The sequence below is a fragment of the Rhinichthys klamathensis genome, unplaced genomic scaffold (genome assembly GCF_029890125.1).
Source record: "Rhinichthys klamathensis goyatoka isolate OS25496 unplaced genomic scaffold, OSU_Roscu_1.1 h1tg000011l_1, whole genome shotgun sequence".
Taxonomy (NCBI): domain Eukaryota; kingdom Metazoa; phylum Chordata; class Actinopteri; order Cypriniformes; family Leuciscidae; genus Rhinichthys; species Rhinichthys klamathensis.
The window spans coordinates 8,125,823-8,189,707 of NW_026606564.1; the positions used below are offsets into that span (position 1 = coordinate 8,125,823).

Sequence of the window (63,885 nt, forward strand, 5' to 3'; positions counted from 1 at the left end):
GTTGTTGTGCTCCGCCTCAGTTTCCAGATTCATTGGTGTTGCTTGGGCTCATCAACTCTTTGGCTCTGTCTGGGTTTTCACCTCCAATGGCTCTGTCTCAGTCTGTCGTACCCCTGGATACACCTGCCAAGTCTCCACCATGGCTCCTCCCTCCCTCGACTCAGCCGTGGTCATCATCCTGGCTGTGCTCTGGGTTCAAACCTAGCTTGTTTTTTTGCTCTCATCTCCTCCCTGGTTCCTCCCACCATCATCACCACCCTGGTCTCTCCAGCCGTCATCTCCTCATGTTTCCAGTCCTTCGCCAGCCCCTTGTCCACCTCCAGATTCCTCACCCTCCCTCCTCAGTTGGTCTTCCCGAATGGGGGAGTAATGTCAGGGTTCTGTTTAGTTTCTCTGATCTGATCTGAAATGTCTGTCTGTCTGTGTGTGAGTGTGTGTGTGTGTGTGAGAGAGAGAGAGAGAGAGAGAGAGAGATTTACTTTATTTAACAAAAGATTATTCACATAAATTTGCAAGAATTATTTTTAAAACTTTTTATAAAAAAGTGCACCATGAAGTTCATTATCAACAACAGAACACAAAGCTTCTCTATGACATCATATTTCTTCAAAAACTGTTAGAGAGTTCATTGCTTTGTAAAAACTAAAATAAATTAAACACCTTGATTTGATCATAGCTGGGAACTCCATTTCAACATTGTACTTTTTGTTTAATTTGATCTCTTCTACTAATTTAAATGACCATTTTTTCATGAATTATTATTATTGATTATTAAATTATTAATATTATGACCATTTTGGCTTTACCTAAAGTAAAATTTAACAAATGACACTCGTATTTTCATTTTGAACATATTTGAAACCCCAAAATAGATTTTGCTAAACAAAAAGGCTTAAGCCTTGGACAATACATAAAGGTGTGGAAAAACAGTCTCTCTCTGGGGAAAAAAAAACATCTGGATTTAAAATTAAACAATACATTTTAAATAAATAAAAAAATAAAATAAAAAAATAAAAGCATTAACAACAACAATAATGGCATGCAGAATTCTCCATTGTAAGTCTCCAGCTCTTTTAGTCAACGGTGGCTTATAAAGTGCTCTTCATTCATTCAGATTATTCAATAGATTATGCTGTGAAGTTTCTTGATTCTTCTTGGTTTTATATGTGCTTCTGAATTTATTTTTGGTTCACTTTTAGCAGTTTGTGTTGTTTGTTTATTTTTAATATTTTTTTTGTCGAGAAGGTGAAGTTTTATTTAGATAAAAACAGTTATGTTGCTGCTGTTTTTGTTGATTTTAAGCGTGCGTTTGATACTGTGAATCACTTTAAGCTCTTGTCTAGACTGTTAACATTTGGCTTTAGTAATCAGACAGTTAAATGGATACAGTCTTATTTGTCGGATAGAAAACAATGTGTACAAATAAAAAATTGTAAGTCACCCTATCTTCAATATACACAGGGTGTTCCACAGGGATCAATTTTAGGACCTCTGCTATTTTCACTGTATGTGAATAATTTGCCTAATGTGTGCAAAAATGTCGACACGATTATGTATGCTGATGATACGGTAATTTTTACACATGCCAAAAGTGCTGATGAAGCATCCCATCAGCTTTCATTTGCTTTAAATGATTTGCAAAAATGGCTGATTGATTCATGCTTGTGTCTTAATGTTAAAAAGACCGTATCAATGTTTTTTAGTAAACCTAAAACAACTGTGGCCACAGTAAAAGTTTGCTTGGATGGACAAGAATTAATTAATGTTGAGGAATTTAGGTATCTGGGAGTTCTGATAGACTCAAAATTATCTTTTAAAAAACACGTCAAAAAAGTTGTGAAAACTGTAAATGTTAATTTACGGAACTTTAAACAGATTCGTACATCATTAACGGATACAGCAGCGATCACGTTCTTGCACTCTATGATACTGGCTCATATTGAGTACTGTATCACAAGTTGGTCTTATACGAGTCATGCTGCTATTGGGCCAATTGAAGTATGCTACAAAAGAGCATTGAAAATATTAGATAAGAAACCTTCGTCATCATCATTGTAATATTCTAGATAAATATAAGTTTTTAAATTTTGCGAATTTCAAATTATTTAAATCAGCCTGTATAATCTACACTGTAAAAAAGAAAAAGTTAGTTCAACTCAAATTTTCAAGGCAACCGACTGCACAGAATTTTTGAGTTGAAGATATCAACTTAATTTTTTACGTTTTGAAGAACTAAAATTATTAAGTTGCGTCAGCTAAGTTTTTCAAGTTCTGACAACTAAGTTTTTTAAATTCAAGTTACTGGAACTTTCAAGTCTGTAAAAGCTAACCATCCCCTGTAATAACTTACTATTTTGAGTTTAAATTACCCCCATATCCCACCCCACCCCATCCCATCCCATCCCACCCCACATTAAATCATCCACTGACAGTAAACCAGTTAATTTATGCATGTTTATTTGAACGACTTTGGCACAAACAGCTTTACAATTCCACAATGTAAACAAGTAATCTCATACCCAAAGCAAATACATCAGGTTTCAGAACCGTAATTTTAGTTTTTTCTTCTTTCCGACTCTTGTTGAGACCTTACAAATAATGCAATATTGCCAAAGATGACTGATAAACAGTTGTATAGTGCTTAAGTATTAAAGGATTAGTTCCAAAAATGAAAATTATGTCATTAATGACTCACCCTCATGTCGTTCCAAGCCCGTAAGACCTCCGTTCATCTTCGGGACACAGTTTAAGATATTTTAGATTTAGTCCGAGAGCTTTCTGTCCCTCCATTGAAAATGTATGTACGGTATACTGTCCTTGTCCAGAAAGGAAATAAAGACATCATCAAAGTAGTCCATGTGACATCAGTGGGTTAGTTAGAATGTTTTGAAGCATCGAAAATACATTTTGGTCCAAAAATAACAAAAACTACGACTTTATTCAGCATTGTATTGTCTTCCGGTTCTTTTGTGGATCCGCGTTCAGTGCCGCTGCTGACGTAAGACGCTGCTGACGTGTGTCTGGTGTGTGTGTGTGTGTGTGTATTCCGGTTCTGTTGTGGATCCGCGTTCAGTGCCGCTGCTGACGTAAGACGCTGCTGACGTGTGTCTGGTGTGTGTGTGTGTGTGTGTATTCCGGTTCTGTTGTGGATCCGCGTTCAGTGCCGCTGCTGACGTTAGACGCTGCTGACGTGTGTCTGGTGCGCTCGAGCTTCGTTTACAGTCTGAGGGAGACGCACGCTGGAAACTAAACAATCTTCGCAAACATGTCTAAGGATTTCCACACAGAGGAAGACTTGCATTTTTTTGCCCAGACATATTTATTTGAACCCGAATACACGGGCGCACCAGACACACGTCAGCAGCGTCTTACGTCAGCGGCGGCACTGAACGCGGATCCACAACAGAACCGGAATACACACACACACACACACACACACACACACACACACCAGACACACACACACCAGACACACACACACACACACACACACACACACCAGACACACGTCAGCGGCGGCACTGAACGCGGATCCACAGCAGAACCGCAAGACAATACAATGCTGAATAAAGTCGTAGTTTTTGTTATTTTTGGACCAAAATATATTTCCGATGCTTCAAACACTCTAACTAACCCACTGATGTCACATGGACTACTTTGATGATGTCTTTATTTCCTTTCTGGACAAGGACAGTATACCGGACATACATTTTCAATTGAGGGACAGAAAACTCTCGGACTAAATCTAAAATATCTTAAACTGTGTTCCGAAGATGAACGGAGGTCTTACGGGCTTGGAACGACATGAGGGTGAGTCATTAATGACATAATTTTCATTTTTGGGTGAACTAACCCTTTAATTCATAAATGTGTAAATCACAAAAATGCAAACATGCAGGCTATAACAGTAATGGTGAAACACAGCTTGCTTTTACTGTACAATCAATACCATATAATCTCTTGACAGTAATATGACAGCTACACATAAAAGGTTTGTTTTTATTTCAAATAAAGCACTTGTGTGCAGAGCAAATAAGGCATGTCAATAAGTTGGGGAAATCAAAAGGAACAACATAAAAAGTACAAGGTGGTCTATGTGAAGACTTACAAAATATACAAACATAATAAATGAACAGACATGATAAAATAAATCTTCCCCATGGAAAATGAATTACTGGTTTAACAGCTTGGTCTTGAAGCTCTGGACACGCTGTGAGCAATTGGTGGACATTTCCATGAAAATGTGCTGGATAGTTTCAAAAGTATACCTGATGTCTTTTGGGAAATCCATGTTGAGGGCATAAAGCAAGCCAAAAAGATACGCAAGTGCAGTCGGGGTGTCTGGGATGTCTTTCAGGACAATGGTTTCCTCCAACACAAGGGCAATATTAATGACTGCGTCGTCATCATCAAGCACTGTGAGGACCCCCATCTTGATGCCTTTCATCTGTTTGTCATCTGCATCAGTTGCCTGACAAAACAAAAACACCACTGAAATAATGTCCTGTAGAAAACTAGTCAATAAAGAGTGATGTCTATTTATGTATGGCCTCTTTGCTATACAACACTACTAAAAGCTAAAGGTCTTCCAAGCTGCACTCACCAGGCATCTAGAGAAAAGCTCCCCAGTATTCTCCCGCAGAAATATGGGAAGACCTTCCACAGCTGCCTGTCTGCGATGACTTGTGATGTCAGATGTCTGTTTTGGAAGAATATAAAGACAAACAAATACTTTTGTTTAGCTCTGTGAAATGTACTTGTGCATGTGCACTTGTGCTTGTTCCATTTGTATTCCCATTTCTACAATTGTGCATGTAGGCAGATACAATAAATGCAGCCTCTGTTAGTTTGTTAGTGTTTCTGTTTGTCTTTTAAGGATAAGTTCACTATTTTGCACTCTGAGCCCCCTTTCTGGGTTATCTTGGATGAAATAGAGTGTTTGACGAACAGTCAACGAACACCACTAACCAATCGGTGAGTTGCACATCTTTGAAAACGAACATTTAGGGTTGATTTAAAGACAGGTTTGTGAATGCATGTTCCTAGCCATTCTGAAGCATGGCAGGGCCGATTCTAAATCAGCCAAAAGCTCAAGACTGAACCAATAGTCAAAATTCTGGTGTCAAACACTATTTCATCAACCCAAAGAGGGGGCTCAAAGAGCAAAACCGTGAACGTATCCTTTAAATATTACTGTATTAAATAGTCAATCAAGATGGAACTCGCTCACCAATGTAGCTGATGCAAAAAAATAATTAAGTTATATTACATCAAAAGTGCAGAGTGCTAGCTTGGTAGTTCCTTCTTGATTAATGGTTTAAAAATTAGTGGACAAACTGAAGAAAAGGCCTTGTAGTCAATATAACAACCTGTTTGTCAAGCATTTCCAAAAGGGTTTCCATCTCTCGACTAAAGGCGCCCTTCCTGGCACGATACAATTTGAGCAGACGAGGGGTGAACATCTCAAGGGCAGCTTGAAATGTTCCCATCAGGTCCTTGGTGGCCTGAACTCTTGACAAATCTGAATGAAACAAATGCAATAGAAAAATACAACAAGCTGATAGTGCGATTTCATTGTTATAATTAAGACTGCAAACTTAAAGCCATAATACAAATGAACCTACATACATTATTATGAAAAAAACATAACACAAATGTGCGCGGAGAGTTTGTGTTTGTGTGTGCTCGCGTGTCATTGTGTATGTGGGCGAGTTTGTGTGTGTGCTCGCGACCTCGCGTCTCATATAAGTATGCGCGTGGAGAGTTTGTGCGTGCACGCCCGCGTCTCATATAGCAGCTATGTGTGCGGAGAGTTCCGCGCGTCTTGTGTGTGTAGAGTTTGCGTGTATGTACATTTCATATGTATTTGTTTGAGCACTGACGTTGACGAGTTAACTCCTTAGGTATCGAAATCTGGAACGAACAGCATGTCATTTTTTGCTACTCGATCGTATCGAGGCAATTCGGTCGGTACCTAAAAAGTATCTAACTTGGTACCCAGCCATACACAAAGGTCGCATGCCAGAAGTTTTAGATTTTATCTATCTAGTTAACTAACGTTACCGTATCAAACCGAAGTTTTGCATCACAGTTTTAGCGCCTTGGTTGCAGCGCATGGTCACGAGCAGCAATGTGAACTATAACCAGGGGTGCACATAACTTTATCAGTGAGTTACTCAGGTGAGTACCAGAAGATGGTGTTTGGTACTCACACCATATGTAGCGTGGTCTTATAAAGTGCAGTCTTCCTCACTGTCCTCCTCAGTGTCACCACCACTGTCCTCTTCAGTGTCCTCTGCTTCAGCTTCCTGCATGGTAGATGAAGATGCTGCAGATGCACCTCCCTGTCCTTGGTTGAGCCTCCGATTAGCTGTCTCCATCCACAGGTCAACAGCTTGCTTTGGGTCAAATGTCTCTGTGGTCTGCTTTGACAGGTGTATCTGCATCAGGGCTGTGAGACGAGCATGTGACAGACGAGATCTGTACTTGGTTTTAATTATGTTGAGATGTGAGAATCCCCTCTCACAAGCTGCACTGCTTAAAGGCAGCGTAAGAGACAGCTTAACCACCTTGTTGATGTTGGAGTAAGCATCTGGGTTACTTGTATTTACTATTTGGACCAAGTCATACACAGAAGAGGCTCCCAGGCGTTTTCCTGCCTGCTTTAAGCGCATCCATTCTGTCACAGTGGTGTCTTTGTCAAGTTGCAATGTGGCCTCATATTTCTTGAGAATGCTGCAAACTGTTGCGTTTCCAAAACTGTGGAGGTCTTGCATTTCCTGAGGCCATGTTGAAGCATCAAATACTAAAAAATGATCACATGACTTGAGGGAGTCATATCTGATTTCAAACTCTTCAATTAACCCCCTGAGTAAGTTTGTCTTATCTCTGTCAGCATCAGCATTAGAAACAGTGTGTGCCCTCTGGCCTTCACCATCAAGCAGAAGTGTGAACTGTCCAATGGCCACCATGAGTTCATCCTTACATTCTCCAATGGTCAGCTTTTCCTTCTGAAACCTAATGGATGTGGTCTTCAAAATGTTACCAATGTCAAGCATGTTTGACAGAAAGCACTGAAAACGCTCTGTGCAGATATGCTGGAAATCACTGTTATCACACTTAGCCAGTTGCATTTTAATGGCTGGCAATAGTCTTGCTATTTTTAACAGCGTTTCATGCCTCCATGCAGACCATCTGATATTATGAAACTTACCCAGCTTCACAAAGGATATCCCATTTTCTTCACACAGCTTCTTCAGTTCAGCAGTTTTTTTTGCTCCACCTTTTTGTAAATAAAACTGTAGCAGCTTGACCACAGAGCGATTAAATGTCTCACAGTAAGGAACGTTGCGATCAGCTGATTTTGCGCAATTCTCCAGTGTGTGTGCGGTGCACAGAATGTGCACAAGGGAGTCTCCAACCGCAGCAAGTCGCCGGAGTTTTGGCACAACGCCGTTGTAAATACCGACGTTGACAGCAGCCCCGTCTGTGCACACAGCGACCAACTTTGTTGTCCAGTCATCCAAGCCTGTGTCCTGGAAAAGTCTCACAAGTCCGTCTGTTATGGCCTGCGCAGTTCGGTCAGCACCCAATTCAATCAGTCCAATAAAATCTGAGGTAAACTCTCCGGTGCTGGACACAGAAACAATGTAAACGATTTCTTGCTCAGTTTTTGTGATGTCCTCAGATCCATCAAAAAGCAGCCCCCAAAATTCAGCAGACTGCAACTTGGCTCGTAACTCCCCGCTGATGGCGCGGGCGATGCTTTGCATGATGCGCGTGCCCCCTTCACGTGAATGATATGCACCTCCGACATTTACTCCTAGCCGCTTCAGTAAAGGAATATCCTCCGAATAGGAAGACATGGGACGTGCGTGTTTAGCTTTATGGAAGGCGAGGAGAAAAATATTAAACAGAGCTTGCCGCTGTTCTTCATTCAACTTGTCTCGCCATCTGGCAAGTGGGCGACTGGACATTTCTTCTCGGCTAGCTTTTTTATTAACAATATCTTGCGCCACATTCGTGTGCTCCTTGCTCTTTTCATGTTTGTCAAATAAAGGATGGTTGAAATTCGTTGAGCCTTTATAAAACGCACCTGTTTTGTCTGCTAGATGTGGATTTGAGCGGCAAATCTTGCACCACATTTCAGTGCGCTCGTCGTTAGCTTCAAGCCACTGCACATCTTTGAGCCACTTTTCCGAAAAAAGTCTTTTTTTCGGCTCTGGCTCCAGTTGGCGTTTCTTTGTAGGTGGCGAAACGCCAAAAAAGCTGCTTAACGTCTGTTGCTTTTTGGACATCTCTGACAGTATAACTTAGTTGACAAGCAACATGTCGTGTGTAAAGTTAGATGAGAAGATCGGTTAAGTACGCAAAAACGCGGAGTAATACAAGTCGCATTACGCATTCCTAATTTTTGTCGCGCATGCGTACCTGCGTACCAGTTATGTGCACCCGTGACTATAACCGCCGCCGGTGCTTCGGTTTTATGTCAATGAGCAAAGCAGACGTGCATAAAACAATGCCATCATTCATCGAAAATAACACACATAATGGCAACACAAATCTTTCAATTAATATGTGGACAATAATTATATTGAGCTTAATTTAGCAGTTCAAAATAAGCTAGCTTCCAACCGATTAGATAGTGGGGGATTTTGTATTGCCATAAACGCCTCGCCTGGTTATGATTTATCGATTTTGTTTCCCGCAATGAAATGTAATACAAATACCAAATGCATATACATATTTATATGATTAGCTTACCTGTTAGAAGGAATGTTTCTCTTCGACAAAGACGTCAGGGAAAGTGACCGCTGGCATCGTGAAAAGATGGCGTACGCAAACTTTCAAACCGTTTCAAACTGGAGCTCCTGGGAAAATCATTGGAAACCCCGTCGCAGCCGGTTGCCATGACAAATTTCAAATGAGCATGCGCAGATAAGTTGACCTCACTCTAACTGGGTGTCAACTACAACTTCAAAATAAATTCAACTCAATTTATAACGTAAGATGAACTTTTCCTCAGAAACGTCTGAAAGTGAGTTCAAGTGGCTTACAACAGATAGTTCAAGTTCCAACTAGCAATTTTATTGTCAGTGAATGCAAAACTCTGAGTAAGGTGAACAATTTTGAGTTGTCGTTTTTACAGTGTATAAGGTTATACATGGTCTGGCGCCTCCACCATTGAGTGATTTTATTAAACAAAAGTCTATCAGTGCTGTCGGGTCTCGAGTGACTAGAGCCACTATCAGAGGTGACTGTGACTTGGCGTTTAGGCGGTCCGCCTTTTCACAGAACGCTCTATCATATCAGAGGGTGAGCTCCTGGAATAGTATTCCTCAATCAGTGAGGGAAAGCACAAGTTTTCCTATTTTTAGGAGTCGTTTAAAAGTATGGTTGAGGGACACACAAATATGTGAGCATGTTAGTAATCATAAGTTTATATATCAGATGTAAAATAGAGTTAGTGTTTTATAAATATAAAGGGGATAGAATTATTAGTGTGATATGGGTTGTGTAATAGGAGTTAGTATAGCATGGGTTGTGTAAAAAGGGTCAGTGTAATATGGCTTGTCCTAATATGTTGTGATCACTGTTACTGTCCTTGCTTCTCTGTATATAGCCTGTGCATAGTGTGTCTGTATGTATTTATGTGTAACATCTACCTGCTTAGGGGTCTGCAGATGGAAATTAGCCTATGGCTATAATCTGGCATATTTACATTTGTGAAAAATGTTCATTAATATGTATGGTCCCTTTTGTCTTTTTTCTACAAATAAAATAATAATAATAATAATATTCAGAATTAAAAAAAAAAATTATTTGTTGAGTGTCACCATTGTAGTGTTTTGTATTAATATCTGTCCATCATTAGGTGATGGAAGAAAAGCAAGACGATGTCACACCTTTCAAAGTTAAATCTCAGATGCTTTACTATTGTGAAATATCCGTCTACAAACAATTAAGAATTTGAAATAAGATATTGGTAAATCTTTATGCTGAAATAACACTAATAATAGTATAGTTTGACTGACTTAAAATCAGCCAATTCTTGTTGTATCATTGTTTTAACAAATGTTTTCATTTCTGACTTGACTAGATCAGACATTTGAATATAAATATACAAGGTCCAAGATCCCAAGCATATGTAACACGAATCACCATTATGGTGACTTCAGAACAATTACAGTACTAAACAATATCATTTCTTACAGTGGTATCGTAGTTAAAGACAACTTCATAATGTGAATTCGCAGTAAAACAAGAGGAGTCAATTACTGTGATGTCAGCATCATTTTGCTGTTGATTGACAGTAATTCATAAGAAAATGACCCAGCATGCATTGATTTCACTGAAAATTTCTGACTACAGTAATTTATTGTAAAATAATACTCTTTAATCCTGTAAATTCCTGGCAATTTTTTATAGTGTATATTAATTAGATTCAACAGCTAACTACCATCTTTTGTTGTTGTTGTTGCTCCAATAAGTGAGACCGAGATATGATTATTTTTTACATTTTTAAATTTTTATATCTCAGATTTACTTTGATAACTATGTACAGGCTTATTTGTGGTTAGTGCAACACACAATTATGTTGACATGCAAATATGTTACATTTCCGTACCAGTGAACTGAGTGAATCCAGTGGCTTTTGTTTTCTTTGTTGTTGAAGAAGCAGAATTTGACACAAAGCCAATCAGATGTTTTCCTGAAAGAGAACCTTTTGATCATTTGATCTTGTCAAGTGCATTTACTAATATGACTCCTTAAATTGACTTATTGGCGTAACTGCTATGTGTGCTTTTTAAGACATTACCGAACTACACTCACCTAAAGGATTATTAGGAACACCATACTAATACTGTGTTTGACCCCCTTTCGCCTTCAGAACTGCCTTAATTCTACGTGGCATTGATTCAACAAGGTGCTGAAAGCATTCTTTAGAAATGTGGGCCCATATTGATAGGATAGCATCTTGCAGTTGATGGAGATTTGTGGAATGCACATCCAGGGCACGAAGCTCCCGTTCCACCACATCCCAAAGATGCTCTATTGGGTTGAGATCTGGTGACTGTGGGGGCCATTTTAGTACAGTGAACTCATTGTCATGTTCAAGAAACCAATTTGAAATGATTCGAGCTTTGTGACATGATGCATTATCCTGCTGGAAGTAGCCATCAGAGGATGGGTACATGGTCGCCTTAAAGGGATGGACAGGGTCAGAAACAATGCTCAGGTAGGCCGTGGCATTTAAACGATGCCCAATTGGCACTAAGGGGCCTAAAGTGTGCCAAGAAAACATCCCCCACACCATTACACCACCACCACCAGCCTGCACAGTGGTAACAAGGCATGATGGATCCATGTTCTCATTCTGTTTACGCCAAATTCTGACTCTACCATCTGAATGTCTCAACAGAAATCGAGACTCATCAGACCAGGCAACGTTTTTCCAGTCTTCAACTGTCCAATTTTGGTGAGCTCTTGCAAATTGTAGCCTCTTTTTCCTATTTGTAGTGGAGATGAGTGGTACCCGGTGGGGTCTTCTGCTGTTGTAGCCCATCCGCCTCAAGGTTGTGCGTGTTGTGGCTTCACAAATGCTTTGCTGCATACCTCGGTTGTAACGAGTGGTTATTTCAGTCAAAGTTGCTCTTCTATCAGCTTGAATCAGTCGGCCCATTCTCCTCTGACCTCTAGCATCAACAAGGCATTTTCGCCCACAGGACTGCCGCATACTGGATGTTTTTCCCTTTTCACACCATTCTTTGTAAACCCTAGAAATGGGTGTGCGTGAAAATCCCAGTAACTGAGCAGATTGTGAAATACTCAGACCGGCCCGTCTGGCACCAACAACCATGCCACGCTCAAAATTGCTTAAATCACCTTTCTTTCCCATTCTGACATTCAGTTTGGAGTGCAGGAGATCGTCTTGACCAGGACCACACCCCTAAATGCATTGAAGCAACATCCATGTGATTGGTTGATTAGATAATTGCATTAATGAGAAATTGAACAGGTGTTCCTAATAATCCTTTAGGTGAGTGTATATGCTGCCTCTTACAAATGTCTGTCATCATGTCAAATGAATTGGTTTGCCACTGACATTATTTGACATTATTTGCTCACTTATTTCACACCTAACAGCTGCCCAAGTGAGCCCTTACTATAGATTTTTACAGGACAAAAATGTAGATTTATCGTCTCTTGGATCAAAACACTTTCAGGAATAGTAAAGTTTAGATGTTATTGTTTGGTTCATTGTTTTATTTTGAATCATACAGTTCCTGCTGTGAGCTCGCTATGCTGCCCCCTCTGGTGGACTGATTCATTTACTTTATTCTTTAACTCCAGCAAATACATAGCAAATACCATCAACATAAATGGATATGATTTGCCTAATCTAAGTTTGAATCCATCAACAGACCTGTTCAAAATGTTGCAGATCCACAACAAGGGTGGGAAAACCCAGTGCTAGTCTTTGGTGTTTTGGTAGGCTATGTTTAATTTAAGGGTGATTCCTGTTATTCAGTGCCTTTTGGCCATCATAAAATGTAGAAGGTAAAAACAGTAAAAAAAAAAAAAAAAAAATGTTGTGTTTTCATGATAGGGTGATTTGAAAAAATATTCTGGTCAAGCTTGGTTAAATGGAACTATTTATAAAAAAAAAATGGAAGTACTGCATTATTGGTTCTCGGTCTAGTAAATTTTCATTGTCACCGAGTATGTTTTTTTTTATGTTTTTTTTGCCAAACTGATAACAGGGGTGAACAAAATAATAACAGGCTGTAAAGTGGTATAAAGAATGGATGGATGGATGATTTCCTATCGCTCATGTACAACCAGTTAAAATTTTACTTTATTTTGAACCTGATTTAGATGGGAAACAAATCATTTTAGATTTTTCCACTAACTTTTTTCTTATTTCCCTTAACAGGGTGGACGTACTAAGGTTGATCACATCAAATTTGAAAAATAAAATGAGTAAAAATAGATTGGAAAAAATTACAATTATCGAGGATCTCACTCACTTGCCCAAGTTGTTTTCCCTCCAAAGAAGTGATGACTGCTTTTTGATATGATGTCATTTCCTTTTTCCAAATTTCATTTAAAGGGAAAGTAGTCAAAAATAACATGGTGGTTAATAGATTGAGGGACACGCTAAAAACCTTGATTATAATTGTTAAAATAAATGTAATAATTGAAAAAAAAAATGCATACATTAGAGAGAATCAATACTGATATATATACTCAACAATGTAAAAAATCATTACTGTATAGTAAGTGTTGTATTTACCATGAAAATGTGCTACACAGGCCTGGGGACATAGGAAGTTCTCTTACGAGAGGTTCTCTCGTATTGCGTAAGTTTAGCTTACGCTACGGGGGAAAGATTCATCTTCTCGAGATATTGAGGCCAAAAAATTATCCTTAATTTTGTATATGTTGTCAACACAGTGCAGCAGCTAGCAGAACTAGAGCGGGCATTCTAGCGCTCATAGGCTGCTCTGTGGGAACTGCACAGCCTACCAGTGAGCCCGACGTGACGTCACGTCCGAGCGCCCTCGCCGCGTCCTAGCCCGCCAGAATGGGCGTGGCTTAGCGTATATAAGCGGGGCTCGGAGGCTGATTCTCTGATTTTCATCTCTTCAGTGAAGCTGCTCGCATCGCTGGACCTTGAGAAGCCGCCGTTGAACAGCGACAAGCCAGCTAGGACAGTGACTGAGGACGCCGGCCGCCTTCGCCACCTTCAGCCTTCCGAAGCGAGCTATGCTATCCGGCGTTGTATCCTTTTCTCACTTGCAATCCGAGCATCTAAAAGAGCACCAGCGTCTTTTTAAAGATGCCTCGGTCCACTTGCGGCTCGTGCAGAGCCCCTCTCAGCGTCGGAGACCGCCACGGTATATGCGCTCTCTGCCTGGGACAGGAACATGCTGCTCTTGCCCTCTCTTCGGGAGGATGTGAGGACTGTGAGGATCTTCCGATGTCGACCCTGCGGGCTCGACTCGAAGCCTTCCAGGACGAAGCTATCTCTCCGCCCTTTGCTGCACCGCACAGGAAAAAGAAGCGCCGTTCACAAAGGCCGCAGGAGCCTGCCGCCGCCGCGACGCGCTCGCCGGAGTCCCTCCCTCGAGCCTCGCCGACGCCCTCCCCGCCTCTTCTCACCGACGCGCAGCCGCCGGCTACGGCCCGCCCTGCCGTCGAGTCTGAGGACGACGTGGTTGGACCCGCCGCAGGAGATAGCTGTTCCATCCTAGCTTCGGATAGCGAGGAGTGGTCGAGCTCTCAACGCTCCGCCTCCTCTTCTATTCAGGAGTCTGGGAGAACACGCGCTGGAGCGGAAGCCGAACTGATGCGCCTCCTGTCGCAGGCTGTCGACCGCCTCGGGCTTGAATGGTCACCGCCTCAGGAGCCCGCCCCCAACAGGCTTGATGGCTGCTTTCTTCAGAGTCGCCACCGTCAAGCGCCCGCTTCCAGGCCCGCTCCCTTCCTCCCTGAGCTGCATTCGGAACTGGCCAAATCGTGGAATGCCCTCGAGGAAGCTGTCGCAGCGCACCTTTGCCCGCCCTCCGCTAGATGGCGCTTAAAGTCTGCCCTACCATTTAAAGCCTGCAGGACCACATCTGCCCTTGTCGGTCGCGCATACGCCGCCGCCGGACAAGCAGCTTCCGCCCTGCACTCAATGGCTGTTCTGCAAATTCTCCAAGCCGATCTCCTCCGTGAGTGGGACGAGAAAGGCCGGGACCCAGCTGCCGTTACGGACCTGAGGAGCGCGATGGATCTCTCCCTTCGCGCTACCAAGTCTGCGGCCCAGGCCCTGGGGAGATGCATGGCCTCGTTAACTGTAACTGAGAGGCACCTTTGGCTGACGCTGGCTGACATGAGAGAGTCTGAGCGATCCGTTTTCCTCGACGCCCTCACCCTCCAGTCTCTTCGGCCCAGCAGTGAACGGGATCGTCGAACGTTTTTCTGAGTTGCAGAAAACGTCGCAAGCCATGAACCTGTTCCTACCGCGTCGCGCTAGCTCCGCTGCAGGTCGCTCACGTGACCAGCCGCCTGCACGAGCCGCCACGCAGCGCCCAGCTCAGCCCAGACAGAACAGCCAATCTTCGCAGCGACAGGGCGGCAGCCCTAGATCGCGCTCAGCTAACCGCAGCAGGCCGCACCCCCCACGAGGCCCTCGGCTGAGGATCGCGTTGAAACCTGAGCACGCGAAGCCCTCCTAGCACCATCAGGAGGAAAAAGATGGTTGTGTCTCGCCGCGGCCGGACCACCGTCAGAGCTTCTAGCCCTGTCAGTCCCCTCATCTCAGGCTACTGCAGTGGATCATTTAGCAGTCAACGAGTCGGTTACACAACACGCTCGCCTGCACACAAACGCCGTTTTTACGGCGACCCAGAGAAATCTCATAAAGAGCAAGTTATCTGGTTATCCGGCTCATGCCGAAGGTGTTTTATGTGTCGTAAAAGTGCCCACAACCCAGTGTTCACCCCTACATGTAAACACAACACTTACCGTGTCCCACATAGAGCCCACACTCATGAAGCAGGCAAATGCTGCTCGAGTGTTGCCCATAGCAGATGTGCCCACGTGCACACATCTTCTATCTGCCCGCTCTGTCACACGGCCAAGCCGCGCGCTTCACACAAAGCCGCGCGCGCACCACAGTGCGCAGTCCCACATGAGCCACAATATAAACGTAAGTCTCGTGCCCTCTCACAAGCGCTCACGCTTACTGACACTCGCTTCGCCAGTGCAGTTAAACACACGCCACAAAGCGCAAGCTCATGCCGGTCAATCTATGGTTGTAAGTCACGCGTCCGCCCACGAGCGCCCGCGCTTACAAGCCTGCACGCCTCTCAAGGCGCCGCTCGCGCATCACAATGTGATCACAAAGCTCCCCCATTCACAGTAATGGGGAAGCTGCATATAAAACAGCCTGTCACTATTTTCAGCGAGCCGCCCCATTTAGCCGCCCGCTCCTCCGGTTCAGTCTCTCGAGCCCACACAGCGCGGCGACCAGAGCCCGGAGTCCATTCTACCCTTAGCTGCACAAATAAAAGCATGGGAAAACATCCCAGGGGATTCGAAGTGGGTGCTAAGCACTATAAAGCAGGGTTATACGTTACAGTTCGCTCGCCGTCCCCCTCGATTTCGAGCGCGGACCACGACGACAGTGAAAGCAGAAGTAGCACACCTACTTCGCTCGGAAATAACAAAACTGATGTGCAAAGGGGCCATAGAACCGGTACCGCCTTCTCTGAGCGAGTCAGGCTTTTACAGACGTTATTTTCTCGTGCCCAAGAAGGACGGGGGACTCAGACCCATACTGGATTTGAGGCATGTGAACAAAGCTCTTATGAAAAGACCGTTCAAAATGCTTACAACCAGACAACTCCTCGCGCACATTCGTCAGGGGGACTGGTTTATATCTCTCGATCTGAAAGATGCCTATTTCCAGATTCAGATAATACCCCGTCACAGGCCATTCTTGAGATTCGCCTTCGACGATCGGGTTTATCAATACACCGTCCTGCCGTTCGGCCTGTCCCTAGCACCCCGTACTTTCACGAAGTGCATGGACGCGGCTCTCGCCCCCTTGAGAACTCAGGGCGTGCGAATTTTGAACTATCTGGACGATTGGTTGATTCTAGCACAGTCAGAGACAGAGCTAATATCTCACAGAACTGCACTTCTCAGCCATCTGAAATGCCTAGGTCTCACGGTCAACTGGACCAAGAGCTCATTACTGCCCAGTCAGTCAATTTCCTTTTTAGGAATAGAACTGGACTCAGTGACCATGACGGCTCGCCTGTCTACACAGCGCGCGCGTCATTCACGGCGGGCAGCGTTTCCCCTCTGAAAAAATTCCAGAGGATGCTAGGCTTGATGGCTTCAGCCTCGGCAGTACTCCAGCTAGGTTTACTACGCATGCGCCCGCTACAGCACTGGCTGGCCGCGCGTGTGCCACACCGAGCTTGGAGGTCGGGTCGCGAGCGGATCAGAGTGACTCAGAGCTGTATCACAACTCTGCAGCCCTGGTCAGCGGCCGACTGGTACCAGAGGGGAGTGACTATGGGGGCGGTCTCATACAGGAAGGTCATCTCGACGGATGCGTCCAACAGACTGTCCAGGGACATAGTTTCCCCGGGAGAATGGTCCCTGCACCCCCAAACAGTCCAGTTATTATGGCACCTTTTCGGAAAAGCGGAAGTCAACCTTTTTGCGTCACAAGACAACGCTCACTGCCCGACGTTCTTTTCAAAGGACAGGGAAGCGCTTGCCCGGACGTGGCCCAGCCGTCCGCTACATGCATTTCCTCAAGAAATTTTGATCAAGAGAATCAGGGAAACGCGCCATTCAGTGCTCCTCATAGCCCCACGATGGGAGAACCAGACGTGGTTCCCAGAGCTAATGCGGCTGTCACAGACAGCCCCATGACCTGTCCCGCTGAGAGCAGACCTCCTCTCTCAAGCGCGCGGCTCGATCTGGCATCCCCACCTGGAGCGTTGGTCGCTACACGTGTGTGTGATCAACGGGTATCCCTGCCAGACGCAGTAATGAACACAATCTCGCAGTCTAGAGCACCTTCTATCAGAAGGCTCTACGCGTCCAAATGGTCTGTGTTCTCTAAGTGGTGCACTAACAAAAACCTGGATCCGTGAACGTGTGGGGTCCCGCGGCTGCTCAGTTTCCTTCAGGAGCTGCTGGATAGGGGCAGATCCCCCCCCTCAAAGTATATGTGGCGGCTGTCGCAGTATTCTCTGAATCAATGCATGGCCAGTCAATAGGCAGAAACGAGCTTATCATCGGCTTCCTCAGAGGAGGCAGAAGGATGAACCCCCCGCGCCCCCCCTCGGTTCCTATGTGGGACCTTTCACTGGTCCTAGAGGCCCTGAAAGCATTCCCCTTTGAACCCCTTGACACAGCGGACCTGAAATACCTGTCGCTCAAAGCTGTTTTTCTGATCGCACTGTCATCAGTCAAACGCGTAGGGGATTTACACGCGCTGTCTGTAAGCGCGTCGTGTCTTGAGTTTGGCCCGAATGACTCTAAAGTCATCCTCAAGCCTAGACATGGTTATGTTCCCAAAGTGGTTGGCACCCCATTCAGAGCACAGGTCATTTCTCTATCGGCTCTGCCAGCATCCGATAGTGAAAGGGATGTTAAGTCAGAGCTCTGAGATTGTACATTACGCGCTCCGCCCCATTCAGGCGCTCTGAGCAGCTGTTTGTTTCGTTCGGTGGGCGCGCTAAAGGTCTCGCCTCCTCGAAACAGAGCCTGTCCAGGTGGATAGTAGACGCAATCGCAGCCGCTTAAACGGCAAAAGGTCTTCAGTGCCCCTTGGGCATCAGGGCTCATTCCACTAGAGGCGTGGCCTCGTCGTGGGCATGGTCAAGTGGAATTTCCATTCAAGACATATGTGTGGCGGCGGGCTGGTCCTCCCCGTCCACCTTTGTCAGGTTTTATAACCTAGAAGTTCCCGCCCTGCAGGCGAAACTGCTGTCTGTTTAAGTGAGAGGCTAGCCCTGTCCAGATACTATCATGCGCAGACTACCCTCACGTGAATTCAGCTCTTCTGGTTGAGCTGCGCTGTTTCAGGTTATGTGCTATATATGCCTATACACCGGCCACACACGGCCGCTCTGTATTGCCTGTCAGTGCTTGTTTACACGCACTTATGTACATGCGTATTGTTCCCACTTTCTGGGTTCACAGAAGCGTTGTGACTCATGAGGTGGATGCGGGCGCGCACGGCGTGGACAATGGGTTCCCGTAGCGTAAGCTAAACTTACGCAATACGAGAGAACCTCTCGTAAGAGAACGATACTGGTTACTAACGTAACCTCGGTTCTCTCTAGAAGAGGGAACGAGTATTGCGTAACCTGCCGTGCTAAACGGCACAAGCGCTATTTCGCTTCAGTTGATGAAAACCAGAGAATCAGCCTCCGAGCCCCGCTTATATACGCTAAGCCACGCCCATTCTGGCGGGCTAGGACGCGGCGAGGGCGCTCGGACGTGACGTCACGTTGGGCTCACTGGTAGGCTGTGCAGTTCCCGCAGAGCAGCCTATGAGCGCGCTAGAATGTCCGCTCTAGGTCTGCTAGCTGCTGCACTGCGTTGACAACATATACAAAATTAAGGATAATTTTTTGGCTTCAATATCTCGAGAAGATGAATCTTTCCCGTAGCGTAAGCTAAACTTACGCAATACTCGTTCCCTCTTCTAGAGAGAACCGAGGTTACGTTAGTAACCAGTATCGTTATGTGATATGTGGTGGTTCAAAATTCAAATATTTGTTTGAATCAACTTCAATATGCTTAGAGTTCAAAAGGTGTAATTTCTGACTAATGCAGGTTTAAGATTGATATTGTTCAACATTTTAAGGCACTAGGATCATGATTTTTACTGGGGACACAAAAGGCATCGAATCCCAGGAATGACCCTTAAAATACATTTTTATGAATATTACTGTTTTAATCACATTTTTTGTGTAAAATGCATGTTAATTTCAGGGCCTTAACCAATATAGACATTGAGGTGGACAAATTCCTCCTAATAATTAGAAATCCAAACTGCCAAACTGTGAAATTCAACGTGGTGCTTGGTTTAGCAGCGTGTGGAAAGATGCAACTGTTTTACAATACAAATGTTGACTGACACACAGTAATATCCAGTGATGCAAACTCTCAACTTTTTAATGAACTTTTGCTGTTTTGAATTGAAAACATGCTATTATTTAGGCCTACATGATTTATGTAATTCATAACTGAATGTGAACGAGACAAGAAACATTTAGCATTTTTTACATATTAGACATATGATTAAGAGTTGAGAATGTGTGCATATTTTAAAATAAAATATTATTTGCAAATAGTTGCAAATAGACCAATAACCGAAACAACACTTCTCGCAAAAAAATAAATCAACACATAAATCAATAAATGATTAAAAAACAACTTAGGTCCTCCCAAACAGCCTTGGTTCATTAGTTTTTGGATATAAAATGCACATCTCATTCCATTCAATATGAGGCCTATATATTCCTGCTCTGTTATTATTATAAAGCATAGGTGCATTGGAATGTTGTGAAATGTAGATATGTGTATGTGAAATATGATTGTTTACAATGTATGTTTTTGTAGTTTGTGATGTGATGCCCACTGCCCTAATATAATTGCCCCTTGTGGGATCAATAAAGTGGTAAACTTAAACTTTAACTTTATAATGGTCAAACCATATTGCTTTTCCACTAGTTTACCACTTTAAATAGGACATTACATTTGCATGCAGCAATGTAGTTATAGTTAATGTGGGTTATGTCGCTTTTTATTAATGCTAACATCCCATTATGAGAAATAAATAAATTTATGTGTAGGTTGTGTTTTCAACATCAATATCAATCTACTTGATAATGATTTAGCAATAGTTGGCATGTCACATTATAGTTCTTATAGCAGCCATTAGTATCCACATGGCCCTGCCATCACGCTTTGTGCTTCTCTAACAGCGTATTAATATTTCTGTGCCAGCATGGAGGAGACTTGGACCCGAGGTCCCAGACTTCCACCCCCAGAGGTGTAGCAGCTGTTAACCTGGCCTTGAGAAATGCCTCATGAAAAGACAGCTGTCTGGGGGAAAGTCAGCTTTCTGCTTTCAACATACTTTGATGCGACACACATGAATAAGTGCCTTTGTGTGCATAAGATGCAATGATTTGCTTAAAATGGCTGCAAAGCGATAATAATAATAAATAAATTTTTATGTGTTAGTTATAGTTTTTATCTGGTGAAATTATTAAACAATGGGCTTGTCTAAATATAAGTTGTCAAGTATTGTCATCATTGAGCAATTAGCTTGATTTAACATCTCATTTCCAAGGTGATAAAACAGATTAAATTAAACGAACGTGCAGCTGCACCTGTTAAAGATAAGATATAGCCTGCATTCTGCAAATAAAAAAAAAAAAAATTCATTAAAGTTTCAAAATGACCACTTTTATTTATATATATATATATATATATATATATATATATATATATTGTGCCTATATCTGTCTATCTGTATTGGCAGTATAATATAGGCTAGATCAATGCTGAGACCGTAAGATAATACTGCCATTTCTCGGATCATTTTGAAATTGGAAAGAAAATGTTACGTCGATACAACCATAATAGGCCTACAGTACATTTTAAATAAGTCAAAAGCCAATGACACATATTACCTGCTTTTTTACATGGATGTGTGCATGTTGGACCTAATTGTGAAAAAAAAATGCGATGTCTTTAATTTGTATATGCATACATATCTTACCCTCATAATATTTTTCTCTGTCTTCTCTTCTTCTTCTTTTTCAGTCTTTAGCCAATTGTTGTTCATTATTTTTTTCTTCTCTGTATTCTGATGATATTTAACATATTGTTCATACACAGTTGTATACAATAAACATGTCATCTCTGTATTTTTTTGCATTCATAATTTAAAAAAAAAGAATATGCACACGTGTAGTACTAAACCTGACCTACAGAGTTCTCTGTTATGTATCACCTTCTCGACGGAAGTGATGCAAGACGCACTGACGTGGCCGGAAACCCGCCATCTTGAGGGAGGAAACGCCTCGAAGTTGAGGAAACTTGAACTGTGAGTTTTTTTCATTTAAAAAAATACATTTATATATTTAATTTCAACTTTAAGTGTTGTATTCGAAATCTTAACCACGGTGAAAACAAACGCTAGATACGCTTGTATGATGCGTTACCAGTGAAAAAAGATTAGTGGGAGATTTTCGGAGTTCAACTGAATTAAAGCCGGTCAGATGTGACTGTCTGCGACAAAGGAAACAACAATCCAAAGTCAACTTCACTTATCAAATAACTAATATCGTATAGATGATGTAATGCATCAACTTGCTCTAACTCAACATTATTATTAAAATTATGTATGAGTATTATAGAGGCTTTAGTCAACCACAAAAACTAGTTTAATCGACTTATTATTTTAAATTATTATTAAGACGTGTGGACATATTACTAAAACGTCTGATGATCAGATCTAATAAGTTAACCTGATATTTTACTGAAATGTTACTGAAATCGCTATGCTTAACTAAACAGATGAGATATAGCTAATAGCTAAGTTCTGTAAAACTGCCCCTCAACACTCTCAGGCTTTATTATTAAATATTGTTTTAAAATTCTTCTCCAAGCTGTTGTTATATCAGCTTTATTATTGAAATATTTGATTCTATATTCAGTCGTGAGAGCTTTTTACAGCATTTCCTGGTTTATTTAAAGAGTCGGTTGTCATGTAACGTTACATGTTATCCACTTGGAGAATCACGTTTTATCAGTATGTCGACTTGAATTACGAAGATTAAAATTTAGCCTCTGTTCGTATCTGTGAAGTGTAGTAGTGTACACACGCATACGATTTTTCACACTATTTGTGTCAGTAAGTATTTCACACTTGGTGCTGCTGGAGGGAAGTGGCTTTTTAATTCACTTTTTGTCCTGTTTAGTTTCAGCGGAGTGAAAAAAAGCATCTCTCAAACATGGGCAACCTATTTGCAAACCTCTTTAAAGTCTTTGGCAAGAAAGAGATGCGGATTCTTATGGTGGGTCTTGATGCTGCTGGAAAGACAACGATTTTGTACAAGCTGAAGCTGGGAGAAATTGTTACCACCATCCCAACTATCGGTAGATGACCAAGATCTGTTTCCCATTATCAGTGTCGGATAAAGAGAATAAATAATACATGTGTGTGTATATATATTTATATATATTTTTTTTCTTTTGTGTTCAAGGCTTTAACGTTGAAACTGTCGAGTACAAGAATATAAGTTTCACAGTTTGGGACGTCGGTGGTCAAGATAAGATTCGACCATTGTGGCGTCATTATTTCCAGAACACACAAGGTAAGACAGTAATACAGTGTCAATGCTCGACATTTAAGCCTTGTCATGTGCTTGTCCTTCAGACAAGTAAATCGGTCATTCACTTGTCCGAGTAAAAAAGTTGTGTTGTGGTGTAAATATAATCTATTCTGAAGCAATATTCTCATCAGTGTTCTATCAGCTTTGACGTATTAATCTGCATATTAGTCATAATTACCCTGGGGTTTTTTTTGTGTGTGTGTTTTTTTGCTTTATAAAGGGCATTTTTTTTCTAATCTTAAATGTATGTTTTATCTTTCATTTCAAATTCTTAATCAATAATAGAATAATTTAATCAATTAATTCAATTGGAATAATAAGACACTATAGGGCTATTACCAATCCAATTAAATCACTTACACTGAAAAATTACAACTGCATTAAATAATGTTATGAGATTGTTTTAAATATTTTTTGAATATGCCCTCAAGAAATGTGTTTTTTTTTTTTTACTTTTAAACATGAAACTAAACCGCCAGTAAGTGCAAGTGACCGTCTTATTGAGTGAGTCATTGAGTCATTCACTCAAACGGCTGATTCGTTCAGGAATGGGCCATTGAATCTGACTCAACCGATTCATTCAAAATGCTGAATCATTCAGTAAAGAAACTTGCTGTGAGATGTGCTATGGTTCTGCTGTGATCTTAGTTTGGAGCTATTTTTACTTCTGAAATAGAAACAAAAAACAGTCAATATTGCTTCTAAAATCTAAGTGACATTAATATTAACTACTTGTTTATTGAACTGTTGTATGAAATCAGTCACCGTTTCAATCGTGATGGTATTCAGAGAGACAGCACTCTAGGTCGTGTGATGTTGCTTAACTGTGTCATGTTATAAATATAAAAACTCCACATTTAGATTGTTTACCGCAGTATGTTAACCAAGTTTCTTTGTGTGTGTGTTGCACTCATATGTTTCTATTTCTCCTCACGAGGCTGTGCCAGCCTCAACAGCGCAACCTTATCATCGGTACATTATACATTATATATTATTATCCACTATCAGTCGCCAAATGGTCGGACAAATAAAATTCTTTCACTTGCCCCTTCAAAAAAATCCACTTGTCTTGGACAAGTATTAATGTCGGGCCCTGAGTGTATTGTGTTAGAGTTGGGAAGTCCAGTTAATTCAAATGTGCAGACAGTGGTATCAGACATTTCTGTGTGATACTGTGTATTTTTGTAGTCTAAGAAAGTTTTAATTGGGCTGCTGTAATCACTATATATTAGAATAAGATCAAGTAGTCTGTTTTTTGTTGTGTCCAAGTCCACATTTTCTTCCTCACTTTGGAAAGAAAAATTCCATCATGCCACCGACGTACCAACTTTGCTGTCAAGTGAATCTTTTAAAATTTGTCCATGATTATTCTATAATACTAATAACCTGGCCAATATTTAAGGGGATAGTTCACCCCAAAGTGAAATTTCTGTCATTAATTGCTCACCCTCATGTCGTTCCAAACCCGCAAGACCTTCGTTCATCTTCTGAACACACTATTAAGATTGGGATTAAGATTGTTTTTGATGAAATCCGAGAGGTTTCTGAACCACCCATAGGAAGCAACGTCATTACAACTTTCAAGGCCCAGAAAGGTAGTAAATATAGTAAAAAAAATAGTCCATGTGACTCCAGTGGTTCAACCTTAATGTTATGAAGCGACAAGAATACTTTTTGTGCGCAAAAATAACGACAATTATTCAACTTTTTTTCACCATCTTTTCTCTTAAATGTCTTTCTCCTGTGCTGTTCACATAGTGTAAACAGTGCAGCGCTTCCAGGTTCTACGTCAGGCGTTTTGAAGAACCTGTAAGCACTGCGCTGTGCCTCTGTCCCAACATACTGTACAACACGACATGTTTGACATACATCACATGTTACCGCAGCGGTAGAGTTCCGCTCACGTGGCACTGCAGTTATTGGCAGTCATGAACGTTTATAATTTGCATGCGTTTAAAGCTTTGCCAGTTAAACATTTCATTCGCGTGAGTATTGAACCAAGTTATCTTTCACGTCTTATTGGGCTTAAACTGTCGAATACACACGAGGTTTACATAAACGCAGTCGGTTATGTCTAAAGTAGACAGTTGGGAGAAAAATCAGACGCGTATCTATATCTGTGCCGTATGAGCAATCTAATAATAAACATGATGCCGCTAGTTCTTAAAGGAATAGTTCACTCAAAAATGAACCTGTGTGAATTTCTTTCTTCTGCTGAACACAAAGGAAGATTTAAAAAAAAATATTGGTAACCAAACAGTTGATGGACTCCATTGACTGCCATAGTATTTTTTTCCCCTACCATGGAAGTCAATGGGGCCCATCAACTGTCTGGTCACCGACATTCTTCAAGATATCATCTTTGTGTTCAGCAGAAGAAAGAAATTCATACAGGTTTGAAACAACTTGGGGGAGAGTAAATGATGACATCATTTTCATTTTGAGTGAACTATTCCTTTAATGCTGAACAGTATTTACCACTAGCTTTTCAAATTGCGATAATCAAACATGGTTTTAATTAGCCTAGAAATCTAGACGCACCCTAGCGGCAGCAACAATTATTTTGCAGCAAAGTGTGGTCTAGCAACTCTCCATAGACTTTTGAGCTGGAAAAACCAAAAACTGGTCCGGCCAATCAGATCGTGTATAGAGTTGGTGGGCGGGCTTAACATAATGACGGCAGAGTTGTGACGGTTCCGCGTGATTTCCATAGGTGATTTCCCTCTGCTTGAAAACAAAGAAGATGCTGCTGGCGAACAGCGGTCTTTCGAATCGGCTTTGCCCGCGACTCTGGAGGACTTGGAGTTAAGAGAACGTAACTTAAGTCATTCTTAAAAAAGGAAGATGTGTTTGGAGTTTTGACGACCGGATACGGCAAAAGTTTAATATATCAACTAGCTCCACTGGTGGGAACACGCATGGGACTCACTCATCCACAGCCGTTCGTTGCTCTGGTTGGTTGTAGCGCTGTCCTATTGCGTGCCGAGGGATATTGATAGACAACCGTTTATCCCGCCCCTCGGATTGAGGTATGCCAATTGTGAGTTCCCAGACCTAACATCTTAATGTAGGTCTGGCTTGCCAGGCTAGGTTTTAATAGTTAAAATATGAAACGGTAATACTAACTGTCAGGAATCTTTATTATCATGGTTTATCGTCAAACCGGCAACCATTTCATCCCTAATCTGTGGCTGGAGCCAAATATAAGCTGGTCTCTCACACCAGTCCATTATTCTGATGTTTGTTTTCTTTCTTTAGGTCTAATCTTTGTGGTTGACAGCAATGACAGAGAGCGTGTGAATGAAGCGCGAGAGGAGCTGATGAGAATGTTGGCCGAGGACGAGCTCAGGGAAGCAGTCCTGCTAGTGTTTGCCAACAAACAGGTGCTAACAGACTTCAACTGATTATCTGCAGCTCTTTCCAAATGCGTTTTATTTGACAATGTCTTTGTCCGACAGGATCTACCGAACGCCATGAACGCTGCGGAAATCACGGACAAGCTGGGGCTGCATTCGCTCCGGCACAGGAACTGGTACATTCAGGCCACGTGCGCCACGAGCGGCGACGGCCTCTATGAAGGACTCGATTGGTTGTCCAACCAACTGAAAAACCACAAATAATGACCTCACTGTTCTGCTCTTCCTTAGTTTCATATTCTCGACACTCGCTTTACTCTTGTTTTTAAACCGACGGTGCTGGAAGCTGCGCTCATTTCAAATACAGCGAGAAAAAGTGTTACTCACTTTAATGTAAATAGTTTTTTTGTTGTGAGGCAGCTTTTTTGACCACCATTATGCAAACTAGATTTAGTCCTTCATTGTTTTTTTCTCCCCACATTCTTTCTGTTTGAGTCATTGGAAAGAGTTTGAAGAACGTCAGTCCTGTAAACTCTGTCAGGTCTCATTTGAATCTTGCACATGTATTATTTTATTGTGCTTATAATAAGACTCTTTTAGATGTACTGTAAACGAAACTGTATTGTTTGTCTTGAACTGAGTAAAGGAAATCAAACATTACGGACACTACCTGCACATATTACGGTTCAATTTGGAGGAAGAGAAACCAAAAATCGATTACGCTGTCTCCTCAGCCGAGGCTGACGTGACCTCTAGCTTTTAGAAGCCACAGAGGAGGAATGCCTTTAAATCATCAAGTCGGCTACACAAAGATTCAGATTATTATTTGTATTTTTTTTAATCAGATCCCCAATACACATCTTATGTTTCTTGTGAATGTGGAAGAAAAGTTGTTGCGGCTCAGGTTAGCAAAGGTTTGAGGTCAAATGTTCAGGCTCGTAACAGTAATGATATTTTTTAAGGGGATTGGAGGTTGGTCATTAAACAAATTATGCAACAATATCTTTTTTTTTTTAAAGTTGTTTTCCCAAAATAGGCTTTGTTTTCTTTTTGCAAAATATTACAATTATATATTTATGGTGGGTTAAAATGCACTTGGGCATATTTTTGGAGATTCACCCTTAAGATAAACTGAACCCTTAATTTAATGAAATTTCCTGTTGTTTTGACACTCTGTTTAAGTGTTACTTTCAACTTCATGTTCTGGATTTAAGTGTGTTATGAACTCAATATCTAACCAGCACAAGGAATAAACAACACCGACCTCATCTTAGCACACGATAACTTAATATCTAACAAATCAGTAGTGCATTTTTATAGATTTAAGACATAAAACTATTATAAGAATGTTGGCATGTTAATATCAATGACATGTTTTCTGTTTTGCATGTAGAAGTGATTTTCTCCCAGAAGCCCGGGTGCCTTTACAGTCCGCAGAGACACCGGCTTGAGATTAACAACCGTCACGTCAATCACATGGTCACTGTTGATGCAATGTTAGAACTGATGGTTTAAAAGCCACTTTATTATTTATCTTTTATTCTCTCTCTCTCTCTCTCTCTCTTCTCAATTAACCTCTGATTTGGTAGACACTGATTACTTGGGGTCGAAACTATGTGAATCTCATAGCAAAATGTTGTATAGTGTGACTCTTAACCAATGTCTTTTTTTATTGTTTTTCATTTTGACAGAAATGCACTGTAATTAAAGATATTAGTATAACTGGACTTTTACTGGTGTGCTCTTGTTAATCTGCTGCTTTGAAATATTTCTCGACTGCCATGGCATCAGTCATTCATTGATTGAAAAATGTGGCTCACAACTGAAAAAATAAATGTACACACATTTTGCTGATCCACGTGGTGGTTAAACATCAGAATTTGGTTTTAATAAATGTTATGTTAATCTTCAACCCTAAAACTTTATATTAGGTTGAAAGTTCTGTTCTTGGGGTTTAAAGCAAAGTTGAAAGTACCTCCTAAAACTTCCAAACATATTTTGAAAAATAATTGGGGCAAGTGTATAATTGCTCATTCTTGTCAAAAAGTACAATTAATCTATTACGCTGTTATGAGTGATATTACCTTTGTTCCATATAAAACGTCTGCTGAGAGAGAAATTGTGTTTGTGTAAAATAATGAGGGACAACATTTTTCAAAAAGTTTTTGGTTGAAAACATTAAAATCCAGAAAAGAGTTAATTAATTTTGATTTATTCTATGAGGTTTGTTTCTCCAGATGAAATTAGAAAGTACTTTATCCATTTGTGAGCATGTTTCCTTTGGGGCAGTAAGTGAAGAGTACCTGATGATGAGTACACATGTTTGATATTGAAAACTCATTTGTTAACATATTATTTTGATGTATTATCGTAATCATAAACACACTGGTTTGTAGCACAAATTATTATACCATTTACAGCATGTTGTTATTGTTACAGTAATTGATCTATAATGGATAATGAATACAAGCCAACACGTGCCTGGTGCTGAAATCTTGCTGCAACATTAATACATATATAATCATGGGAAGACAATAGGACAATACAGCCCCCCCAAAACAAATAGATCTATCGCCAAGACTTATGTACTCGCTCATCTAGCGGCTTGACGGATGCGTATCTGGGCTAGCGAAGGGATAGAGTTATTTAATGTTGTGTTCGGGTCATTTTGACATTTTCCCGTACCCGAAAATGCCAGTTAATGTTATTGCATTAGACTAAAATTTACTGACTTTACTCACCCAGAGTCTAACAACTTGCCCAAAAAATGTTGATACTTTTTGTGCGTTTTTTACCCACATTGTAACACTTGTGGTGTTCCCGGTCAAAAATGACCGGCCTACAAAAAAATGCTTCTAAATCTCTCATTATGCTACATCATCACCAAATATTGGATTCAATATTTTTGTCAACTTGTTATCTTTCAATTAGGACCGGTTTTATATTTCTTTTTGGAACTTATTGATCGTAGGCCTCATTTATCTGAGCTTACATACCTCAGTTTTTGAGTGAAAAAAGCATTATTTGTGGATAATTTTGTCAAAGTCACACTATTTTATCTCCAAATATTGAATTCAATCTTTTTGTAAACTTGTTTTCTTTAAATTAGGACAGGTTTTGTTTTTAGCTTATATTTGTACTGAGCTTATATTGGTCAAAAATGGCCGCCCATTGAAAATGAATGGGGGAGTTGAAAATCAGAGAAACAATTAGTGTTCAGGAGTGTGTTCATCATGTTCATGTTCACACATGTACATGTGGGCTTGCAAAAATAAAGGCCTCGGACCTGTGCATGCGTGGATACATGCATACTCTTGTATCCGCGCACATACACACACACACACACACACGTTCATGTGCACAAGCAAACTATTTTGAGTATTACAGGCTTTCTTTTTCACAGAGTTTAACTTTATTCTCAAATCAGTGAGGCCTACGATCAATCACTTTCAAAAATAAATACAAAACCTGTCCTAATTGAAATAAAACCAGCTGACAAGTCAAGTTAAGTCACCTTTATTTATAAAGAGCTGTTTACAATACAGATTATTTCAAAGCAGCTTTACAGTGATAAGAGTAAAATAATGCAACAAAGTTTGTTTCCAGAAGAAAATAGCATCACAGTCCAGCTTTAGTAAGTTCAGTGATGGTTCATTTATATATAGACGCTCTGAAGAAAACCGTGATGTCATCGTCCAGCTCAGTTCAGTTCTCATACAATGGTGTCAATGCAGGCAGATCAATATTATTGTTGAATATTAAGTGTCCCAAACTAAGCAAGCCAAAAGCCAAAAGCCAAAGGTGACAGTGGCAAGGAACCAAACCTATAGGTCAGAAGTCATATTGGTTTGGAACAATCAGAATATTATCCAGTTCCGTCTGGTTGAAGATCGGAGTCACGCCGGTATGGAGACGGGTTTGTTGAGGATCAGTGCCGATGGCTGTCGTGTCGATGAGGCCTTCACAGGGGAGAGTCTGGTTGACACAACCTCTGCTGACACTTCAGGGATGCGTTGTGGTCGTGTCTAGGCACAGGTCCACCATCTGATCTGGATACGGCCCGGATCCGGCTGACTACATCAGATTGAAATGATTGAATCCAATATTTGGGAACATAACGAGAGATTTATAAGCAATTTTTGCAGGCCGTTCATTTTTGGCTGGGAACACCACAAGTGTTTTAGGGTTTTCAACCCAGTACAAGGGTTAGCGACTAGCCATGTGAACCTGAGTGCCATACCCTTGGGTTAGTTTAACTATTGACCTAATCCAGCCATGCACCTGAACAAATATGCCTCAAACTTATCGAATTAGAACGCGCACTATACGAGACTTTAACAAATGATATCACGAGCTCATAGAGATGAAGATAACCCCAACTACCTTATCATTCATATTTTGCCAGTTCAACAGCTCGGTGGATTTTACAGCCATAGGCTACACAATGCTGTGACATTTTAGATGAAAATTCATTAATTTGTTAGTGTAAGTGATGAACAGCATCATATATACTTTATATACCCTGATATACTTCAAGCAAAACCGAAAAACGAACTGGTGTGACGTGATTTCGAACAAAATCAGGCCAAAGCTACGTTTATTTGGAGTTCCTTTCGGGAATTTGTAACAGCTTGCCAAAGCGAGTTTCCAGAAAAGTTGGTAAACACCTTCATACAGCATTGAGTACGCAATAGATGTGAGGATGAGGATCCGCCTTCTTTGACGTGGAAATCTTACTCTGGTTCATTTCTTCTGTTCAGTCCGTCAAGAACAGACGTGAGCATCTCAGGGCTTTAAATGAACAATTTTGGCAGCGCATTCATAAACCATGTTTAGCAAAATGGAAGCATAGAAACTTGATAACAAAGAATACAGTTTATTTAAAGACTGTATTAAACTTTTACAATTTAGTTCATTGTTTTCATTTTCAGATTGTTTTTCTTCTTTTTCATTGTATATTTTTGTTAGTTTATGGAAAATTTACCAAATTATTAATGCAGTTTAATGCACAAGTAGTTCCAAGTCAGTTTAATCACCATTCTATATTAATGTGCTGTTTTCATTGAAGCACACACACACACAGAAATAGGTTTCAGCGCTGCCCTGCGACTTCTATGAATAAAATAGCTTTGCTATTGAATTGCTACTTTATATTTCTCAGCAATGAGGGGGTAACGTTGCAGTTTTTGAAGTAATTAAACTCACAGCTGTGTTGTCAATATAGAGAGAGAGATCTGCACAGATGAAGGTAATTCACACACCCATCTCTCACTCAATAATTCATTCAAATAAATGCTACAATTCATTCATTTAAAGCTACGTTCCGTAACTTTTGGCGCTCTAGCAGTTGATAAACAGAACGGCATGCGTGTTGTGGAAGAACATTGTAGCCGGATCTCCTTCTCTCTGTTTATGTCTATGACGAGTCACGCAGGCACTGGGCTACTCCGCAGTGGCACGACCCGTACCAGTCTAAAATAGTCCCAATATACACACTTATTATAGGTGTACCGTAGTGATTCAGGATCAAAATTTAACATGGTTTGGAAAATTCATTCATGATGTACTCGCTTATATACATTTAGTAAATTTTGAACACACAAAAAAAAAGTTACGGACTGCAGCTTTAAATAAATGTTATCTTACCGCACTACTATATATCTGTGTCTGATTGAAAGCGATTCATTTTTGCCCTTTCATTCAAATATTGCGCTGCAAACATCAATAACAGCTTTTGAAGTGGTCAATGCTGGCAAATTATCATGGAATGAGCGGGATCATCATTAACACTCATCCTTCCCTCGCGTTTTGTAACACATCTTTCCCTCGCGGGTCAAAATGACCCGAAGCCCTAAAATTATACTTATACATTTTATTTCATTTTGATAATATTTTTTAATTTAACTTTTTGGGAGATTTAAAAAACATTTTTTTTTATTTACCTTTAAATTACTAGATTTAATCAATAAATAATAAATAGTCATTTAGAAGCACATTCTTTCAACTTAAATTCAAAATAACTCACAATTTCATGCCTAAACTTTTTAATTCAGCTCAAAATATCTTACATTGGGTGTCTTTGCCGACCTCTTGTGGTAAAATAATAATATAACATGATATTTCATGACTCTTGCCACTAGATGGGCTAATAGCTCTATATGGTGCAAATGAGTTGTTTCCGCTGGGTCCTAAAGTCATTTTCTCTTCAGTATGCATTCAGATACACATGTAGACATTATAAAATATTTTTTGGTAAAATTTGAGCAGTTTTAGTTTGAATTTTGAGCATTTGTAGGTTTTTCTATGTGTACTGAAGAATTCCTTGCACTCTATTTATTCCTATGGGGGTCAATTTGACCCGCGAGGGAAGGATTTGTTACTTTTTTAAATTTCAACCTCAAAACTCCTCAAACGCATTACTTTTTGTGTGTGTGTATTCGTGGTTCAAGTGCAACAAAAGTCACGGGGTCTTGGATCCCTCCGATTAACACTCAATATTTATTAAAAAAATAAATAAAAAAATCCGGGTCAAAATGACCCGAGGGAAGGATGAGGCGATTTGAATGCACTTCGTGTCAGGTATATTTTTCCACTTAACCTTTTTTAAGCCGTATTAAAATCGTTTATGGCATTATCCCTTACATATTGCATGTTCAGATATTCATACAACAAAATATTCTGGGGCCCATGAAAGCTTAGTGAAATTTTTTTTTTAAAGGCTAGGTTAATCAACCCCAGAACTGTTTCAACTGACTAAATCTCACAAATGTTGATGTTCAGATGAAATGACAATTAAGAAGAGCAAAGACGTTCATCAAACCTGTTGAAATCTTTAGCCATCTAACTGAGGGGTTAACTTAACATCAAACCCTTTTAGAGAAATGAGCCGAGTTATTTGAGCCGTAAGCGTCTGTGGCGAGTGCCTGTGCGTTCAGCGGACGGGACGGCCGAGATCTGCGGTGCGTGTGCCTGGTGCTCTTGAGGAACTCATTAATTCTCCACTCAAACGCCCTCCAGTTCTCCAAACGCCTCCCTCGCCTTCTCAGCAGAAGCACTTTAATAAGTGACAAATAGGATGGGCCGGGCCTACGGGGTCAGCAGCCTGGAATCAGGCGCCCAACGAGGGGGAGGGAAAGCAATCTACAACAACGTTCCTTTGGCCCGATTAGGCTGCCATGGATAATGCAGCCAAGCCAGTAATGCGTGGCAGGGAAGGCATGATGGTGGGAAAAGGAGGGGTCCGCTGGCTCTCTTACAGGGTGGCTTTTGTTCAGCCCACTCCTGCTGCTCCAGCGGCTTGGGGTTTGTGTGTGGCGCTCGGGCCATCCCTGGGCCGGGATTTTTGCACTTGTCTTTTGTCTGCGCTTTGCTCTTTTCTCGCATGGCCCCAGGTGCCAGCCAGCAGAATACCGCCTTTCACAGCAACTCAATGCAAATGCAAACACTCCTCTATTCTAGCGACAGGAGCGCATTCCTGCAGCCAGGAAGCAGCACATTTAAAATAAGAACAGAATAGACTGAGAAAACAATATCTGAAGGATAGAGGTGTTGAGGGCAGGTGCATTGACCATATCAATGTGATGGAAAAAGTTTATTTCCCCAAACATTTACAAGAATAAAAAGTCAATCAATCGCTGGAGATCGTGTCGTATTAGGTGACAGTTTTCTCTTTATGCATCGAAGACCAAAACGTGTCCAGATATCATTTCAGCTCAAAAAATAAAGAGAATTAAACCTTTTTTTTTTTTGCATTGTATGATATCCCATTTTACTCCAAAATTCTAATACATAACTGGGTTTTTGTCATTCTGATTGCTGTCATTTTTTAAGTGATTTTTTAAATAAGAATTAGCATTAATTCAAACACAGCAAGACAACAAATGGCATATAATTTGTTCTTTTTTAGCATTAGAGTAATGAGTATTTTGAGGGGAAATGATTTAGAAACTCTCATCATTTATTCAGCCTCATCCCATCTCTGCATATAGGACTTTATTTCTTCCGATAAAAACAAACTAATATTTTTAGGAAAATAAACAATCTCTGTGAGTCCATATAATGCAAGTGAATGTGTGCCACTCTGTTGATGTTTGGCAATCGCCCCAGCGGATGAATCAATGTCTTCTGAATAGAAATGATAGGTATGTGTAACTTTTGACAAATTTTGCTTACACAGACACCTAATCTAGCATTTCTATTTGGCACTCGCCACTTGCATTTTATGGGCTCGCAGAGATTGATTATTTTCCTAAAAATATTAGTTTGTGTGTTTAACGTAAGAAAGAAAGGGTGAATATGAGAGAATTTCATTTTGGGGAAAAGGAAATGCAGTCTCACTTTGTGTCCAGAATAAGAGTGCTGTGCCTGAAGGTAAAGTTTTACTCCACATTTACATGATATTCAGGTGGAATGTACCCAGAAGTCCTCACTGGTGTTGCTGCATATGAATCTGTGCGCGCTGAGCTGCCATGTCTCGTGGCCTAAGTCGTCCAGAGCTTGACAAAGATCCATTCTCGGGGTGAGGAGGTGTGGACGGGGCATCAGGGGTCTGAGCCGGTGCGGTGGCGCCGCCGGTAGCCTGGTGACGGGGACCGTGGTCCATCAGAGGACGAGTCCGTGTCGTGCCGCTGGCGAGGGGGGGCCGGTGTCCTGCGGTCAGCCTTTGGCCCTCCTCCTGAATGGCTGTCACAGGCTCCGGCTCCACTCTGACTGCTCCTTGATGGATTAGGACCATGGTGGTCCCGGGAATCTTTTCTCGGCCTGGGGAGCACAAAACACACCTAGACAATCATTTATTCCTGGAGAGCATGGGAAGTTTGGTTCTGTTTGAGGGGAGAACCATAATTCAGACATGGACTATGAGGAATACACTATCCTAGTCTACGGTTTCTATCAAATATGTCAAATTGATTAAGCACTTTTCACAATACACATTTCTTAAAGAGAATGATAATGTTGATGTGTATAACATCTTAATATATTTATGCCTTATAGTCGCAATTAGAAGATAATATAGCTTATATTTTGCGATAATACAAGCAATCAAACAGTTTTTTGAACTGAGATTGCTATATAGGATCTATCGCCCTATGCAAGTATACTGATGTATGCAGATAAAGCTGGGTGTGCTTATAGATCCAACTTTATATGGGTAGGTGATAATATTAATTACATTTTGGTACTAAATAAAATCAAGCAGTTGAGATTTGCTACATTTGATATATTGCTTTACGTATTGGACAGTATATAAACAGTGGATTTACAAAGTCTACACACCTCTGTTAAAACAGCTGGTTTTTGTGATGTAAAAAAAGGAGAAGATAAATCATATCAGAACTTTTTTTACCTTTTAAATGTAAAAATTACAACCTATCCAATGCCACGGAAAATCAAAGTGACATTTCGGAGAGAAAAAAGATAAAAAAAAAAAAAAAAAAACGTGAAATGTCCTTGAAATATCCTAACTGCATAAGTGTGCAAACCCTTTTATAATTGAGTTTGTGGCTGTATTCAGAATGTAATAATCATCAAGCTCATGTGAAATAGCCCATCTTCACGCCCATCTTCACCAAAAATGACTCTGATTAACTCCAAATAAATCTCAGCGGTTCTTTTCTACAGGAGATTACGAAGCATCAATGGGATCTCGTTGTTAAAAAGTGTCGCTCAGGTGAGGGCTACGGAAAATGAAAATTAGATAAATAAGATATACAATGAAATACAGTCACCCAAAATTGTAACGGGTATGTTTGGCACAGAAACAACACAGCACATCTGGAAAAGAACAGCATATACCCGTGGACAAACAATAGGCGTGGCTCTTTGACGTGGAAATCTTCTGTCCAGCCCATTGAGCTCAGACGTCCACGGGTAAAAACATGAGCACACTGGAGAGCCGCTTTATAGTAGAAAATGAAGTTGTAATTCTAATTGAAAGAGACACTGTCACTGTTTTTCATGTTTAATACTGTAAAGCTGCTTGATTTGAAACAATCTATTGTATAAAGTGCTATGTAAATCAACATGATGTGAATTTACTGGAGTACTAGTTCTCACCACTGTCATTTTTGTTGTGTTTATTTTGTTATTGAAATCCACATATTTTCATATTCATGTAAACTTCCCGGCATAGGGATGTTTGCTTTCAGTATAACGTATTTCAAACTTATTTTTACCCCAAAGCGAAGAACAAAAAAATAAACAAAACTTTGCCTCGAGTATATTGGGGCCTTTATAGTATCTGTGTAAATGTAATTAGTTACTGTACTTAAGTATCTTTTTGGCAACTTTGTACTCTTTTTACATTTTGTATGGCACCTGACTTTTTCTGCAGCAGTTTATCTCTGCTATAAGCGAAGCGATACGGGCATCTACAGGGCATTGAAGGTACTATCCCTTACGAAAAAGAAGTTTATTCAGTACAGATGAGAAATGTAGTTGTGAACTAGTTGTGCTCTTTACTACCGTTACACTTAAACATATACTTTTATATAATAAAAGGTGGGCCAATTTAGTCCCATCAGTATTGAAATAGTACAATAGTATACTACCAGTACATTGATATTAGTATACTTACTACATAAAGTTAATTACACTTAAAACGTTTACTTGAACTTTACTTTAGTATACTTCATTAAATGAACTTGAAGTATACTTTTCTCATAAGGGATATCTTGTGCATTTTGCCTTCACTCTCCCAAAGCTGTCAACAAGGCTACTGTACACGAATGCGAGTTCATTAGCATGTAGTTGCTGAACCGCAGGCGTTTCATATATGAGATGAGGACATGCAGCCTCTGATGAGGCCCGATATTTTGATATATATATCAAAGATATTGGCAACTTTTACTCTCTCCTCGACTACATTTTTGAGAAAGTATATGTAGCACTTATGCCCTTTTTGAGCACTTGAGCTTAACTGGGACTTCACTGTTTGTAGACTTTTAAGAGGCTGTTGTGTCCACCTTGATTAATTGCAATACTGAGATGTTTAGTTTTATTTTGAGGTAAAAAAAAATAAAGGTGTTGAGGACTAATGCATATTTGGGCCTACATTCAGTATGAGTAAAATACTATTAAGACTAGATACTCAAGCCTTGTCTGTGAAACCGGGGGTTAAAGGCTAGTCCCAGACTAAAATGAATGTCTGAGCTGTTTTAACTAAAAGCCACTTGCACTAGAACTATATCTGAGATATCTTAAAATGTCACTGCCATTGTTTTGATGCAAGAGTCACTGATCACTTAATGTATGGTTTTCAGGTTCTCTTTACATCTCTGGCTCCAAGTACCAGATGATTTGGGTATAGACCCTTGTGTTGTCTGCTCAAAAGCTGAAAATGAAGAGAACTTTCCCCTTTTAGCAGGACAATGATCCAAAACACATCTGAATCAACCAAAGTATGGCTTCAGCAAAGACAGATGAATGTTTTGGAAAGGCCCAGCCGGAGCCCAGACCGGATTCCTATAGAAAATATGTAAGGGGACCTGAAGAGGATCGTGCACATGAGATGCCATGATCACAATTGAACAGATCTGTAATGTTTTTGCAAAAAGTGGGAAAATATTCAGGAAAATATCAAGTCAAGATGTGGCACGCTGATAGACTCCTATCTGAAGAGACTTGGAGCTGTAATGAAAGGGTGCTTCAACTAGTATTAATCAGGGGTGTGAACAAAAATGCAGCTAGTTATAACAAGTTTTTAAAAAATTCTCTAAAGTGTGTCACTTTGGGTTTCAGTTGCATTGCATAGATTGTAATTTTTACATTCAAGGAGCAAATATATGATTTATCTTCGTTTCATTTTTTACATCACGTTTCTGTGTGTGTGCAGCACGATCTCCGGCGACTGACGCGTGTGTGTGTGTGTGTGTGTGTGTGCTTCAATGAAGACAGAGCATTAATATAGAACGGTGATTAAACTGACTGGGAACTACCTGTGCATTAAACTATTTTATTGCACACCTTCCAGCCAATCAGAATAGAGTATTCAGACAGACCATGGTATGAATCGCTTTACATGACTATAGTGTATTTATGCATGAATGTAAAGTAGGATGTTATGCATCCAACTTTTAATATATTGATGGGGGATACTATAGTTTAAATTTGAACCCTAAGAATCAAGCAGTTGAGACTTGCTATAGTAGTACATACTGCAGTTTAGGTGTCACAGTCACAGAGGCATAAGTGAAGTTAAAATATGAAATATCACCCGACAATCTCAGCTTCCGTACAAACAAAAAACACTCATTTAAAATAAGTACTATTTGTATTCCCAAATCTAATAAAACTACAGCTCTTTTCCAAAATCAAGTTAGCTGCCACTCTAGGCATCGTAGGTGCAATGTTAAAAATGTTATGAATTGTGATTCGGTACGATTTAAAATTTTAAAATATATAAAGATTAAAATGGTTATATGTGTGTATTAATGAATAGACGTAGTGTGGCGTCGTTCATGCCCTCACAGACACACGAGTTAGTTTTAGTTTTGTGAAATGGTTAGTGGTAGTTTTGTGTACTCCGCTTTAAAAGTCTACACAAAATGTGTTTGTATAACTTTTTAGACTGTTAATGTGATTTTGATTCTGAAATAACACGTCTGATCTGTCACCACACTTGAATGGTGTTTGTAATGTCGAAATTGCCCGTTCATAATTCTAGAAACATAATGCAAACATCTTGGAGTCTGTGACTGATGGAGGGCTTAGACATTTGCAATCAATGATTCTGAAGAACTGCTCAATCAATAGACCATGCAGAGTAGTGGCCAAAGGTGAATCTGACATCTTCACCTTTTATTCAAATATTATTCAAATTTGTTAAAGGGGTGATGAACTGAGAAATCAAATTTTCTTTGAGCTTTTGACATCTAAGAGGTTATCATATTATAAGAATATCCTGTAAGTTTCAGAACTGAAAACGTCCTTGTTAGTCCAATAAAAGCTTTTAATGACACCAGTCTAAGCAAACGACTCGTTTTTCAAAGTGGGGAACTATGACGACAAAGAGGATAAAACACCACCCCCGCAGAAGAAGATCAACGCCTACTTCAACACGGCCGGTTTAGCCCCGCCCACCGATTCGCGCATTACACGAAACTCATTATAATATGCAAAACTGTTATCCACTCACAGCATTGGGCGTTTACTTCCAAGTCTTCAATGCGAGACGCCCATAAAAACCGAGCGTTTTTGAGCTAGGCTCAAAACTAGGGTAGAAAATAGCCTATTACTTATTCATTTTGATGTTTTTGAATGTAAAAACCAAGCGAACGTCATAAGTTGACCTCAGACAATATAATTTTTTTTTTAAAGCCAGTTCATGACCCCTTTAAGGATTTTGTAAGCATATTGCGTAGTAGTGCTTGAGTCAATTAATAAACACTGCAAATGTATATCTGTCTTCATCTACTGTCATCATCATATCCAGTGACCTTCAATAATTATTGATTCTGGAAGTCTGACAAAAATATGTTAAACCTGGAAGACTTTGGCCATGTATTGTCATTGCTGTTTTCATGTTTATTAATGTTTTTGTTCATGTAATGCAGGGATTCCCAAAGTGTTTGAACCCTTTTGAATTTTAAGTTAATATTTCAATAATTTAATCAAATGTGTATGTTCACGGCTTAATCCTGTTAATGGACACATTGACATGCAGGTACACAAATAAAATATATTTCTATTTTTAGTGTTTAAGTATTTTATTTTGATTGTTTTTATCTAAAAATTATTTATTGTAAAATGTAATTTTTTTGTGATTTACTTATTTTAATACTTTCTAACCAACTCATAAACTCCCTGCAGTTGAAACTCTGGCGTAAATTAATGTTACATTTTCTCTCTCTCTCTCTCTCTCTCTCTCTCTCTCTCTCTCTCTCTCTCTCTCTAATATCAATATGGTACACAATAATCCCATTCAAATCTGTGATAAAAGTGTTAGGTCAAAAGTAATCTAAAAGTAATCAGAAAGTAAATTTTTTTAAATACCTCTCTAAGTTTTTGAACAGAACCATAGTTTGATCATTTTCTTCAACCCAAACAAAGTTGTACCACTGTCTTCAAAAGGACTGTATTATGTAATAAGAAGAGGAAACTAACTAAAAGATGTGATGAACTAAAGCAGTTAAATTGTGTTACAACGCCCTCTTGTGAAGAAACTGCGTTACACCTTAGAGAAATAAAACATGTATAGTTTTACATGTAAAATAATCTATAACAAAAAGTAAATAATGGTATTTAGTTCAATGACACAATGGAAAAAAATATATACACAGTTTACCTTTTACTGTACATTTCAGAGTCCGAATCTGAAGAGTCCCTTCTGCTTCGGTGTTTCGACTTCTCCTTTTTCTTCTTTTTCTCCTTCTTACTCTTCTTTTCCTTTTTACTCTTCTTTTTGCTGTCAGATCTGTAATTAATATAAGTTCTCAACTTAGATATTTTGCCTTTTTGTCAGTAGTATCTTTTTTGTACTCATGAATTCTCATGTTTCTTCTATACATCTTTAAAACTCATTCAAATATAATTTTTGGCCATAAAATATATATATATATATATAAAGCTAGAGGGTAGTTTAAGCCAAAATCAACAAGTCTTTAAAACCATAAAATGGATCAAACTTTTTTTGTCTATACCTTTTGTCTCCTTTATCATGTCTGTTGGCCTCCTCCGGCGTCTTAGCGGCTTCTTGCGGTCTGTCAGCTTTATGATGCTGGCAAAAAATAAATTCATAAATTCAAGATCAGTAACGGTTGACTGTGCTTGTAATATGACTCTTTCTGATCAGGGCTGTCAGAATTCCTCAATTAAACGAGTGCTCGATTCTAAAAATCCAAAACAAATGTTCATTTGTTGTTCATCACAATTTCAAAATAAAAGTTTTAACCCTCACTCTGAGTTTGATGTTCTTGTTCAAGACATTACAGTGGCTGTAGCGTTTCTATTATAAAAAAGTGGCCAAATATTAAAGATTAAGTGGACATTTTAAATAAATGTTGTTTGGCCAATATTACACAAGTTTATATTATATTATATATCACGTATATTACATTATGTATTTCAACAGTGCTATTCAATAAAACCATATGCTTACTTGTGTTTGATACTTCATTTGAATCAATTATTATTACCTCATTGTTATTGTACAGTAGACTGTATGTATTTTAAGTCATTTTAAAGGCTATTGTTCACTAGAGACTATTTTTAGTACCACAAAAAAAAAAAAAAATAATAATCGACCGATTACTCGATTACTAAAATAATCGTCAGTGACAGCTTTACTTGAGACATGACACATTCTTAAAATCAAAATAGCATTAAAAACTGATTATCTCTGTCTACATACCGTGAAAACCGGCAAACCCATTTTTACAGCTTCTTTTTCTTGCTTGGAAAGCAACATTCCTCTTGCTCCGGCCCTGATGAAAAACAAAAGCAGAATCTCAGGATGTTACACCCATTACATTCAATTTATAAACAAAAATAAGATGAAAATAGAGGAGCGAGTTACAGCCTAAAGCTACTTCATAGACTGAAACAGAAAAGTGATTTTATTTTGTCTAACATTTCAATACGCACTTCAAAACCTAAGCATTTCTATCCAGAGGGGTATTCCAGAAAGCAAGGTTTGCTCACCATCACACATACCCTGAACTTAATCCAAACCTTGCTTCACGGTATGAAGAAAGCTCAGTGAACCCAGAGTATGAATTTCAGAGTTAACTGTGACACACAAAGACCTTCTCAACCGAGCAGTGTGTGATGGCTATTCCCTTTGGAGACGCATTGGTATTACATTGTGGGTGTAAATGAATACAGTTGGACTTGGTGCTGGAAACCCAAAGCACAGGACAATAGAGACACCAGAATAAACATATTCATGATCCTGAAGCTGAAAATACAGAAGCACTCTTTCACTGACTAGATATATTTAAAATAATGTAGGCCACTTTTTACCTGTAACATCAGACATTTGGCATTATCAGGACCCACAAATATCCCCCATTGCATTATTATACATTATATATAATAGTTTAATGTAGTACTGACACTAAAACGCTGTAAACTTGAATTTTTTCTCACACAGTAATTTTCATTTTGGGTGAATTATACACAATACATTGTGACCATGTCACCATCCACGATACATATTGTTGCATTCTTGTTTTGCGACACGATATATTGTTACAGCCCTAGTAAAAGGCACTGTGTTTAAAAAATAAATATATATAAAAGGTGTACAAAGTCATTTTTTATAGGCAGATATTCTTCACTTCTGAATTTTGCTCAACCCTGATAATATGTATTATACATTCATTAGGGTATTTCTATGGGGGAATAAGTTACTTAGAGCATAGGTTGTCTTTAAGAATGTATTTTTAACAGGCAAAGAGATCCAGCAAACTCGTCACAAAAGCCGGTAAACGAACATACACACAGCAGCACTGGCTTTACCTGGAGCTTCCGAGCCCAGAGACCCGGTCCACGTCCCGTTCCTCCCCCTCTCCTTCCCTCCTGCACACATCTGCAAGATCCTGCCAGCAAGACAAACATGCATGAGGAAATGCAATAAGAAATGCTGCAAATAATTAAAAATGTCCATGTTTGGATGTTTACAAATGCAGACCTCTTTGGTAAGACCAGTTGGTTGTTTTTTGATGGTTTTATGTCCCCTAAAACAGACAAAAACATTAAGATTTAAACTGATTGTATTTTACAGGGCACTGATGAATCGAGCGCACTTACAGTGCTGCCAACATGGCCTCGTGCTCCGCCTCCCGCACCGCTGCCATCTCCTGCTCTTTAGACACAGCTGCGCCACCCTTCTTATCGCGGGCATACCACGACAAATCCTTGCCCTTCTGCCAGCGTCCAACCGGCGCCATGAGGGAGTTCCCTGAGGAAGATGAACACAAGACCTGGTCACACTTTAGTTTTGGGAAAACATATTCACTATGACTTTTGCCAAACTAAAGTGCTACCCAAGACCTTAGGCCAATCTTACATAACATGTCAAGAACAAGTAATATTTCACCCCAAAATCAAAAGTAAAAAAAAACAAGAAATTTTATTTAGCTTATAAAATAAATTTAACCTATGGCCATCAGAACAATTAAGATTTTCCTGACAATTAACTACATTTTCCCCCATAAATTTCAGTATCATATAAAGCATAAAAATCTCATTCTTAGTATAGGGTAATGTTAAAAAAGTATATTACATTATTAAAGATTATATTGTTAGAACAATTTAACTATTTAAATTGTATTTGCACCACATTGGTTGTACTGCATTTAATTTATAGCCATTGTAATTAAAGGAAACATGACAATTACATTTATTTGCATATGGTGATACGCATTTATTGGAAAATGTGCAAAACTATCATGAAAATATATAATATTATAATACTAAAACTATTTATGGAGTATAATATTTTTCTTTATGCAATATACGTGTCATATTTTGTGTTTGTGTGTGTGTGTGTGGGGGGGGGGGGGGGGGGTTTAATACGTTTGTAACAGAAACTATAGCTATATATTGCCCTTCTGACTGATAGAGACAAGATGAGCAAGCAACTTTGTAAGTTAAATGTCTTGGGGGTTAAAAAAAACTGCGTGATAAGTCAAATACGCACATGTATCAAATTATGAATCCTACTATGAGGAAGACAGCTTTCTTGAACAGGTTGCGTGACGTCTGGCCAGTAGGCCTCACTGACGTCAGCACGGCATATATACGCAATATTAATGAGCTACGCATGCGCAGTAGAAGGATTCCTGCAGGACGCTGGGGCAGGTTACCTAGCAATGACCGCATGACCTTATTAATATTCAGATGCTGAGCCTTTGCCGTAGTAGGATTCGTGAACCGACGCGCTGCGTTCACGTCTCGTGACTCTGGGTCCTTTAACTAGAAAGCCAACACGTCAACTAACTTACACCAACAAAAGCCACAACTGTGTCCGATACATACACATTAAACTAACAGGTGTTGTAATGAGAGATCATACCAAGGAAAAAGGTAGGAATGTCTGAATTTACATTACAAATAACGTTACTAGGGACGAACATCTAATGCAACGTGTTCCCAGAGGACAATCTGTCATGGACAAACCATGCTGATATTAAGGATTAGCGATATCTTTACAGAAAAGCAAACCAACTACTCATTACAAGTCTGCTATAATATCCTCACGAGTTATTCGCTTTCTGAACAGGTTATCGCGCCCGTGTGCCAGTAAACAACAAAATGTTATCACAGACCAGTTACATGAGCTCTACTTAACAACTATTACTGAATTCAAGCGTGTAAAGTGCACAAGAAATCATGCTTCTCTGAATATAACGCTATATTTTATGAACTTCGCATATACAGCGCACACAATAATAGCGCAGAGTGAGTTAGCGGCTAACGTTAGCTCGATACTTACCCAGATAGTTCTCTCTGTGTTTGTCCACTTTCACTTCATCCCAGTTGAACTGGTCCTGACCCCCTCTCACCCCTCCAGATCTCGACGAGCCGAACATGACTTCTGCTCAATAACCAGCACACTTCCAGCCTCCTGAAGGCACTGAGAGATGCTTTACACGCGTGTAGTAGAAGAGGAGTCAGGCCTTGGGTTTCCACAACATCCGGGAAACCGCTTCGTCTTTACTTAGTAGTAACAAATTCAGCACCAAGAGCAATTTTAACAAATACAAACATTATCTTGTCTAACAAGCTCTATTCACAACGACGCCAAAAAAAAACAAACGATTCCTTGCAAAAACAACAAAGGAGTGTCGTGAATAAGAAAATGTGATGTCAACATCATCTGCCGTCCGGCGCGCGCTTCACTGATGATGTTGTGAAGATCTGCGGAGAGTCGGGCCGCGTCTGATGACGTCACCGGGCATCGGTAATGGCTCTCATGCGAAAGCCAGTCACCTGAGCGAGAAAGGAAGATTTTAGGCGGAGGGGGGACAACATTCTCCCTATTTTTGAACACTTTTATCCCAATGTATGTGAGGTTTATCTCCAGGCTTTTTTCAGGTGAGTTGAAATGAGCTACAGCTTTAAATCCTCGCCAATTGCATCATCCTTTTCAGTCAAGTGTTACAGATTAGTTGTGAAGTGCCATTATGATGTTGACTTTACATTAAGTCTTAATTTTACTGCATACTTTCTTACACTCGTAGCGGATTTTATTCATCGCGTTCGGTGTGTTTCAAAGTGAACCTGCTGCGTTATGCTTTAGTCATATGCATGTAATAAATGTGTAATGCAATATATATGCAAGCATGTGAATAATAATACAGAGTTGTGCATATGCCTAGATGGATTTATGTATAAGTTAGTTTATTAAGGGTTTTTGGTTGTATCTGTGTAAAGATATGGAAGCTATAGTGTGGTCCAAAGATAAGTGAAACAGTTTCTGGTTTCCATTTTTGTAATGGAATATAAACAAAAATGACTAATACAGGGCATTATCAGCCTAACATCTGAGAAAAACCTAATTGGAAAAATTAACCTGAATTTGCTTGAAATTGAAGCAAGAGTTAGATCTCTAAATAATGAAATATCAGATTTTTCAGTCAGCACTTCTAACAGTCAAAAGGCTATAGGGTAAAAATGTGGAAGAAGACAGAAGTGTTTTTTGACACTGGGTTTAATCTCTTTAAATGTGCATCCGTTACTTCCCTCGCTCCCGGCTCTGCTCAGTGTTAGGAAAGGATGTAGTGAATGAAACTGAGAAATCGAAACACAACTTCTTTGTAAATTGGAGTATTCTTGATCACTTGAAAATGTCATAAGCTGCGCCCAAAGGTTCCTCATGTTGAGGTTTGGTGGTTTAAGACATTCATATAAAGCGAGAAGCCCTGTCGAAATATGTGAAATGCACTTTATTTAAACTGCAAAGGTAGTGATCTTTGTGATCTTCCCAACATTTCATATCATGATCTAAATCGCGATCTTCCCAATTTTGAGATGTATTATCGATAATATCCAGATTGGAACAAACCTATGGACTTCTATATTTGCACAATTTAAAACACAGTATTGCATTTAACAATCAGTTGTCAAAATGGTAATTAAACTCTGATTCAGTCAAGAGCAGTGAGTGATTTTGTCTCTTTTGTTTAACATTATTGACAGAGACAGCAGGTTTTAGGTTTTGAGACCGAATGCATGGATCTAATATAATGACACACATCCAATTTCTTTCCCAACTGTTTATTCACTTAAGACATTACTGACTGTCCTTATGTAAATACTCGCCAAGATGGACATTTTGTCACTCACATTACTGTCTCTAATTCAGCGCATTCGCATCTCAGTCAAGTCCATTCCACTGGCTCATTCAGAGCCACTATTAGCACCTCAGTGTTATACATTAAACGGTATGCAATAATAGGCTATAATGTAAATGATTACAATTATTAAATGGATGCCACCTTATTGGGACAATAAAGCCCTCCCTAAACCCCTAACCGATAAACACTTTATTATTAAAAACGCATGTTAAACACTTTATTTCCACTTTTAGAATATTTTCTCCATTTCTATTGCCAATTTGCTTGAAAGGCAGATCGTGGACCTCTTCAAGATCGATCGCAGTATAAAATCGTCAGGTCGCTCACCCCTATGCAAAGGTAAACGTAAGTTAAAATCATTGTGTCGTGAAGGAGGAGTAGAATTTATACACGTGTGAGGTTTTTCGACGGCAATGGCTTTTCTTAGCGCCTCTGGAAGAGTCCTCACTCCTCGTTTCTCACAGTGCAGTTGGAGAAGACTTCCTTCATTGATTTCTGGGTCAATGGATGGAGGAGTTTGAGTATTGAGAAGAACCCACTCGTCTTGTGACCTTGAAGACTTCGACATGGACGATACAGCACACATCATACGATTAAATAAAAGTTAAATAAAAATAAAAGCCACAACTGGTCTCATGGCAAGGGGTTGCACCATATGACTTGCATTAAAATGTGGATGTCACACGTGGAGCTCATTTATTTGAAGACATCAGTTTGTAATGGAGAGGTTGAAACAAATGTTGTGTAGGACACTGAATTGAAGCTGAGTTTAAGAAAAAGCGGGAATTATATGATAGGCTCATTAGGCTGGAGGAAAGCTCTTTTATATAGTCTGTCAGTATGAGATGTGGCCTGTTTTATGACCATTGTCAAGTGTTTTTCCTGTGCTTACAGCTGTTCTGCAGTTTAATCTAGTGGAGCGTCCAGCTGTAGTGAATTATGCAGCGATATAGATTGTGTTCAGGGTTTGATTGGTTCAGGGTCCCTATTGAATTGAATTCTTGAATAGAAATTTTACATAATAGCACAAGGTGTCATGTTGTGGTTAACTGTGCTTGATATTTAGTTGTATTATAGGAGAGGGTTTTATTTCAGGAATGCAAAAGAGACATTTTTGCATTGCATACTTTTTAGGGAATCTGAGGGCTTGCATCAGTTCCGGAGAGACACAAGAAGTGAAAGTGCGAGAACTTGCTTGAATTCACTGTGGATGTATTGTAAACGTTCTCTTGTGAGCGGTGGCTCTGGTTTTGACACTGAAAAGGAGCTGTTAGGATTTCAAGTGCCTTATGTCCCTCTCAGCTGTTTGCTCTGAGACGTCACTTCAGAGTCGAGGCTATTTTCAATACAAAGATGCCATTTTAAGATTTCTCCATTTGGCTGCCTTGTCCTTTCCAATTTACTTACAAAAGTAAAAAGTGACTTATTTTCTAGTCATTTCCAAAGATTGATTAGCTTTAAAGGGATAGTTCACCCAAAAATGAAAATTCTGTCATTAATTACTCTCCCTCTACACCCATGAAGTGAGCAATTAATGACAGAATTCAATCATATAAAGCGATCGAGTCTCTTCAGAAAATTTGGACTGAACCGCTCAATATGGATTAGTTTTACAATCTCTTTATGAACATTGTGAAGCGTCAAAGTGGTCGTTGTGTAACTGTCAATGCGGAGTACAGAAAGCTCTCAGATTTCATCAAAAGATCTTCATTTGTGTTCCGAAGATGAACGAAAGTCTTACAGGTTTGGAACGGCATGAGGGCGAGTAATTAATTAATGACAGAGTTTCAGCAATCTGATTGTTGTTCAACAACGGTGCAATACATTGAACGCAGTTTTGTCCCTCACAGCATTGTTTTCATTCCTGTCAAAATTGAAATATGGAGCTAAGATCTATAAGATAGAGTTCAGTCTGATATTATTATGGATTAAAATATACCATAAACCGGTAATATTAAATAAAAAATAAATAAAACGCAAAAACAAAGTGTCTTTAAATGTGTGTGACTACAGACTGCAGTATATAAATGTACAATATAAAAACTGACCTTGCATGGTGTAGACTTGGCAGAGGTGGAGTTGATTTGTAGAAAAGTGGTGCAGTAACAAATACTACATTAAAGTAATGAGATTTTAATGAGGATAACCATTGAGAATGTGTGGCGTGTGGAATGTGAGTGTCGTAACGGTTAATAGAGAGTCAGTCTGGTAACCCAAAGGTTGCGGGTTCGATTCTCAATATCAGCACCGAACCCCCAATCGTTCCCCAGGCGCCACAGCAAAAAATGGTTGCCCACTGCTCCAGGTGTGTGTGTCCACGGTTTGCAGTGTGTGTGTGTGTGTGTGTGTGCACTGACTTGGATGGGTTAAATGCAGAGGACAAATTCCAAGTATGGGTTACTTGGCCTTCACATGTCACTTTCAATGAGAGCATAATGGGTCTCATTCACTAATAATTGATGGAATCCACCTAATTCGTGCGCACATGGATTTGTTCTTAACCTCGTTATTCTGATGTTAATGAATTTGGCGTTTTCTAAATGAACGACTGCATGCCCAAGGTTAGTCATTTGACATAAAACCTGCTCGTATCATCTCCATTTAAAGTCCCTGTGAACTGGAAGTTGCAACCGACTTTACTTCAGTGTTTTGACGTATTTCCAACACTTTACTTGAAGTGTTGTGACTTATTTCCTTTTTCCAAACTAACGTCATCAGAGAAGGAACGCCATTCCAGAGAGGATGCAAATCTTCAGATTTTGATTAAAGGCTACCACAAAAAAAAACAAATGTTTCTGTATATTAACTTGCACAGATTAATTGTTCACCACAAGACTAGTAATGTGCGCTAACAAAGTAAATGGGGTCAATCATGATGACTTTAAGGGCTTTCAACACAGCCTTTTCTTTACAGCCATTCATCATGACTCTGTAAACGTATGACACTCATGTTACACTCTCGAAAGACGCCTGAAAGATCAAGTGCATCATCCCCAAAACCAGTTCAATTTTGTGTTCAACAGAAGAAAGAAATTCATACAGGTTTGAAACAACTTGAGGGAGAGTAAATGATGACAGAATTAAATAATTTTAGCAAACTAATCTTTTAAAATTATTATTAGGCCACCCAGAGAATGTGATTTTTGCATACATGTGATCGTAAATGTATAATAAATTAAATAAGATAGTTAAAGGTACAATATGTAAGAATTTTGTAATAAAATATCCAAAAATCACTTGCACAGTGTGATATATTTTCTGCAGTTGTGTACTTAAAAAATCTTTGGAGATATTGTATTTCAGAGAAATTCCAATTTTAAATAAGTGGCCGTCCCGGAAAAGAATTTCGCCTGTCAATGACGAAATATCCGCGCTATCCTCGGTTTCCGTTCATAGTCCCATAGCCATGACGTAACCATGGCGACAGACGTGGACAACTGCGTAGTACGTAACGTTTAGCGGCACGCAGTTCTTGTTTCTTTCAAACATAGACCATGGCAAGCAGACTTTGGGACAAACAAGGAGAACTAAAATGAGGATCAATATCAGCGTGGCGTTTTTGAGATGCCGAGAGCTCCACGTCCGCGACTAACTTGGACTTGACAGAGCTTCACGAGTCACTTGACAGCTTTATTAGACAGGCGAGCAAATGTACATAAAACAAATCAATGTTATATAACGTTAGCTCAACATGATGAAATGTTAGAATATGGTCAGTATGTTATTCTAATGTTGATATAGCTTACTGCTAGTTTCCTATAGCAAACGAACTAACACGTAGAATAACCAGTCCCTCCAGGATTTCACGATTTTTTAATGTGATTTTTGCGATCAAAATGACTGATTTTGTGGTGGTAATTTCCAGAAATTTGTGATTTTTTTTCTTCGATTTTTATATTTTATAATTACGACATCACATTTACCATAATAGTATTATGTCAGGTTTGTAGGCTCACGTGCCGTTTGAACTGACGCGCTACAGCGATCTGTCACATTTAAAAGCGCCAAAACGTTGGAAATATTGACAGAATCTGACAGCTGAGAATTTGTTCCATAGTAGTTATGAGCCTGAACTTGCTTATAGTAATTCGGAAATTAGTGCACATGAGTGAAAAAAAAAATACAGCACAGAAGAATGTCTAATTTAGCGTGAGATTTCTTTGTTGAGCGTGAGACCGTGAGATTGAGGCTGAATGCGTGAGTGTCACGCCAGATGCGTGAGAGTTGGCAACCCTGATTTTGAAGTAATTGTAGCTATGTGTATTTGTTCGAGCGCTATAAAGAGAATTCAATATTCTAACTAGGCCGACAGGCGGTGACACGCAGTCAGTCAGTCAGTCAGTCAAACACACACACACACTTGCAGTCAGAGACAGACTGTTACTCGACTGGCTGAAATTAGTTCTCTTTCACGGTATACTGCGCTATCATACTTTTTGTTATGTCATTCAATCATGTTAAACGCGTTAATAAGTTTGCCGTACTGCCCAATGAAAATCTGGGCGCTTACCGGTATGTGAGAGGGCAGGAGAGACGCTTTTTCTTTCGCCATGTTTGACAGACCGCTCACAGACATCACGCGTGCGCAACATCTGTACCCACGTAAAAATGCATTGAAACTTTAATTAACTAGAGATATTTCAATTGGGTGATTATAATTTAATGTTTTGTGAGGTCTTTTTTTTTTTTTTTTTTTTTTTTTTTTTGCGGTTAAATTAGGAATTATGCAGGATCGCAAAAAAATGCGACATTTTGTTGATTTTGCGTTGTATTCAGCGATCGCAGAATCGCGAAAAACTGGAGGGACTGAATAACATTATAACTTTCAACACACATTTAAATGTTCAAAAACAGGAATGTTTGCACTCATCCATAAACATTATTAGATCCATCAGCTTGACACCAAGTCCCATCATTCAGCTCATCACTGCGTTATAAACCTACGCCTTTGTTATTGTTGGAAACTGCGCCCTCTTGTGGCGAAGAAATCTTACATATTGTGCCTTTAATAATGAATCATGATTTGTTTGTGAAAACATTTGTACATATATTTCACACACGAATCAAAAAATGTGTACCAATGATAATTAACAAAATATAGTCTATGGTAATGAACATTTTGGGGAAGGTGTAGTTTAATTGTCAAGAAAAATATCAATGAAAAAAAAATTATTTCCGAAATGTCCAAATAGATTTACATTTCTTTACATTTATTTATTCAGAATAATTTTTCATTTGATTTTAAAATGGCTTAAATGATGACCTAGACATGTTTTTGTGAGATTCACGGACCCATTCATAGCTAAAATATATAATTTAAATTTTATTCAAATTTGAATAATTCCGTAGGTTAATGGGAAATATCACAAGTCAATGTTGGCGCTGTACTTTTTGTTATCGTAAGCACTAGGCAGATGTGTTTCTGAGTCAGTCTGGTGTGATGTTGATACCATGGCAGTAACTCGTGTAAAGAAGGCTGGGTTGTTTGACGGGTTTGGCTTCCAGTGAGCTGATTGGAGCAGGATATTATCAGAAAGCACACACACACACACGTTCAGATCAGATTGAGTGTTGTGCATGTTTCCTTTTGCACATTTGAGCAAGGTAAGCAATACAAACACAGAGCTTGAATTGTGATGTAAATTGACTTCTTGTTATTATTAATGTATTGAAATATTGTTTTAATGCTTAAATATTATAAACCTGGTAAACCTAAGCCTTAAGAGAGCAGTTTAATGAAAATTTCATAATTTACATTATCATTAACGTGTCAGCTGCTTTAATGTTTAATTTGCTAACATTAGTTAACACATGAACTAAGAATGAACAATACTTCTACAGCATTTATTAATCTTAATGTTAATTTCAACATTTACTAATACATTATTCAAATCAAAAGTTGTAATTGTTAACATTACTTAATACACTGTGAACTAACATGAATGGACAATAAACAGCTGGACTTTTCTACTTTGAAGTGCCATGGGAAGTCAAACTAACTTCATTTAACATTTTCTTATATTCAAATAGTTTATTTCCTACTTTTTAACAATTCATCAGGCTCTTAAAGGGATAGTTCACTTCAAAATGAAGATTCTGTCATCATTTACTCGCCCTCAAGTTGTTTCAAACCTGTATGAATTTCTTTCTTTTGCTGAACACAAAGGAAGATAATTATTTTGAAGAATGTCAGTAACTTTAAAATATCTTGTTTTGTGTTCAACAGAACAAAGAAACTCATACATGATACAGGTTTGCAACAACTTTGGCTTGGAATATATGTAGGTCTGGTTTTTCCTGTCAGTCATCATAAGAACAGAACACATTTTACACATTTTACTGAATGTTGTCTTTTCTAATCTATCCAGCTTATTTTTCAATGCGAAAGTAAGCTATTTTCTGTGAATGTGCGAGACTTCCGGTTCATTAGCCGCTATATTGAAATAATGAGAAGGATAACATAGTGCATGGTAAAACTTTTTGCTCTACAAACTAGTGTGTTTACAATTATGATAATACATTTAAATAATAGGGTTAGAAATACCAATTTAAAAAATCAAGCAGCGTAACACGCTTTTTTTGTACAAGTAGAAATAACTGGAAGTGGATAACACCGGAAGCCAGACACATTTCATTTACAAATGGCCGCGCACACTCTGGATGCCATGCGTTATGAGAAATATAAAAGTGGACACAAAGTGGAAAAAATCTATTCCCTTAACAGATCATCTATTAGAAAGTCTAGTTAGTTAAAATTTACCTCAATAAATAGAATAAAACGTGACAAATTCTAGTAAGGATGGTCATGAGTACGTAGTTTAAAAAACTTTCTAATTTATCTTGGTCCAAGATGATGTTTTCCTCTTTTCATCTGTTTTTTTAGTTTACGTTGCTGTTTTAGATCATTTGCCTTTCTTCATTGCGTTTTAAAATAGAAAATTCTCAATAGAATTCAAATGGGTTGTGCATTTTATCATTGGCGTCCGGATAGGAACGGCTCACGCAAATCGAATCACATTTTTGGAGCTCGCTGGTGAAATCTTGCACAGTATGCGGTGATTCGCTCACCATTTGTGCAAAATTAAAGGGATAGTTCACTTTGAAATAATTTTTTGTTATGTTTTAGCTTACCTCAAGGGCATCCAAGATGTAGGTGTCTTTGTTTCCGCAGTAATTTCAATTTTGATATTTTATTTTCAATTTCGGTTTTACCTCTTGTAACCACAGCCACGTCCAAGTGATCTGAGGGCGCCGGCGCTTCAAGAGGTAAAAACTATATAAATACTGTTCGTTTTCTCACACAAACCGCTCGTTTCGTGTCTTAGGCCATCAATGTGTACTTGCATTTACGAGTCATTAAATCATGTTTAATTTGGACTTCTCTGTGCATGCTCTTTGAGGTGGTGACCATAGACCTGCATTATATGACTGACAGACAAGAACGGTTTGACCTAAAAATATCAAAATTGAAACTACTGCGGAAACAAAGACACCTACATCTTGGATGCCCTTGAGGTAAGCTAAAACATATCAAAAATGTATTTCAAAGTGAACTATCCCTTTAAATAAACTGGGCTTTTTTAGTCAAATTGCTGCGATAATTGGTCCATTCAGTTCGGAGGGGAACTTGGGTTTCATTCACACTGACTACGTTTACATGCAGCCAATAACCCGTTCAAAACCGGGATATTAGCAATAACCCGGTCGCGAACGGCCATGTAAACACCTGCAAAAACCCGAATATGCGTATATCCCGGATTTTAAAAACCGGGATATGATACCTGGGGTACCCCTTTTCTAACCCGAATTTTTGGTCATGTAAACGCGCATCGGCATATCCCCATAGTGATTTGTGTTCTGCGCATGTTCTATTCGCAAGGAATCTTGGTCTTTTGAGTAGAGGAACTTCTCGGCGCATACAAAACCCCGCGTGCAGTATACCGGAAGTAAACATGGCGAGACGCAGCACAGCATACTTTTGGAGCGAGGTCAGTACCAGCACCAAAGCGCAAACAAAGGCGATCGCTATCTGCCCCGAACTATTCATTATCCGCGTGCTGCTGCTGTTGTTGTTGTCTTTGGATACAGGAAGAAGAATCGGAAATGACGCATATTGCGTCTTAAGGTTGTCCGTACGTCTTGACGCTAACCGTGCGTCGCCGTTTACATCGGGATATTGCAATTCCATGTATACTGGAGAAACTCTCTCTGCTCGCGCATGTAAACGGGTTATTCCTAATGTTTCAGAAACCCGAATAGTGACCTTAACCCGACCATAACCCGAAAAATGGCTGCATGTAAACGTAGTCACTGTCAGTCCAAATCCGATTATTTGTGTATCCGATTGGAATCCGATCAGATTTAGCAAGTGTGAACAGCAAAAAATCATGTTGTAAATAAGACATCTGGTTTGCAAGCCCCTCCATGTTGCGGTTGTTGTTGTTGTTGTTGGCGTATGCCGTAGTGGTGCCATAGAAACCAATGCAGATATTCTGGTAAACTAAAGTGCCACAGGACACACAAATCGGATCTGAACAGTTGCTATACACAGTGTGGACAATCACAAATAATCTGATTTGGACTGACAGTGTGAACATTGAGTATTGGGGAGGTTACCTCCTCCCCGGAAACACGGCACAATACAGGATCTGTAATTTTCCACTGTCGTAGTAATTAAAATGTCCTTAGTGAAATGACTCCTCTGAAACTCGTTAGCTGCGTTCAGAGCTAATGAGCTGTTGTGCTTCAGTCCTGTTGGAACATGTTGAGACAGGATTTCGACATTAAGAAGTCACTACACTACCGGACAAAAGTTTGGAATAATTAACTTTTTTATAAATATATATGTTTTTGAACATATTTGCAACCTCACCACTAGATGCCAATAAAATTACACACTGCACCTTTCAAATGTAATTTACTCCTATGATGGAAAGCTGAACTTTCAGCATCATTACTCCAGTCTTCAGTGTCAAAGTGAATTTCTTCTTGGATATTTCTGAAAGCCTCTTTCTTTCTTCCTCTCTGTCTGTGGTGTGTTTGCAGCGATGGCTGGACCGCGGCCTGTGGTGATGAGCGGACCCTCCGGGGCTGGGAAAAGCACTCTGCTAAAGAAACTGCTCAAGGAGTTCGATGGTGTATTTGGCTTCAGCGTATCCCGTAAGTCACTTACTATAATATGTGACAGAAGTACAAATGCTGATAGTCAACTATGCTGCTTTCTAAAAATCAGCACCAGAAATGCTTTGAACAACTAAGAACGTCAGTGGAGAAAGGCATATAGTTCATCATAACATCGTAATATACATCATATACACAATTCACCCGCTATATTGCTAAATGTACAAGATTTGTCATAACACAAAAATATACCTTGATAATCTGGCTCTCTTGAGACTCAGAAATGGTGTTGACTTATGAATTTACACATGGTTTGTCTGAAAGCATATTAAAAACACCACATAGACATTGAAAACTTGACTTTCACCACAGGAGGACTTTCAATTTTCTTAATTAAGATTGGTCTTTTTCCAGATACAACGCGAAACCCCCGTCCAGGAGAGGAGAACGGCAAAGGTTAGGCTTTTGATCTCGAGTGGTAAAAAAGAGAACAATGTTTTTCTGAAAATATCTTTTGCATTATCCTCAAAACCCAAAACAAAATTTAACTACAAGCCTTGTTATTATAAAACATAATGTTCATTACATAAATATCTAGTTATTTCAGTTGGTAGTCAAGCTGAATCAAATGTAAGTGCCCCTATTATGCTTTTTCAAATATAACCTCTCATGCAGTGTGTAATAAAGCTGTTTGTGAATGTAAACTGTCTGCAGAGTTGTAAAGTCGAAAGGGGACGATAAATAGTTATTGTCTCCCAAAAGAAAGCTTCGACTCTGAACCGCCTAAACGAGTCGTCAGGAATCCCAGTCTCACTTCCGCGACCTGCATGCGTAACGCAGTAACACGTTTGCATAATGCCCGTCTATGGTGTTCATTGGCTGCTAATCTGACCCTCCTCAAACACTGTAGCTGTGTTGTGTACATGTCGAGAAGACGATGTTTTCTGCTCTACAGAAGCACATTCTCTTTGTAAACACTTCCAAAGGATGAGGATGTGAAGAGTCAGTGGTTAAAATGACCACAGCGATACAACAGTATAACCAATGCTTCTCAAATCTCCACGAGGTCTAATTGTGATTTACAAAACGCATTAAAGATGGGACAGTACCCACTTTCATTGGACCAATTTGCTCCTCAGAATCACAACCTGTAAGAATGATTAACTATTGATGTATGTATTTTCTACCGGGTGTTCAAAATACGTAGTTTTGTGCTTTATATTGTGTAGGTCTCCTGCTAACTGGCTAAATCATGTTAATTGGCCCACAGCTGATTAGCAGAAGTATTTCAGTAAGACAGTGAGTCTTACTGAAATACTTCTGCTAATCAGCTGTGGGCCACTATTACCTAAAACTGTGAGTAAAGATAGACAATCTGCATTAAGAGACAAAGTAGTGAGAACGACAAAGGATGGAGCAAGATTTGCTTTAATGTTACATCAGTTATTCATGTTAGACCTCGGCTGTTATTGATTCAGTAAATAAGCACGTTCACCGTAAATGAGAAAAATACACATTGGTTTGTTGATGGACATACACTCGTTATGCTGATGGTGAGGAATTACAGCTGCAACATTTGCAACAATTACCAGAAAACTGAGTAGCTCCTGCTCGAGTCGTCCTTGCGATGGAGGTTCGGGTTGAATGTTTCATCATCGGCCTCGCGCTTGGATTGCTAACATAAAATCGACGCCATCGTTACGGTCTTTACAGTTCAATCGCTGAGCTTTAGGAAGCCTCCGGAGCTGAAGTTAATGGCAACAGCCGTTTCGTTTCTGACTCGCTGTAAGCGGTCGACCAATCACGACAGACTGGTCCATCTGGCCAATCAGAGCAGAGTAGCTCTCGGAAACGAGGGATTTAAAGAGACTGAAGCATCAGACGAGTCGTTTGAGAATCATTGAAAATGTGGTGATGTGAAATTATATTATGAGAAAATGAAAGTTTTTTTACATTTGATGCATTGTAAACCTGTTGTAGGAGACTCCAAAACAACATATTTTTTGAAAGTCAGTCGATGAGGGACGCATCTTCTGAAAAAATCTTCTTTTTCTTTCAGATTATCATTACGTTACCAGGGAAGTTATGCAGGCAGCAGTAGCAAATGGAGAGTTTGTTGAAAATGCCGAATTTTCAGGGAACATGTACGGAACAAGGTACGGCCCTTTTGGAAAGTCTTGTTTGAAGGGACATTTAACTGACATCTTTCTTTTGAAACCACTGATACAATCCCACTGATAAGTGCTTGTTCTTATTGAATGGTCTAGAACTTAACACGCTTGTCCTCATATTCAAACTTTAGAAATATGTACGCAGAAGTATTTCTGTAATTCTAACTAACCTCACTTTTGCCCTCTTCACAGTAAAGCAGCTGTACAGGCTGTTCAGGCCAAAAATTTGATTTGCATTTTGGACATTGACATGCAGGGAGTGAAGAACATCAAGAGGACCAATCTCAACCCCATCTATGTGTCCATCCAGGCCCCGTCAATGGACATCCTGGTAAGAAATACTTTAAATGAGCGCTCTCTCTCCAAATATTATGTTTACATGTCTTCGTTTTAATCTCAATTGTATAACTTTATTTTAGGAAAAAAGATTAAGGGATAGAAAAACTGAATCTGAGGAAAGTCTACAGAAACGTTTACATGCAGCCAAAGTGGACGTGGAAATAAGTAGGTATCCGTTCCTATACTAATCATTTGTAATAAAATGCTGCAATTTTTTCACATCTAGAATAGCATGCTAACCGTTATTTATCCATCTTTCAGGTAAAGAGCCTGGATTATTTGATGTGATCATTATCAATGATGATCTTGACACAGCATATGGGAAATTAAAAGATACTCTTCTCGAGGTAAAATTTTCCAGTCTAAATGTTTTGACGGTCACGGTACGAACATTTTCACAAATATTTCACAGTATTAGGGTGCATTGCTAATAACTATTTGAATAATATAATTTTTAGTAGACCCTCGTCTGATCAACACACAGGGCCCTATCATACAGCCGGTGCAATGGGGCGTCTGGGGCGACACAAGTGTTTTTTGCTAGTTTCAGCCCAACGCAATTATCATTTTCACGTCCTGCGCCACGTTGTTTAAATGGCAAATTATTTGTGCCCATTGGGCTTCTGGTCTGAAAAGGAGGTGAGTTCCGGTGTGTTCAGGCGCATTGTTGGCGCGTTGCTATTTTGATCTGACTGAAATAGACTGAGCCATTGACCAACTGAAACCTGGTCTAAAGTCAATGGCGCAATATTTTTTTTGTTATTTAAAGAGCGCGCGTACACTTTGTCCCGTAGATCGTCTGGTCACGTGATTTAACCTCGCGCACGAGCAGATCCGTTTCCTCGCTAGAGAAGCGTTGTTTTTCCGCTTGCAAATTCCGTCATGTAAATAGCAAATCCACCATGGCACGAGCGCAACTGGCTTTTAAAGAGAATGGGAGATGAGACTCTGGATGATGCGACGGCAGCCATATTGCGCCAGAACGCCCACCACATACCAGCTTATTGGTGGAGAGGAGTATATTTGGTACCCGCTGATACCCGCTTTCTAACTCTCACAATCGTGTTTGTTTCTCTGAGCCTCAAAGGTTTCTATTTACAGCGTGTTTTACATGCGTTAAAAAAAAGTCTCGTAGCCAATCACAATCATATCTGTTGAGCGCATGAGTGATTATAAAGGGGGAGGCTCTGCTCTTGCTTTCTGTTGATTACACCCATTCACAATCTGAAGTTTTTCACATTGTAAAGTTTCTGGATTGACAACTGTATTTAAATATGCGATTGAATCGGAAACTGAAATGATTGACAGTGATGATAACCAATGGACGAGTCAAAATGCGACAATTATTTTTAAGTACTTAATTTAACTTAAGTATTTGCTCTGGTACTGAAATTTGTACTGAGAACCTTTACTGATTACTGTAATGTTGGTACCGTGACAACCCTAGTACTTTCTATCTTCTGTGTTTTGTAACTACATCACCTTAAATGAAAGTGTTCCCGTGGTTCCTGCTGCCGTCTTCGAGGCTGCTCTGATTAGTCCCGTCTATAACGGCCACCCAAACCCTAACCACACTGGGACTGGGGGATTCTGGGTTGACTGACAGTTAAATGAATGGAGAATTTAGACATTTTTGAACATAATTGAATGTATAATAATGAAAATCTAATACATAGACACCACCTGTACTTAAAATCCCAGAGTACTGCAAAATCGCCATACCGTTACATCCTTTCACCTCCTATTATTTACAAATCTCTCTCGTGTCTTCCCTCATCTGTATAACACCTAGTTTTATCTTTGAAGTCTCATGTGAAAATATTTCACTTCCACTCAAGTCTTCTCTTCCTTTAACAGGAAATCCAAAAGGTCAGAGACACCAACAAATCCTAGAAGAGAACACACTTGCCAACAACAGCGACCTCTCTATTCTCTTCCAGCTTATAAAGTTTTCAGATCGGAACATTCCACCCAGGGAAGACTTTATGAATTTCGGTCAATACTCCAACAAAGCTGAATGTAACGCATATTCATGACTAAAAGGTGCAGACTAATATATTCCATGTTCTGTATATTATTTTGACCAAGTATGTTACTTACTTTCAGGGCTAAAGCTAAAAAACATGTATGATTCAACCAAGAAACACTCTAAAACTCTCAAGGCCTCGTCTTTGAACCAGTTTCTGTTTTTATTTTTTATAATGAAGGAAGATGGATATATCTTGGCTATATTGATTGCTATATCTATTTGGTAGTGATGTATCGAACGAGCATGTTCACTAATTTATTGTTTTTCCTTTTTTGATAACTTGCAGATTTTGTCTTAGTTGCTGCTGTATACACATTGGAAAAGCAGCTTCTGTTTGCGATATTTAAACATTCTAGCTATTATCTGCACATATAGGCAGTGTGTTACACCTGCTTTTATTCATACGATAGCATCTGAACATCTGACAAGTCGAGCAAAACTCATTTTCTTAAATGGTAATGGTTGCTTCTCATATGCTGGTGTCTTGAAATGCATAATCCCATTTCACAGACACATTTCATGCATATTGCTCATATTAAAGTGAGATGTTGTCCTTTTTTTAACATAACGTGATCTGTTTATTTGATAAAGTTCAAGGAAATACAGGTGTGGTTTCAGGCTTTTAGTGTAAGGCAGCTCATAAACACAGCCAATTTTAGGACACACGCTTTTAGTCTTATACAGCTGGTCTTTAACAGATGTTCAGATTGCTCCAGGGATTCTAATCTGTCCCTGTGAAACGAAATCATTTGGAAACCAAAGTAAAACATCGGTTTAAAATCTGAAACTACAGTCATTTTTTTTCTTGTCGATTTGTTTACATCCTTGTTTATTAGCAGTTGAAACATTTATTTTTAAAACTGATTTTTACATGAGTAAATACATGATAGAAATATTTCTTTCCTTCCCATATGTCAAATATCATGAACTATGTGGTTCCAGTTTACCTGATATAATAGATTGACTTTTAAAATGCGTTCTTGTATTTTTCTGTTGAGCACATACACTGTGACTACAGTTCAGCAGAAGAGAGCAGAAGTTTATATTCGTTTCTCCCAAACCTTCAAAGTACTATGTGTGACGACTTATCCATCGAGTGTGAAAACACTGTAATGTAATGTAAATTGTGGTGTATACACATACATAAATATTATCAAATGAGAAAAAAGGTTTTCTTAATGGCACAATTTTAAAGAATCGAAGGAAACCCAATTACCAGACACCTGCTGTTTATGACATGGAGAACGATCCTGTGTATGCTGCGAAACAACCGCTTATAATTTGGTTTTTGCATATCCTCCTGGGACCCAAGAATAGACTTTTGTCCACTGTAGTGGACATTATATTTTAGTGAATTTCTCTGACATCATACATGTCACATGACACAACCTGGGTGTCCTGTAAAGAGCACATTCAGGACTTTTCAGAGATACCAAATGTTTGGAGGTTTCACCATGAAAACAACTTCTCCTTGGTCTTTAAAAATGTCTGACATTAATTTAGTGATCAAATGTAGCATTCTTATGGAAATATGATAATATAGTGTAATTATAATATAAATTGGACTACTTTTCAAATTGTATTTCATAAAACAACATCTCAGGAAAATGTTAAGGGGTTTAAAAAAAAAAAAAACTTTCTGTTACAGAACAGGGCATTGATTTCAAACGTGTCCACTGTAGAGGACATCAGGACTAAAATCATGTTTATCAGGCATTCTGGGAGACACAACAAGTGAATATAGAAATAAATTATACATCAATATTCCTATGAAATGTTAGATATTATTATTAAAATGTTGCCAATTATTACTCCAATTATTACCCTTTATTCTTTCATTAAATGTTGCTCCCAGAACACATTAATGTGCAAATTAGATACAGTGTATAGATACATTGCATTGAATGGGAATATTAACTTATGGCCATTTTACCCACATATTGCAAAAAGTAAAATGGAGTATCAATTCATTCCATTATTTCTTTCATAACATAGTTGAGAATAATCTTTATACAAATTTTGGTTGAAAAAATCCTGAAACCCCCAAATGTATTGGTGATTGAAAAAAAAATCCCATTGTTTTTGCCTATACATATAATTTCATGTCATTTTATTTTTTAAACAACTTAGTCCTGGTGTCCACTACAGAGGACATAGCATAACGTATGAATAAAATATTATTTTATATATATGTTTTTTTTTTACCATTTGTTTATTGTGCTCTAAACAGTGTGATGACATGGAAAAAACTAAATTCAAAAAAAAAAAAAAATTCTGGGTCTCAGGAGGATATACTATTGACAGATTTTTTTTTTTTTTTAATGTCTCTAGGGTCTTGGTCTTGTGCAGAACCTATTTCAGAGTTTTATTTTATTCCGTGGTGCATCTTAAACATTGTTGAAAGAGACCTGTCAAACATTTGTGTGTATGAAATCTGAGAATGCATTTAATGTATAAACCAAATGTCACTGTTTTCTATTTTATTCTAAATCTTTGTACATGTACCGTGCAGGTGAAATAAAACTACACTATTACAGTGAAATATATGACTGACTAGTTGTCAATAGAAATGTACATTGTGAGATCATATTAGCAATGACAAAAATACAAACGGATCATAAAATAAAATTTAAATTCCAATTTACACTGTGCTAATAGTTGTACTGATAGTTAATGAGTTAAGGAAGTGAATGGAAATTCATTTTGGTCTGATATTACAGTAGGTCTGTGTCTGTAGAATCATAATTCATTAACATCTTTTGTGAATGTCTGTGATGGACACGGAGTCAGATATGACAGTCTTACAGGAGTGGAAAACTTATTTAGTTTTATTCCAGGATCTTTTAATGAATTATTAAAGCTCTCACCTGAACAAATTCTAGTGCTTAATTTTATTCAATATTTTTTTAACAGCAATCAATCAGGTTTCCACAAGCTTACGATCGTGAGAAACAAAGGTACAATACAAAAGTGCAAAATGTAACAAATAAAACATTTTGAAATGAGGCAAATGTGAAACTGAACAAAAGCAAGTTGCTGGCTAAAATGCACATCAACAACAATGAGATGATAATAACACCACAAACAACTTTACGCAATGGACCACGAACGGCGTGGGTGAACTGAGTGACCTTTTGATGAATGCTCATGATCTCCAAACTATGGAAGCTCGTTTCCGCCACAGAATGAAAAATTTTCATCTCACAATTCTGACTTTTTTCCCTGACAATTGCAAGTTTACACCCCACAATTCTGACTTCTCAGAATTCCATGATATAAAGTCGCAACTGTGTTATAAAGACAGAATTGCGTAACAAAGTTAAAATTTTTGCGAAATTCTGACTTTTTTCTCAGAATTGAGAACGCAATTGGGAGATATAAAGTCGCAATTGTGTGCTTTATAGAGTTTATATCTCACATTCCTGACTCTAAAGTATTTTTTTTCTTAGAATTGGACTTTATAACTCACAACTGCGAGTTTATATCTTAAAAAATATATATTTATATATTTATTAAAAAATGTCAGAATTGCAAGATAAAGTCTCAATTGCGAGAAATAAACTTGAAATTCTAACACGTAATTGTGAGATATAAAGTCACAATTGCGAGAAAAATTCAGAATCTCAATTCTGATTT

At 39.1% G+C, this 63,885-nt stretch overlaps 3 protein-coding genes and 1 long non-coding RNA gene across 6 annotated transcripts; 2 read left to right on the forward strand and 2 right to left on the reverse strand.

The window, feature by feature from the left end:
- Positions 1-21,556: 21,556 nt before the first annotated feature.
- arf1 (ADP-ribosylation factor 1) lies at positions 21,557-26,950 on the forward strand. The gene is made up of 5 exons (XM_056265218.1): positions 21,557-21,643; positions 22,521-22,698; positions 22,806-22,916; positions 26,193-26,317; positions 26,393-26,950. Exons 2-5 carry the CDS (start codon positions 22,554-22,556, stop codon positions 26,552-26,554), a joined length of 543 nt encoding a protein of 180 aa, XP_056121193.1. The 5' UTR covers positions 21,557-21,643; positions 22,521-22,553; the 3' UTR covers positions 26,555-26,950.
- Positions 26,951-34,634: 7,684 nt separating this feature from the next.
- Positions 34,635-44,866, reverse strand: cunh1orf35 (chromosome unknown C1orf35 homolog). The gene is made up of 8 exons (XM_056265105.1): positions 44,727-44,866; positions 43,040-43,190; positions 42,921-42,966; positions 42,749-42,828; positions 41,640-41,712; positions 40,930-41,006; positions 40,575-40,703; positions 34,635-35,050 (listed from the first exon to the last, which is right to left on the reverse strand). Exons 1-8 carry the CDS (start codon positions 44,821-44,823, stop codon positions 34,831-34,833), a joined length of 873 nt encoding a protein of 290 aa, XP_056121080.1. The 5' UTR covers positions 44,824-44,866; the 3' UTR covers positions 34,635-34,830.
- On the reverse strand, positions 41,137-41,515 carry LOC130099582 (uncharacterized). The gene is made up of 2 exons (XR_008808415.1): positions 41,448-41,515; positions 41,137-41,234 (listed from the first exon to the last, which is right to left on the reverse strand). It is a non-coding gene; the product is annotated as an uncharacterized LOC130099582 (long non-coding RNA).
- On the forward strand, positions 44,155-60,694 carry guk1a (guanylate kinase 1a). Of its 3 annotated transcripts, none has more exons than XM_056265194.1 (8): positions 44,155-44,317; positions 55,636-55,749; positions 56,125-56,166; positions 57,770-57,866; positions 58,074-58,212; positions 58,301-58,385; positions 58,482-58,567; positions 60,078-60,694. In XM_056265194.1, exons 1-8 carry the CDS (start codon positions 44,293-44,295, stop codon positions 60,111-60,113), a joined length of 624 nt encoding a protein of 207 aa, XP_056121169.1. In that variant the 5' UTR covers positions 44,155-44,292; the 3' UTR covers positions 60,114-60,694. The 3 variants fall into 3 exon arrangements, with proteins under 3 accessions (XP_056121169.1, XP_056121160.1, XP_056121175.1); XM_056265185.1 differs by lacking the exon at positions 44,155-44,317 and adding an exon at positions 45,153-45,328; XM_056265200.1 differs by lacking the exon at positions 44,155-44,317 and adding an exon at positions 52,171-52,194.
- Positions 60,695-63,885: the final 3,191 nt, after the last annotated feature.

What these genes read in the sequence shown, in the direction of transcription:
- guk1a (XM_056265185.1), top strand. Translation starts at nt 45,295, where the DNA reads ATGTATGTGAGGTTTATCTCCAGGCTTTTTTCAG. An exon ending in TATCTCCAGGCTTTTTTCAG is followed by an intron (nt 45,329 to 55,635) that starts GTGAGTTGAAAT and finishes GTGTGTTTGCAG; the next exon opens with CGATGGCTGGACCGCGGCCT. An exon ending in ATTTGGCTTCAGCGTATCCC is followed by an intron (nt 55,750 to 56,124) that starts GTAAGTCACTTA and finishes GTCTTTTTCCAG; the next exon opens with ATACAACGCGAAACCCCCGT.
- cunh1orf35 (XM_056265105.1), bottom strand. Translation starts at nt 44,823, where the DNA reads ATGTTCGGCTCGTCGAGATCTGGAGGGGTGAGAGGGGGTCAGGACCAG. An exon ending in TCTGGGCTCGGAAGCTCCAG is followed by an intron (nt 41,713 to 42,748) that starts GTAAAGCCAGTG and finishes GTTTTTCATCAG; the next exon opens with GGCCGGAGCAAGAGGAATGT. An exon ending in TGGGTTTGCCGGTTTTCACG is followed by an intron (nt 41,007 to 41,639) that starts GTATGTAGACAG and finishes ATTTTTTGCCAG; the next exon opens with CATCATAAAGCTGACAGACC.
- arf1 (XM_056265218.1), top strand. Translation starts at nt 22,554, where the DNA reads ATGGGCAACCTATTTGCAAACCTCTTTAAAGTCTTTGGCAAGAAAGAG. An exon ending in TTATTTCCAGAACACACAAG is followed by an intron (nt 22,917 to 26,192) that starts GTAAGACAGTAA and finishes TTCTTTCTTTAG; the next exon opens with GTCTAATCTTTGTGGTTGAC. An exon ending in TAGTGTTTGCCAACAAACAG is followed by an intron (nt 26,318 to 26,392) that starts GTGCTAACAGAC and finishes TTTGTCCGACAG; the next exon opens with GATCTACCGAACGCCATGAA.